Consider the following 72,089-nt stretch of genomic DNA (forward strand, 5'->3'; position numbering starts at 1 on the left):
TTGGTATGTTGTCTCATTATTGCCATTCTCTTAGATGAAGTTATTGGTCCTTTCTATGATTTGTTGTTTGATCCACTCATTCTTTAGGATTAGATTATTTAGTTTCCAATTAATGGTTAGTCTATCTTTCCATGGTCCTTTATTACATATAATTTTTATTGCATCATGATCTAAAAGGATGCATTTAATATTTCTGCTCTATTGCATTGGATTGTAAGGTTTATATGCCCTAATATGTGATCAATTTTGTGTAGGTGCCACATACCACTGAAAAAAAGGTATATTCTTATCTATGCTCCTTCTAATTTTTTTTTCCAGAGGTTTACCATATGTAACTTTTATAAAATTCTATTCACCTCCTTAAATTTTCTTGTTTATTTTTAGTTAGATTTATCCAGTTCTGAGACATGGAGGTTGAAGTCCCCCACTAGTATAGTTTTGCTGTCTATTTCTTCCTGTAACATTCTTAACTTCTTCTCTAAGCATCTGGATGCTATACCACATAGTGCATGTGTGTTTAGTATTGATATTATTTCATTATCTATGATACCTTTTTGGAAGATGTAGTTTCCTTCCTTGATTCTTTTAATTAAATCTATTTTTTTTAATTTTGATTTGTCTGACATCACAATTTTTACCTTGCTTTGTTTTTAACTTCACTGAATCATAATATATTCTGTTCCATCCTTTTACTTTTACTTGGTATGTATCTTTCTGCTTCAAATGTGTTTCCTGTAAACAACATATCATAGGATTATGGGTTTTAATCCACTCTGCTATCCACTTCCAATTCATAGGAAAATTTATTCCATTCACATTCACAGGTTTGATTACTGTGTCTTTCTCTCCATCCTATGCCCCCCATTTATATTTGTCTCTCTTTTTTCAGCCTTTTCCTCCTTAGCACTGTTTTGCTTCTGACAACCACCTCCCCTACCTTCTATCTGCCTCCCTCCTTTTTCTTTCCTTTTTCCCTACTACTTCTTCCCTTCCTTCTTCCCTTTCTTCTATCCACTCCCTTCCTTTTCATTTCCCTTTCTCCTCTTATTTCCCTGAAGAGTAAGATAGATTTATATAACCAACTGAGTGTGTATATTAATTTTTTAGCCAAATTCTGTGTAGTGATGTAAATAATTTACCTAATTGAATTACATGTTTTTTTCTTTCCTATTTACCTTTCTATACTTCTCTTTAATCTTATATTTGAAGATCAAATTTTCTGTTTAGCTCTATTTTTTTTTATCAGGATTGATTGAAAGTCCTGTATTTCACTGAATGTTCATCTCCTTCCCTGAACAATTATTCTCAGTTTTTTTGGGCTGGTGACTCTTGGTTGGTAATACAAGCTCCTTTGCCGTCTAGAATATGATATTACAAGCCCACTGAGTCTTTCCTGTAGAAGCTGCTAAGTTTTCCATAGTCCTGACTATGGTTGCGTGATATTTAAATTGTTTCTTTCTGGCAGCTTGCAGTATTTTCTCCTTGATCTGATAATTCCAGAATTTGGCTACTACATTACTTTCAGTTTTCATTTTGGGATCTCTTTCAGGAGGTGATCTGTGGATTCTTTCAATGACTATTTTGACCTCTGGTTTGAGTATATCAAGGCAGTTTTCCTTGATAATTTCTTGAAAAAATTGTTCATGTCCTTTTTTGATCATGGCTTTCAGGTAGTCTAATAATTCTTAAATTATCTCTCCTGGATCTATTTTCCAGGTCAGTTGTTTTTTCCAATGAGTTATTTTACATTTCTTCTATTTTTTTCATTCTTTGAATTTGTTTGACTTCCACTTGCCTGATTTTAATTGTCAAGGAATTGTTTTCTTCAGTTGGCATTTTTTCTTCCTTTTCCATTTGGCCAATTCTATTTTAAGGTGTTATTTTCTTCAGTCATTTTTTCCCTTAATTTTCCAAATTGCTGACTCATTTGCATACTTCTCAATTATTTTCCCAATTTTTCTTATAACTCTCTTATTTGGCTTTTAAAAGCATTCCTGAGCTCTTACAAGAAGGCCTTTTGGGCTTGAGACCAATTCATATTCCCCTTTGAGGTTTCAGATATAAGTATATTGACAATGTTTTCCTCTTCTGGATTTTTGTTTTGATCTTCCCTGTACCCATAGAAAGAATCTATGCTTATTTTTGCTTCTTGCTCATGTTTTTGCCTATTTCCTGACTTTAAAATTTGAGTTCTCTTGTTAGAACACAGAGGGTATTCTCTCAAGTTTCTTTTGCTGGAGGCCAACAGCCTGGTCACTAACCTTGCATGTTATGGCTTCAGGTACTGGCAGTAGGAGGCAGTAGAGTTCTTACAGCTTACCTGATGCTGATTTGGGATCCTAGTGGTTGTTTCTGGTGTGTGCTGAGATGAGATGTAGTTTTTCTGGATTTTCCTTGGGCTACACTGAAGCATATGGAGTTCTTGCCCCTGGAGGATGCATGTTTACCCTGGGCTGGGCTGAAGCACCTGGAAGTCAGGTAGCCAGAAGATGCCTGACTACCCTGGGTTGCACTGAAACAATTGGAGGTCTGACCACTAGAGGACACCTGGCTGCCTGGGACTGCACTGAAGTCAATGGAAATCTGGTCACTGGAAATCACCTGCCTGCCCACAGTTGCACTGAAACATGTGGTGGTTCTCCATGCTAGAGTCTTTCAGTTCCCCTGGCTGTGCTTAGGTACCAGGTGGGTCCTGTTGTTGGTATTTGTCTGCTACACCACCCTGGGGCTCAGTATCTCCCACTGGCTTGCTGAGGTGGGGCTTCATTCTGTTTTGCTGTGATGCTTTCTGTCCTGGACTGTGTTCCCCTTTCACCTGAGTGATGCAGACTTTTTTTTTTTTTTAACAATATTCCATGTCTGCCAGACTTGAAGACTGCTCTATCCTGTTGTTCCATTGGCTCCACTGTTCCAGGATTTGTTCTGGTGTGCTATTTTATGGTTGTTTGGTTGTTCAGAGCTGAATACAGGAAAGGAAAAGTGATTTACTGCTTACTCTGCCATCTTGGGTCCTGGAAGTCCCAGTGGAGAATTCAGTCAGATTTCTCTGGAAAGTTCAAGCAGAAAGGACTTCCTTCTAGCTAGGAGAATCAGATCAGTCAATCAGTCAACAAGCACTGACTAAATATTTAGTTATATAGTGTTAGAAACTGTGGTAACCACTGAGAATATAAGGAAAAATGAAAGTAGTTCCTCTCTCAAGGAATTTACATTCTAATTTGGGTTTTAAATGTGTTGGTACCTGAACTAATTCTATAAGACCAAAGAAAAATAACAGTAATATATGGGAAACCCTCCCATATTAATGGGGTAAATTTGAAGGAAATTAGGAAAGATAGTCTGGAATCAAATTGTAGAGTCCTTGAATTCTAGGTAGGGGAACTTAGACAATATTCAACAGGCAAAGGAAATTTATTGAACAATTTTAATGAAGGTAGTTACACAGATATAATTGGGTGTTAGATTATATGGGTAGCATTGTGAAAGATCAATTATTGAGTAAAGAGACTCCAATCTAAGGTACCAGTAAGAAGGTCATTAGAATAGCCAAAAATAGTAGTAAAAGTAAAGAAAAAAAGGTGGCCAAAGATATGCTAGAAATAGAATCAATAGAACTTGGAAACTGATTGGATATAGTGTTGGGACACAGAAGAGACAAAAATAATTCTAAAGTTTTGATCATAGATGACTAATAAAATAAGAATTCTGTGAATAGTATTAGAGAAGTTGGAGGAAGGGCAGTATTTATAGGAAAAATCTCATATCAAGTTCAGTTTTGAATATGAGAGTTTGAGGTTTCAGTAGGATATATCAGTTGCAATGTGTAGCTTACAGTTGGTGATTTTGTTTGGGAACATAGGGAAGAAGAACTCAGTGATGCAGATTTGAAAATCATCAGAAAAAATATAGTAATTGAAACTTTTGAAAAGGATGAGATAGATAAGGATTTAGAGTAGAGAAACAAGAAAGGGAACAAAATCTGAAACTTAGAGGGTACTTAGACTTAAGGGGCAGAATGAGGAAGAGGAATGAATAAAGGAGGCTGAGAAAGACCTACCAAAGAGGTGGGAAGGAAAGCGAGGTAAAAATTATCATGGAGGCCAAAGGAGAGAAGGTAATTGTCATCAAGATCAAATATTGCAGAAGAATCAAGGAAAAAGAGGATCAAAAAAAGCAATAATTATTTCATTATCTTTTTAATATATGACTTGAAAAATTAAAAGTACTTTATTAAGTATGCTTCAAGACCTACACTTAAAATTGATGATTTAGAAGCTATTTATGTAATCAGAACCATCCAAATTATTTTCTGCTATTTTAAAACTTTGCAGTGGTATAATTGATTTATCTTCTGTCCAAACCTACACATTGAGCTAGCATTGCTTATAGATAAGTTTAGATCTATACTCACAATCTGTATCCTATTCTCCTTACCTTTTCTTAGTTTTACTATGTTAATTCTCTCTCATTCTTCCTCTCATATAATATTTTTTTAAGTGAGGCAATTGGGGTTAAGTGACTTGCCCAAGGTCACACAGTTAGTACATGTCAAGTGTATGGTCTGAGGCTGGATTTGAACTCAGGTCCTCCTGACTTCAGGGCCAGCCCTCTATCCATTGCACCACCTAGCTGCCCCTCCTCTCAAATAATATTAATAAATTTTCAGTGGTTACATCCTATTTGCCCATGAATACAATCAGGTTTTCTTACTAGTGAAGAGACGACATATTGACTTTATCATTCCATCCAGCTACCATTATGTTTTCTCCTTGATGTTACAACTAAATTGCTTGAGAAAATTCCCTAATGTCTGCACTTTCTCACAACTCACTCTGTGATTCCATGTAATTTAGATTCCATTTCTACTGCACTACTGAAACTGCTTCATGAAAGGTCACAAATGAAATAATCAACAGATTCAATGGCATTCTATTAGTCTTCATCCTCCTTGACCTTTGTATTTGTCACTGTTGGTAACATTATTCTAGGTACCTTCCTTATTCTTATTTCAAAAGTTATCTGTTTTATTAATTTGTTTGAAAATTTTGTTGGACTATAATTCACAAGTGCCACATTTTTAATGGAGAAAATGTTTTAATCCCTTGTTTTCCCTGTCTGTTCCCATTCTTCATGCTTCCTTAAAGAATGTTGAAAGTGATTTAATAAGAATAATAGGCCATATTTATCGAGCTCTTGAAAATTTATGGAGTTGTTTACTCAATAACACATCTGAGAGTTAAGTAATGAAGTATTATTGGAGTCATTTTAAAGATGTTGAGACTGAGGCATTGAAAAGTCATGTGGCTTGTCCAGGCATATATAAATATTCTTATATATAATATATATATATATATATAAAATTATGTGCATTATATATCATATCATATCATATCATATCATATAATATGATGTTATCTTACAGTGGCACACCTCAACTCAGCAAACCAGGGGAGTAACTGAGCAGCGGGGTGGTGGAGCAGGCAAGCACCTAATACCAGGACCTCCAGAGTGCCTCAGCATAGGCAGGGAAATCAGTAGACAACAGCTCAGGAAAACCACCTCATGTCCCAGCATTCTCCAGCAGCAAAATCTCCCAGTGTTTCAGCACAACTCCAGGAAGCACAACTCCAGGAGTCACTGCTCCAAGCTGGCAGAAATTCTGTAGCAGCCAAACATTCCAGTGCTTTAAAGAAGCCCAGGTGAGCCAGGGGCCAAACTCTTCACCCACATGCTAAGAGCTCCAGTGTTGCTGACCCCAGCTCAGCACCAGGTAAGCTGCCAGACCCCTTCAGTCTCTACTTGCCAGCATGAGGCCACAGCATACAAAGCCAGTGACCAGGCCCAGGGCTCCAGCACAAGAAGCTTAGGTCAGTATCCCCTGCACTCCAGCAGGAGAGCTCAATTTTAAAGTTAAGAAATAGGGAAACACTATGAGCAAAAAGCAGAAAGAACAATGACAAAGTCTTATTATGGGGACAGGGAAGGTCAAAACACAAACTCAGAAAAGGATAACATTGTCAATATACCTACAAGCAAAACCTCAAAGGGGAATATGAACTGGTCTGAAGCCCAAAAAGCCTTCTTGGAAGAGCTCAAGAAGGATTTTAAAAGTCAAATAAGAGAGGTTAAAGAAAAATTGAACAATTCCTTTAAAAATGCAATTAACAAAATAGAAAAAAAAAGGACACTGAAAAAAAACAAGTCCTCAAAAGTAGAATTTACCAAATGAAAAAGGAGATGCAAAAACCAACTAAAGAAAATAATTCATTAGAAATCAGAATTGAGCAAGTGGAAACTAAAGACTCTATGAAATATCAAGAACCAGTCCAACAGAAACAAAAGAATGAAAAAAAAAAAAACAGGAGAAAATGTAAAATGCTTCATTGGTAAAACAATTGACTTGGAAAATAGGTCCAGGAGAGGCAACTTAAAATTTATTGGTGTACCTGAAAACCATGGACTCAAAAAGAACTTGGACAGCATCTTCCAGTAAATCAAGGGAAATTACCCTGATGTCTTAGAATCAGAAGGTAAAATAGTCATTGAAAAAAATCCATTGATCACCTCCTAGAAGGGTCTTCAAATTGCAAACACCAAAGAACATTGTAGCCAAATTGCAAAATTGCCAATTAAAGAGAAAATACTGCAAGCAGCCAGAAAGAAACAATTTACCATGGAACCACTGTCAGGATTACACAGGACTTTGCTTCTATATTATAAGATCAAAGGGCTTGGAATGTGATGCTCCACAAGGTAAAGTAGCTTGGACTACAACCAAGGATCAACTAGCCAGCAAAGTTGAGCATAATTTTTCAGGGGAGGAGATGGACATTCTATGAAATAAGGAACTTCCAAAGGTTCCTGATGAAACAACTAGAGCTCAACAGATTTGATCTTCAAATACAAGACTCAAGAGAGGTATAAAAAGGTAAACAGAAATGGAAAAAAAACATGTTATCAATAAGGGCAAACTCTTTACATCCCTACAAGGAAAGATGACACTTAATTCTTGAGAATTGTATCATTATTACTACATTTAAGAGAAATGTAAATAGACAGAGGACATTGGCATAAGTTAACTTTGATGTGAAGATAAAAATCTAATTAAGTGGTGAAAAGGGATTGTTCTGGGAGAAGAGGAAAGGAGGAAGTGTATGAGCCATTACATCACATGAAAAGGCACAAAAATCTGTTACAATAGAGGAAGAGAAGGGAGATGAGCATGGTTTGAACCTTACTCTCATCAGATTTGGCCAAAAGATGGAATAGCATAATCAGTTTAGTACAGAAATCTAATTTATCCTATAGGAAGTAGAAAGGGAAAGGGGAAAGAAAATGGAGGGGGTAGATAGAAGGAAAGACTGAGGGAGGTGGTCATTGAAAGCAAAATTCTAGTGAAGAGGAAAAGGGAGAAAGGTGAGAGAAAAGCATAAACAAGGCGGGAAATAAGATGGAGAGAAAGGTACAGATAGTTATAACTGTGAATGTGAATGACATGAACTCTCCCATAAAACAGAAATGGATAACAGAATGGATTAAAAACCATAATGCTACTATATGTTGTTTACAACAGACACATCTGAAGCAGATGGATGCACACAAAGTAAAGGTAAAAATCTCGAGCAGAATACATTATGCTTCAACTGAAGTAAAAGAAAAAAAACAGGGGTAGTGATCCTGATCTCAGACAATTCAAAAAAAAAACAGATCTAATTAAAAGAAATAAGGGGGGAAACTACATCTTCATAAAAGGCACCAAAAAGAATGAAGTATTATCAATAGTAAACATAAAGGCACCAAGTGATATAGCATCTGTATTCTTAGAGGAGAAGTTCAGGGAATTACAGGAAAAAAATAGATAACAAAATTTTAATAGTGGGGGTCCTCAATCTCTCCCTCTCTGAATTCAATAAATCTAACCACAAAATAAAAAGAAAGAAGTTAAGGAGGTGAATTGAATTTTAGAAAAGTTAGATATGGTTGACCTCTGGAGAAAATTCTCAGCAGTACATGGCACCTACACAAAAATTGATCATGTATTAGGTCATAAAAACCTCACAATCCGATGCAAAAAGGGAAAAATATTAAATGCATCCTTTTTCAGTTCATGATGAAATAAAAATTACTTATAATAAAGGGCCATGGAAAGATGGGCTAAAAATTTTTTGGAAACTAAATAATCTAATCCTAAAGAATGAGTGGGTCAAACAACAAATCATAGAAGCAATCAGTAATTTCATCTGAGAGAAAGACAATAATGAGACAACATATCAAAACTTAGGGGATGCAGCAAAAGTTGTTCTTAGGGGGAGTTTTATATTTCTAAGTGCTTACATGAATAGAATAGAGAAAGAGGGAATCAATGAATTGGGCATGCAACTAAAAAAGCTAGAAAAAGAACAAATTAAAAATCCCCAATTAAATACCAGACGAAAACTTCTGAAAACCAAAAGGAAGATTAAAAATTTTAAATTAAGAAAACTATTGAACTAAAAAATAAAACTAACAAAATTAAGAGCTTTGTGGAAAAAACAATAAAATAGATAAAACTTTGGTTATTTTGATTTAAAAATGAAAGAAAACCAAATTACCAGCATCATAAATAAGAAGAGTGAATTCACCATTAATGAAGAGGAAAACAAAATAATATTTAATAGTTTTTGCCCAACTGAAAGCAAAGAAATTTGACAATCTTAGTTAAATGGACACATATTTACAAAAATATAATTTCCCCAGATTAATGGAAGATGAAATAAAATACAAAAATAACACAATTTCAGAAAAAGCAATTGAACAAGCCATCAATGAACTCCCTACGAAAAAATCTCCAGGGCCAGATTAATTTAAAAGTGAATTCTATCAAGCATTTAAGGAACAATTAATTACAATACTATATTAACTTTTTTTGGGGAAAATAAGCAAAGGAGTCCTACCAATTTTTTTTTTATGATACAAATATCATACTGATACCTAAACTTGGAAGAGCTAAAACAGAGAAAGAAAATTATAGACCAATTTCCCTAATGAATATAGATACAAAATTTTTAAATAAAATATTAACAAAAAGGTTACAGCAACTTATCTGGAGAATAATATACTATGACCACCTAGGATTTATACCAGGAATGCAGGCTTAGTTCAATATTAGGAAAATTATCAGCAAAATTAACCCTAACAACAACAAAACTAACAGAAACCACATGATCATCTCAATAGATGCAGAAAATGCTTTTGACAAAATACAACACCCATTCCTATTAAAAACATTGGAAAGCATCAGAATAAATGAAGTCTTCCTTAAAATAATAAGTAGCATCTACCTAAAACCTTCAGCAAGCATCATATGTAATGAGGATCATTTCCAATAAGATCGGGGGTGAAACAAGGATGCCCATTATCACTATTGTTATTTAATATGTTATTAGAAATGTTAGCTTTAGCAATAACAGAAGAAAAATAAATTGAGGGAATTAGAATAGGCAAAGAAGAAACAAAGCTATCACTCTTAGCAGATGATATGATGGTATACATGGAGAATCCTAGAGAATCCATTAAAATGTATAATATCTCCTTAAAATAACAAAAAAATAGACCCACACATATCATTGGCATTTCTAAATTTACTAACAAAGCCCAACAGGAAGAGATAGAAAGAGAAATTTCATTTAAAGTTAATGTAGACATTATAAAATATTTGGAAACCTACCTGCCGAAACAAAACAGTAACTGTGTGAACACAATTACAAAACATTTTTCACACAAATAAAGTGGGTTCAAAATAATTGTCAAAAACATTAGTTGCTCATGGATAGGTTGAGCTAATATAATAAAATGACTATTCTACCTAAATTAAATTACTTATTCAGTGCCATACCAATCAAAGTACCAAAAATTATTTTATGGAGCTACAAACAGAATAACAAAATTCATCAGGAAGAACAAAAGATCCAGAATATCAAGGGAATTAATGAAAAGAAATTCTAGGGAAGATGGCATAACCAATCCAGATCTTATATCACACAGCAACAATCATCACAACTACTTAATACTGGCTAAGAAACAGAGTGGCAGATCATTGGAATAGGTTAAGTATGCAAGACACAATAGTCAATGACTATAGGACTCTGTTATTTGATAAATCCAAATACTGCAGCTTCTGGGATAAGAATTCACTATTTAACAAAAACTTCTGGAAAACTGGAAAATAGTGTGGAAGAAACCAAGCATAGACCACATCTTATAGCATATATGAAGATAAAGTCAAAATGAGAACACATTTTAAATATAATGGCTGATACTATAAGTAAACTAGGAAAGCAAGGAATAGTTTAACTGTCAGATTTATGAAGAATACAAAAATTTATGACCAAAGAAGAGATATGGAACATGATGAAATGTAAAATGATAGTTTTGATTACATCAAATTGAAAAGATTTTGCAAAAAGTAAACCAATGCAACCAAGATTAGAAGGGAAGCAGAAAGCTAAGGAAAAACTTTTATAGTTAATGTCATGATAAAGGCCTCATTTCTAAAATTAATAGAGAATTGAGTCAAATTTATAGGAATACAAATCATCCCCCATTTGATAAATAATCAAAAGATATAAACAGGCAGTTTTTAGATGAAGAAATTAAAATTATCTATAGTCATAAAAATGCTCTAAGTCACTATTGATTAAAGAAATGTAAAACAAAACAACTCTAGGTACCACATCACACCTATCAGATTGGCTAATTTGACAAAGCAGGAAAATAATAAATGTTGGAGAAGATTTCAGAAAATTAGAACACTAATGCATTGTTGAGGATTTGTGAAGTGCTCCAACCATTTTGTGGAGTAATTTGAAACTATGCCCAAATGGCTATAAAACTGTGCATACCCTTTTATTCAGCAATACCATTTCTAAGTTTGTATACCAAAGAAATCATAAAAATGGAAAAGTACCCATATGTACCAAATTATTTATAGCAACTCTTTTTGTGGTGGCAAAGAATTGGAAATGAAGAGGATGTCCATAAATTGGGGGATGGCTGAACAAGTTGTAGTATGTAAAGGAATTCTACAATGATATAAGAAATGATGAGCAGATGGACTTCAGAAAAACCAGGAAAAACTCATGTAGAGTGAATTGAGTAGAACCAGGAGAACATTGTACACAATAACATCCACATTATGGGATGACTGACTATCAAGACTTATTTCTTCTCAGAAATGCAAGGATTTAAGAAAACTCCAAAAGACTTACCATGGAAAAGGCTATCCACATCCAGAGAAAGAACTTATAAGTCTGAATGCAGATGGAAGCATTCCATTTGCTCTCATTTTCTTTTGTTTTGTTTGTTTCTTCTTTATCATTGTTCTTCAAATTAGTTCTAATTCTTCTTTACATCATGACTAATGTGAAGATATGTTCAATATGAGTGTATAAGTAGAGCCTATATCAGATTGCATAACTTTTTTTGAGCGGGGAAGGGGAGTGCCTGGGAGAAAATTTAAAGTTCAAAATCTTATGGAAATGAATATTGAAAACTAAAAATAAAGAAATTAACTATTAAGAAAAAAGAAATAGGATCCAAAACATTGTGAGATGACCCACTTTTTTGATAGACTTAGCTCTTCTCAGCCATACAATGATCTAAGACAATTACAAAAGACTCATGATGGAAAATGCTATACACATGCAGAGGAAGAACTATGGAATCTGAACACAGATCAAAGCATACTATTTTCTTCAATTGTTGTGGCTTTTTTTTCTTTCTTGTGTTTTTTCTCTTTTGTTATGATCCTTCTTTCACAACATTAGTAATGTGGAAATACGATTGCACATATATAGTCTATATCAGATTGCTTGCCTTCTTTGGGAGGGGGAGGAGAAAGAAAGAGGAAGAAAAAAATTTGAACTCAAAATCTCATAAAAGTGAGTGTTGAAAACTATCTTTACATGTAAATGGAAAAAAATACAATACTATTAAGTGGGGAAAAAAGAACTAGGTGCTGAAAATAAATCCCTTTCTAATTAACTCAATACCATTAAGTTCAATGTTCTCTTCAAAATTAATAAAAGTAATAAAATATACAATTTATTGTGCTCTAAGTTTTGCAAAGCACTCCATAAATACTATACCATTTTATCTTTACAACATTCCTGTGACAGTCAGAGCTGAAATGACTCGCCCAGAGTCACACAGCTAGTGTCTATGACAGTATTTGAACTCAAATCCTTATGACTTCAAGTCAGTCACTTTATCCACTGTACCACCTAGCTTCCTCTAAACTAAATTTCAATTGCAATTTAATTGAATAAGTATGTGCAAGTACATTTGTATTTAACTCATTTTGGCCAAGAAACTTGAACTCATTTAAAAAAGATACATCATTGTATCTTCCTGAATAACACCTACTCACCAGTGACTGTTAGTCAGTTCCTGAGTTAAAATTCAGCCACACACATTTATTAGTTGTGTGACCTCGGACAAGTCTCTAAAAGTCTATTTGCCTCATTTTCCTCAACTGTAAAATAGGGATAATTATAGCACATCCTTCACAGGGTTGTATTGAGGATCAAATAAATAGTATTTGTAAAGCACATTGAACAGTGCCTGGCACATAATAGGTGCCATATAAATGTTTATTACTTTACCTCTTTGTGTCTTTATGTGTATTTGGAGCTATAGTACCCTTTTTATTGTATGTGCATTACACTTTCCAGTTTAAATATCACACTAATTCTAGGGCTACACAATCATCATAGATTGCAAAGCATTATCCATAACCTGTATGTTAGAAGGGGCATGCAACACATCACTGGTAAAAGCAATGGTTAGAAAAGGAAGTAGACCACTTATGTAATGAAAGTATAGGGAAACTGGTAGTCAGACTGAGTACTTCACTATTGCCCATGATGTATTATAAAACTTAAGGAAAAACACATAGTTTTGGTTCTATCCTTTAAGAAGAATTTTACAGGGAGTTAGGGGAGGGGTGAGGCATGAGAGTCACATAGAATGAGAAGGCATGGATTCATTGTCTTCACCACTAGAGGGAGCACCCAGAGACATGAGATCACATTCATTAAAATACTTCAAGTACCTCTTATAGACAAGATATAAGCAAGTATGATAGTTTTCTGTCAGAATTTAAAAGTTCCAGGTCCATCTACTCATCTCCTACTTTATTTGTTAATTCTTCATATGAATATGAATAAAATCCCTTCTTATCCTATTACATTTTAAATTTAGTTTTTTTATTATGAAATTAACCATGAAAAACAGAAACATTCTGAAATATAAATGAAGCAAGAAAGATTTTCAAAAACTTTTGCACTGTACTCATCTCCTGACATTAATTTTTACAAATATATTTATTGCTTTAAAATTATTCATTCTTGATTATGAGAGAATTATACATTTTAACTTCATGGGACATTGTACATCATATAGCTAGTCCAATAGACTCATTTTAGAGATGGAAATATTGAGTTCAAAGAAATTACATGACTTATACAAGATGATAGAGGTAGTAAGTAGCATAGCTAGCATTTGAATCCAGATGTTCTGCCTCCAAATATATACTTTTTCTTCTATGTCACATCTGTTCTTTTAGCTTTAAAAACTAAACTAAACTAAACTATTATATTGATGTTTTATTAATGAGTGGCAACTTGGTTTAGTAAACAGAGAACTACATTCCAAGCCAAGGAGACCCAGGTACAAATTCCTTCTCTGACATTGTATAATCTTGAGCAACTCAATTAACATACCAGTGCACCAAGCAAATCTCTTAAGATAATAATTTGCGGAAGAGTCATTGATAAACACTAGTAGAGGGAGTTTCTTCTCAAGGAATTCCCTACATCAAAGAAATGTGGGCCAAAATTTTTATCTGGTACCTCATTCATATTGGGAGTGGAAGATGTGCTTATGTGCTCCCTCCACACTTAGTGTCCATTAAAATAACAGGTAATGAGAAAAATGGCAATGATGACTAATGTGTCAGATATTATCATTTGGAGAATGGAAGATTGCACTAAAGTATATGTCATTTCTTAGAAAAGGGAAAAAAAAGTGAGCAATCTGAAATAATGTCACACAAATAATGCTGAGTAACAAGAACACCTAGAATGTTTGAGTGTCAAAGAAGTTATGGAAATTTACCCAAAAGCACAAGAAACTCATATGAATACCTCTTAAAATAGTCTTAATAGAAGACTAGGAAGGTCCTGGTAATTAACTGAACTAAAAGATCTTATGATTTGTTGTTGTTGTTGTTATTGATTTTGTTTTCATTTCTTCATTCTTTCCTTATCCCTGACACCCTTGGCAGCTTTTTATAGTTTTGACTATACTGGTATTTTTATTCTGATCACAAGGTAATGATGACACATATATCTGGAAAACCATAGCTCAAACCTTAAATTGAAGTATATTTTGAAAATAAATATAATGATAAGAATTATCAGGTGTTTTCATGAGTACATTACTCCCCCTTTGTCTCTCCCTCATAATATAGTGTAACAGAATATTTTTATATCCTCTTAAGCTTCATGGTTGAATTGAATTTTAAATAAGTATTGTAAAGCCATAGTTGTCATACTGACTTTTCAATCCTAAAATCATATAATTAAACTACTGCAAAATCTATTCAAACTAAACAATTCTCTTTACAGCTGACATCATTCTGTATATTCCAAAGATGGTAAAATAGTGATAAAATTAATCTACTGCCACCTTATCAAGACCAATAAAATGGGCAATAAAATATAATCTGATTGTGCCATTAGCTCAAATGAATTTTTTATTATCTGTTAGATACTAAATCATAAATTATTTTTCAACAGCTTTTTAATGAGATGAAAGATAATCAAGGACTTCAATAAAGTGCTTCGAATCCAAATTAAATAATCAGTCTGTTTTCAGTGAAAAAGGAGAACTCTCTTTGTTTCCCTCCCCCCTACATCTTTCCCTGTCTTATGTTTCCTCTCTTCTTCCTTCCCCACCTCTTTCTTATTTTTTCTCTCTATCTCTCTTCCATTTCTCCCTTCCTCCTTGTCTCCATCTCTGAATAAAGATCACTATTTGGAACTTTATTCTAATTTCTCACAATCATGAAGATGATATTCTTCCTCCCCAATAGTCTTCCCCCAGATCATCAGTTTAACATATACGTAAATAGTCACTGTTGATACAACATTGAGATAGATATATGTATAAATATACCTAAATTTGTGATTGTACATTAATACTTCAATATTTACTAATAGCAACTTAACTCTTAGCTTTAGGTAGCTTGCTGGCACCATATAAATGAGGATACTGCAATGTATCCATACTCAAAACAAGGAAAGAAGATGAAGAGAAGGATCTATTGATTTGTAACAGTATTAAAGATTCTTGAAAAAGAAAGTCTATCAGAATTCATATTTTTTTTTCAGCAGCAAAAACATTTTTCTTTGACAGATAATGTAGAAAATGATAATGTTGTTCTGGGAGCCAAGATGGTTGAATAAACAGTAAATCACTCTCACCCTCCCTTATTGACTTTGAAAAACCCCAGGAAAAATCCTGGAATAGTGGAGCCAGTAGAAAGACAAGGTGTACCAGTTTTTTAGTCTGGAAACTAGGGGTATTAACAGGAAAGGTCCCTCCTGCTGTGGCTGAAGGGGATCAGTACAGAATGAGAGGCATGCCAGCAAGCTAGTGGCAAGCCCCACCTCAGCAAAACAATGGGAGGTCCTGAGCCCCAGGGTTGTGGAACAGGCAAGTGCCAACACCAGGCACACACCAGCTGCCACCACCAGATCCAGATCTCCTGGAAAATTAGGAGTGGAGGGAGGGAGGGAGAAAAATTTGGAACTCAAAATTGTTCAAAATTGAGTGTTGAAAACTAACTTTATATGTAACATAAAAATAAATATTGTTAAAAGCAACCTATTTTAAAAAGACAATGCATAAAGTTAAGGAAAAGAGAATAAATAATTTTGTTCAAGAGAGCAAGGACTAACTTATTTTAATTTTTGTATACTCCTCTCCTAGCATAATTCCTTGAAAATAGTGAGTGCTAAACAAATATTTGTTTAATTGAATTAAAAATTATTTAGTTAATGACATCACATAAATGGACTTAAGTAGTTTATGAGGCTTAGACTGGTGGAATTTCTAATCTGACTAAAATTAATTTTTGTTGCTCTTCAGTCATTTTAATTACATCTGACTCTTTGTGACCCCTTTTGGGATTTTCTTAGCAAAGATACTGTAGTGGTTTACCTTTTCCTCCTCTAGTTCATTTTATAGATGAGGAAACTGAGGCAAACTGGATTAAATGAGTTTTCCAGGGTCACACAGCTAGTAGATATCTGAGGCCAGATTTGAATTCAGGAAGCTGAGTTTTCTTGACTGACATGCAGCACTCCATCCACTGCATCTTCTAGATTCCAAGTCAAGTCCTCTATTCACTATGCTACCTAGTTAGGATGTTAAGATTAATACTTATGTGCAAAAGAGAATTTTAAAAAAATGGGATGGCATAGGCATTTACAAGTTATATCTGTGAAGTTGACTACATGTTACTCACCTTGTACGGGAATCTAGCTCAGAGGGAAGGAAACCTGGTCAAATCAATTTTGTCAACTGAATGTTTCTGAATCTTTTTTTAAAATAAAATTTTGGTGTATTGCCAGAAAACCACTACTCAACTTTTTCTTTCTTTTAAAAAATTTAGGGGCTAGAAAATGTTTGGCTGGTTCAACACTGCAGACAATTTAAAGAATCTTGGGAAGACTTTTTTTTAATGCATGCATAAAGATGACTTGTTAAAACTGTATTATCATTTAATGCTTTCACACAATTGCTTGGTACCTGTGGGAATTGATTATTAAAGTACATAATATTATTATTAAAAATTCCAAGGAACCTCTCATCACTTCTTTATGTAAAAATTTCTGCTGCATTGAGAGTGAAGTTACTATTCATTGTTTGTAATGAGGACAAAATATTCTAAGAACCAAATTAGAATGTAAAACAGTATTTATGGCTTGCTGTTAACATTTACTTGCTTTCTTCTTTAGTGAGAGACAGCCAGCATATTGTAATAGGAAAAAAAAAAGACAAAGCACACCAAAATAACAACACAACCTCTGGAATTGTATCAGAAGACATGAGTTCCTGACTTGCAAATGTGGAAATGTTATTTAAACTCTCTGAGCCTTGGTTTTCTCTCTTGTGCAATGGAAATAATATATTTACTACCTGTGCCACAGGGTGGTCCTGTGAACCAATCAGTGAAAGTATGTGAAAACACATGGTTACTGACTATATGATATAAGGTATACAACAGTGCCTTTAAAATCAGGAAGACATAAGTTGAAATTCTCCCTCAGATATATACTAGTTATCTGACATTGGTGGAGTTATATTACCCTTTTTGGCCTCAGACTGATCATCAATAAAATGGATATAAAATTTACAGTTACCTCACAGAGTTGTAGTGAGAATTCAAAAAGATAATACATTATATTGCCTTGTAAACTTTAATGGATTAGATACACATATTTAATATCACTTTATATACTTAAAACATCATTTTCTTTTTTCCTAATATATTTTATTATTTTATTTTTAGTTGTCAGTATTCACTTCCATAAGATTTTGAGTTCCAGATTTTCTCCCCAACTCTCACCTCCCCCCACACTCAGATGACATGCAATTTGATATAGGCTCTACATATATATTTATATTAAACTCAATTTCACATTAGTCATGTTGTAAAGAAGAATTAGAACCAATGAGAGAAACCAAGAGAAAGAAGAAACAAACAAACAAAACAAAAGAAAAAAAGAGAGCAAATAATATGTTTCAATTAGCATTTAGACTCCATAGTTCTTTTCCTGGATGTGGACAGTATTTTCCATCATGAATCTTTTAGAGTTGTCTCAGATTCTGGCATTGCTAAAAAAAAAGATAGGTATTTCAAGTTAGTCACTGCACAATGTGGCTGTTAATGGGTACAATGTCATGCTGGTTCTGCTGACTTCACTCAGCATCAGACCATACAAGTCTTTCCAGGTTTTTCTGAAGTCCACCTGCTCATTATTTCTTATAGCACAACAGTATTCCATTACATTCATAAACTACAACTTGTTCAACCATTCCCCAACTGATGGGAATCCCCTCAATTTCTAATTCTTTGCCACCACAAAAATACTTGCTACAAATATTTTTGTACATCTGGGTCCTTTTCCCATTTTTATGGTATTACTGGGTCAAAGAGTATGTGCATTTTATAGCCCTTTGGGCATAGTTCCAAATTGTTCTCCAAAATGGTTGGACCAGTTCACAAATTCACCAAAAATGTATTAGTGTTCCAATTTTCCCAAATCTTCTCCAGCATTTATTATTTTCCTGTTTGGTCATGTTAGTCAATCTGATAGGTGTGATGTGGTACCTCAAAGTTGTTTTGATTTGCATTTCTCTAATCAATAGTGATTTAGAGCATTTTTTCATATGACAATAGATAGCTTTAATTTCTTCATCTGAAAACTGCCTGTTCATATCCTTTGATCATTTATCCATTGGATTATGTCTTATATTCTTATACATTTGACTCAATTCTCTACATATTTTAGAAATGAGGCCTTTATCAGAGATGCTGGTTGCAAAAATTCTTTCCCAATTTTCTGCTTCCCTCCTAATCTTGGTTGCACTAGCTTTGTTTGTGCAAAAACTTCAATTTGATGTGATGAAAATCAACCATTTTGAATATCATACTTTTCTGTATCTCTTGTTTGGTCATAAATTCTTCTGTGCTCCATAAACTTGACAGGTAAACTATTCCTTGCTCTCACATTTTGCTTATAGTATCAGGCTTTAAATCTATATTGTATACCCATTGTGACTTTATTTTGGTATATGGTATAAGATGTTGGTCTATGCCTAGTTTCTGCCATACTATTTTCCAGTTTTCCCACAAGTTTTTGTTAAATAGGGAGTTCTTATTCTAGAAGGGGGAGTCTCTGAGTTTATCAAACAGTAGATTACAATAGTAATTGACTACTGTGTCTTGTGTATCTAACCTATTCCATTGATCCATCACTCCATTTCTTAGCCAGTAACAAGAAGTTTTGATGATTGCTGCTTTATAACACAATTTATGACCTGATATAGCTAGGTCACCTTCTCTGCCATTTCTTTTCATTAATTCCCTTGATATTCTGGACCTTATGCTCTTCCAGATCAATTTTGTTATAATTTTTTTTCTAACTCTATAAAATAATTGTGGTAGTTTGATTGGTATGGCACTGAGTAAGTTAATTTAGGTAGAATTGTCATTTTTATTATTTTAGCTCAGCTGTAATCTTTTTGCTAATATTTTAATTAACAAATTTGCATCTATATTCATTAGAGAAATTAGTTTATAATTTTCTTTCTTTGTTTTGAGTCTTCCCAGTTTAGGTATCAGTACCATATTTGTATCATAAAAGGTATTTGGTAGGATTCCTTTGCCTATTTTCCCAAATAGTCCATATAGTATTGGAATTAATTATTTTCTAAATGTAAGAATTCACTTACAAATCCATTAGGCCATGGAAGTTTTTTCTTAGGGAATTTATTTATGGATTGTTCAACTTCTTTTTCTGAATTGGGGTTATTTAAATATTTTATTTCCTCTTCTGTTAATCCGGGCAATAAATATTTTGTTTGTAAACAGTCATTCATTTCACTAAGATTGTCAAATTTACTGGCATACAGTTGGACAAAATAGTTGCTAATTATTGTTTTAATTTCCTCTTCATTGGTGGTGACTTCACCTTTTTCATTTTTGATATTGGTAATTTGCTTTTCTTCCTTCTTTTTTAAAATCAAATCAATCAAAGTTTATTTTATTGCATTTTTTCTTAAAACCATCTCAGATGTATTTATTAATTAAATAATTTTCTTAATTTCAATTTTATTAATATCTCCTTTTGTTTTCAGCATTTCTAATTTGCTATTTAATGGGGGATTTCAATTTGTTCTTTTTCTAGCTTTTTTAGTTGCATTAATCTCCTCTTTCTCTATTTTATTTATGTAAGCACTTATAGATATAAAACTTCCCCTAAGAACTGCTTTTGCTGCATCCCATAAGTTTTGGTATGTTGTCTCATTATTGTCATTCTCTTGCATGAAGTTATTGATTGTTTCTATTATTTGTTGTTTGACCCACTCATTCTTCAGTTTCCAATTAATTTTTAGTCCATCTTTCTATGGCCATTTTTTACACATAATTTTTATTGCATCATGATTTGAAAAGGATGCATTTGATATTTCTTCCTCTCTGCATTGGATTGTGAGGTTTTTATGACCTAATACATGATCAGTTTTTGTGTAGGTGGCATGTACTACTTAAAAAAAATCATATTTCTTTCTATCCCCATTTAATTTTCTCCAGAATTCTACCATGTGTAACTTTTCTAAAATCTTATTAACCTCTTTAACTTCCTTCTTGTTTATTTTGTAGTTAGATTTATCTAGTTCAGAGAAGGGGAGGTTGAGGTCCCCCACTAGTATAGTTTTGCTATTTCTACCTGCAACTCCTTTAATTTCTCCTCCAAGAATTTAGATGCCATACAGTTGATGCATATGTTTAATAATGACATTACTACATTGTTTATGTGCCTTTTAGAAGGATATAGTTTCCTTCCTTATCTTTTTTAATTAGATCTATTTTTGTTTTTGCTGTGTCTGAGATCAGGATTGCTACCCTGCTTTTTATACTTCAGCTAAAGCATAATATGTTATACTCTAGCCTTTTACCTTTACTCTGTGTATATCCCTCTGTTTCAAATGTGTTTCTTGTAAACAATATATTGTAGGATTGTGTTTTTAATCCATTATTCTATCTGCTTACATTTTATGGGAGAGTTCATCCCATTCACATTCATTAATTCATTATATATTCTTTATGTATAATTCATTATAATAATTATAAACATATTTCCCTAATTAACATTGATGCAAATATTGTTCATACAATTATAGACAAAGAGATTACAGCAATTAGTCACTAGGATAATACACCATGACCAAGTGGGCTTTATAGAAGAAATACAGGCTTATTTCAATATTAGGAAAACTATAAGCATAATGGACCATATCAATAACAAAACTAACATAAATCTTATGATTATCTCAATAGATGCAGAAAAAGCATGCAACTAAATACATCCCCATTCTTATTAAAATACTAAAGAGTACAAGAATAAGTGGAGCTTTCCTTAAAATACCTCTATAAAACCAGCATTACGCACCATATGTAATGAGGAAAACCTAGAAGCATTCCCAATAATATCACAGGTGAAACTAAGATGCCCATTATCACCACAATTATTCAATGTTATTTTAGATACATTAGCTTCGAAAAGAGAAAGGAATTAGAAGGAATTAGAATAGGCAATAAGAAATCAAAACTATCACTGTTTGAAGATGATACAATGGTATACTTAGAAAATTCTAGAGAATCAATTTAAAAAACTATCTGAAGCAATTAACTTTAGCAAAGTTGCATGATACAAAAGAAACCCACATAAATCATCAGAATTTCTACATATTACAAACAAAGTTCAGCAGCAAGAGATAGAAAGAGAAATCCCATTTAAAATAACTGTAACAATATAAAATATTTGACAGTCTACTTGCCAGGACAAACCTAAGATCTATATGTACACAATAACAAAACACTTTTCACACAAATAAAGTCTGATCTAAATAATAGGAAAGAAAAAACATCAGTTGCTTATGGGGATGCTGAGCTAATATAATAAAATGACAATTCTAACTGAATTAATTTACTTATTCAGTACCATACCAATCAAAATACCAAGAAAATTTATTTATAGAACAAAATGATATTAAAATTTATCTGGAAAAAAAGGTCAAGAATATCAAGGGAATTAATGAAAAAATTCAAAGGAAAAGGACCTAACCATACCACATCTAAAACTATATTTTAAAGCAGCATTCATCAAAACTGTTTGGTAATGGTTACTCAATAGATTGATGGATGAGTGGAATAGGTCAAGTACACAAAATGCATCAGTAAATGGATATAGTAATCTACTCTTTGATAAACCCAAACACTTTATCTTCTGGAAAAAGTACACAATCTCTGACAAAAAAAAAAAAACTTCTTGAAACCCTGTAAAATAAAATGGCAGAAACTAAGCATAAACCAACACCTCACACCCTATATAACGATAAGGTTAAGATAATCTAGGTCTTTATCTCAATCTATCATAAAAAAGGAGAAAGGACCCACATGTACAGAACATATTTATAGCAGCTCTTTTTGTGGTGGAAAAGTTTTGGAAATTGTGGGGATGCTCATCAAATGAAGAATGGTTGTACAAGTTGTTGTATATGAATGTAATGGAATACTATGTTTCTATAAGCAATGATGAGCAGACAGATTTCAGAAAAACCTGGAAAGGCTTACATGAACTGATGCTGAGTGAAGTGAACAGAATCAGGATCACATTGTACAAAGCAGCAGCATTGTGCTGTAACTAATATAGACTTAGTTCTTCCTCAGCAATACAATGATCCAAGATAATTCCAAAAGACTCTTGGTGGAAAATGCTATCCTCAATCAGAGAAAGAATTATGCAGTCTGAATGCAAATTGAAGCATACTATTTTCACTTTTTTCTCATATTTTTCCCTTTTGTTCTTTTTCTTCTTTCATAACTTGAGTAATGTGGAAATGTCTTTAAAATGATTGTACATGTACAACCTATATAAGATTGTTTGCTGTCTTGGGGAGGGGGAAGAGGAGGGATGGAGGGAGAAAAGTTTGGAACTCAAAATTTAACAATAATGAATGTTGAGAGTTATCTTTACATGTAATTGGGAAAAAAGTCATTCTGGAGAGCAATTTGGAACTTTGCCCAAAGGGCTATAAAACTGTGCATACCCTTTGACTCAGAAATACCACTTATAGGTCTGTGTCCCAAGAGAAGATAAAAATGAGAAAAGGAACAATATGTACAAAAATATTTATAAGAGCTCTTTTTGTGGTGGTTAATTGTTGGAAGTTTAGGGGATGCTCATCGATTCTGGAACGGCTGTACAAATTGGAGTATATGAATGTAAGAGAATACTATTGTTCCACAAGAAATGATGAGCAGATAGACTTCAGAAAAACCTGGAAAGACTTACATGAACTGATGCTGAGTGAAGTGAGCAGAACCAGAATAACATTGTAAACAGTATCAGTAAAGTTCTATGATGACTAACTTTGATAGACTTAACTCTTCCGAGTAATACAAGAATCTCAGACAGTTCCAAAAGATTCATGATGGAAAATGCTATCCACACCCAGAGAAAGAATTATAGAGTCTGAATGAAGATTGAAGCATTCTATTTTCTTTTTTTGTTCTTGTTTTTTCTTTCTCTTGGTTTTTCCCTTTGTTTCTAATTTTTCTGTACAACTTGAGTAATGTGAAAATATGTTTAATAAGATTGTACATGTATAGCCTATATGAGATTGCATGTTATCTTAAGGAGGCAGGAACAGAGGTTTTCAGTGTTTCATCAGGAGTAAGTTAAATGGTTAGGCTATCTCTCCAATGTTCATAGTACACTGTGAAACAAACAAACCAATCAACAATTAATGAGAATAGAAGGACAAAAAATTAAGCGTAAAAGGACTGTTAGATATTCAGGGAGAAATGGAAAAAATATTCTAAAAAATAAAATCAATTTCCAGAAATGATTCCACTTCATTAAAGTGATCCCTCTAAGAAACACACACACCCTAACACACACCCCAACATGTTAATATGCACATATATACATAAGTGCACGGATACATACATATTATATACATATATATGCACACAAACATACCTATAAGTCTACATATACATACATGTATGTATATATGTGTGCATACATACATACCTACACACATACATACATATATATATATATATATTCAATGTTTGCTTTTTTGGAAAGTCCCAATTTTAATTTTGTGACTTCAAAGGCTTTGAAAAGAATCGTTAAAATAATAATATATATTCTATTTATCTATTTATTTTCCTATGCTATTTTTAGCTCTTAATACAAAATGCAAAAGTGGAGCAGGATAGCAGAGAGAAGTCAAGAAGGTGCCTGAACTCTCCCCACTGTCCTTTGGAAACTATAATAAATCAAGCCTCTAAACAGATTCTGGAGTGACAGAACCAAACAAACACACAAACAAAAACAAACGACAGAGTAATACAATTTTCCAGCTTAAGCTATTTTAGAAGGACTTCAGGAAAGGTCTTTCTTACTTGGGTAAAAGGGGAGCACAGCTCAACACAGGCTGAGCACTAGGCAAACCAGTGGGAAGCTCTTATCCACAGCAACTCAGGCCCCTCAGTGCTGAGTCATAGGCTAATGGCACAGCAGGCCAGCTGTGAGACCTCCATCCTCAGCTCAGAAGGCAAATTGCAAGCTCCAGAACCCCAGTACAATAGGCACAGTGGGCAAGCTGCAAGCACCTGAGGACCCAATGCAAAAAGACAGTGACCAGGCTCCTGGCCCCAGAGCAAGAAGCTTGAAACAGTGCCTCCTGCACCTCTGGAGCAGAACTGAAGTTTAAAAAAAATAGCCAAAAAAATAGCCCTGACTATAGAAAACTACTATGAAAATGGGAAATATCCAAACACAGACTCAAGAAGACTACAATGTCAAATTGTCTATATGTTAAGCCTCAAAGGTGAATATGATTTGATATCAAACCCAGCAAGCCCTCTTGGAAAACTTCAAAAAGCATTTGAAAACTCAAGTAAGAAGAGTAGAAGAAAAAAATGGAAAAAGAAATGAGAATTAACTAGGAGAATTATGAAAAAAAGTAGTCAACATCTTGGAAAAGGAAGCACAAAAATTGACTGAAGAAAGTAACACCTTAAAAATAGAATTGGCAAAATGGGGGAAGATTCCACTGAAGAAAACAACTCCTTTAAAATTAGAATTGGTCAAATGAAAAAGGAAGTACAAAAGCTATCTGAAGAAAATAATTCCTTAAAAATATAATTGAGCAAGTGGAAGGTAATGATTCTATGAAACACCAAGAACCAGTAAAAGAATGAAAAAAAAATAGAAGAAAATGTAAAATATCTGTATGAAAACAACTGACCTGGAAAAGAGATCTAGGTGAAATAATTTAATGTATTTGTTTGTTTTTAGTTTTCACTTCTGTAAGATTTTGAGGTTTAAATTTTCTCCCTCTCCCTCTGTTCCCACCTTGTAACTCATAGGACACTCATAATTAGTTGTTGGGTACATTTTAAAATTTTAACTTAACTTCTGAATTTTCTCCCTGCTTCCAGCCCCTTCCCTACTCATTGAGAAGGCAGGAAATATGATCCCCATTATTCATATGAAATCATGCAAAACATGTTTCCAATTTGACACTTTGTAAGGGCAAATAGGTGAAAAATTATGAAAGTGGAAGAAAAGATGTATCCATTTGTATTTAGAATTCTTTAATTCTTTCTCTGAAGGTGGATATCCCTTAGATATCCTTCAGGATATCCTGAAAGTGAGTCCTTTGGAATTGTGTTGTACTGATCAAAGTAGCTAAGTCTTTCACAGTTGATTGTCATTACAATATATCACTGTTTCTAAGTACAATGTTCTCTTAGTTTTATTCACTTCATTTTGAATCAGCTTATTTATGTATTCTCAAGTTTTTTTTTTCCTGAAATCATCACCTTCATAATTTCTTATAGCACAATAGTATTTTATCACAATCACATACCACAATTTGTGCAGCCACTCCCTAATGAATGGGCATCCCCTAATATTCCAATCTTTTGTGACTACAAAAAAAAACTGCTATAAATATTTTTGTGCATGTGGATTTTTTTCCTTTTTTTTATCTGTTAGGGTTACAGACAGTATTTCTGGGTCAAAGGTATGCACAATTTTAGGGCCTTTTGGGTACAGTTCCAAATTGTTCTCTAAAATGATTGATTGGAACAGCTCACAACTCCAACAATGCCTCAGTGTACCTATTCTTATTTGTTTCTTCCAGCATTTGTAATTTTCCTTTTCTGGAATATTGGCCAACTGGATAGGGTTGAGATAGTACTTCAAAATTATTTTATTTTACATTTCTATCATTATTAGTGATTTAGAACAATTTTCATATAGTTATTGATAACTTTGATTTCTTCTCATGAAAATTGCCTGTTTATCAATTGGGAAAATTTTATAAATCTGGCTCAGTTCCCTGTATATTTGAAAAATGAAACCATTATCAGAGAAACTTACTGCAAACTTTTCCCCAAAATTGCTTGCTTTCCTTCTAATTTCAGCTGCATTGCCTTTGTCTATGGGAAATTGTATAATTTAATGTAATCAAAATATCAATTTTATGAAAGAGTCCAGGCATTTAAAGATCTTATATTCAAATTGAAATATAACATGTGTACAGAGAAATAAACAAAAGATCTTTTGAGGTAAGAAAGAGTTCTAACAATTAGGGAGATCAGGAAAACTACTTATAAGACAATTGACTTCATCCATGAAGAAAGCTAAGGATTCAAGAAGACAAACATGAGGTTGGATGGAGAGCCTTTGGAGCATAGAGGACATCCTGTGCCCACTGTGGAAAAGAAGAATTTCACTGAGGTACACACAAGTTATTTTTTTTTTCTTTAGGGAGTAAAAGCATTTATATCTGACAAATAAATAACAGGAAGATCCAATCCTGACCCAGGGAGTTGAGTTATTAAAACTTATAGTTAAGAGATTACCACCCCTCCCACACACACAATTTCCAAGCTTTATATTATTCTTGTTTTATTTTGTTGTTATTCATTTATTATTTTTAATTTAACATCCACCATCCTCTGATATGACAATTTTTCACTGAATATCATAAAAGTTAGTAGCTTTTCAATAAACCTAGTTGTTACTTCTTTAAAAAAATAAAATAAAATATCCATTTTACAACCCATGATTTTCTATATAATTTGTTTGATCATGAACTATTCTTCATGCATAGATCTGAAAGGTATTTTATGCTCCCTTAATTTGCTTATGAAATCATGCTTTATGTCAAAATCATATACCTATCTGCATGGAGTTTATCTTGTTATATGTTGTGAGATACTGTTCTATGTCTAGTTTCTACTAGACTGCTTTCCATATTTCCTAGCAGTTTTCATTGAAAAATAAGTTTTTGCCCTAATAACTTGGATCTTTGAGTTTCTCAAACAAAGGTTATGATGGTCAAAATGAATATTTTGATTGCATTAAATTACTTTGGTATATTATGTGCCTAATCCATTCTGTTTATAAATTATATGTTTCGATGATTACTGCTCTGAGTGTAGTCTGAGCTCTGGTATTGTTAACCTGTGTTGCTTCACCTTTTTTCCCATTGATTCCAATGATACTTTTGGCCTTTTCTTCCCCAAGATGAATTTAGTTGTTTTTTTTTTCTAGCTCTACAAAATAATTCATTTTTTGTGGTTTTATTGATATTGCATTGATAAGTAAATTAATTTAAGTAGTATTGTAATTTTTATTATCTTGGCTCTGCATACCTATGAACAATGAATATTTCTCCAATTATTTACATTGGTCTTTATTTCTATGAATATACATACAAATATATATCTATATGTATATATGCATGTGTATATACACATACATATATATATACATTTAATCCTGTGTATATGTACACATATGTATATATGAGTGTGATTTCCTTCTTTGAACTAGTTCATATGAGTGAGGTTCTAGCATTGTCTACTTCTCCCTTTTTTCCAAACATTGTAAAAACTCTTTGTTTCCTGACTCTTATGTTAGACATTTTTTCCCGTTCTTCTTCTCCCTTTCCCCTTTTTCCAGTGCACCCTTTTTACTCACCATTCCATTTTTTAAAATCATCTCAACATAATAGACACATACCATGCCCTCTTTCTATGAAAATACCTTCTAACTGCCCTAATAATGATAAGGTGCTCAGGCAATGGAGATAGATAAAGAGAGAGAGAGAGATTGAGAGATATAGACATATATGTGAGTAATACACAAACACACACATATATGTATATATATATGCACATACATATGTACACTTGACCTAGAAATACTGTAATTTTATAGGTACCCCAAAAGATCAAAAAAGGAAAAAGATCCATAAGTGCAAAAATATAATTTGATTTATTTATATGTGTACATGTACATATACATATATGCACACATGCATACATAGCTATTTGTGTGTATATGTCTGTGTATGAAACCTTCCCACATAAGAAGCTGCACAGTTTAACATTACATCCCTTCTGATTTATCTTTCATGTTTGTCTTTTTATGCTTCTCTTGAGTCTTGTGTGCAAATGCCAAATTTCCTATCAGCTGTTGTTTTTTTTTTCCCATTGTTGCTTGAAAGTCTGCTTTTTTATTAACTATTCATTATTCTCCTGTAGAATGATGCTAGTTTTGTTGGGTAGCTTTTGTTTGATTGTAGTCTCAACTCTTTTACCTTCCAGAATATAATTTCTCAAGGTCTCTACATCTCTGTAGTGGTAGCTACTAGATCTTTTGTAATCCTGATTGTGGTCCCATAGTATTAGAATTATTTCTTTCTGCCTACTTACAGTAATTTCTTCTTGAAATGGATGTCTAAAATTTGATGATTATGTTCTTACAAGTTTTCCTTACAGGAGCTGATGAATGAATTCTTTCAATTTCTACTTTGTCCTCTCCTTCTATGATATTCAGTGAGTTTCCTTTATAATTTCTTGAAATATGATATTATCTCTTTTTTAAATGGGCTTCAGGTAGTTCCATAATTCTTAAAACATCTCTCCTTTTCTCTAACAGGACAGAAAGAGAAAATGATAAATGCTGGGGGCAATGTGGAAAAAGTGAGACATTAATGCACTCTTGGTGGAGTTGAGTACTGGTCCAACTACTCTGGAAGGCAATTTGGAAGTATACCCAAAGAGTTGCATAATTTCCATATCTTTTGGCTCAGGAAAACCACTAAGTCTGTATACCAAAGGGATCAAAGAAAAGGGCAAAACTATCTATATATAAATACACACACATACATACACACTTACATATATACATATATATGTATATTACAGTATTACTTTTTGTGGTGACAAAAATGGAAATCAAGAGGATGTCCATCAAGTATGGTGTATGATTCTGATGGAATGCTATTGTGCTATAAGAAATGGCAATCAGGATGGTGTCAGAAAAATCTGGGAAGACTTACATGAACTGATGGAAAGTGAAATGAGCAGAACCAGGTCAACATTGAACATGGTAATGACAATATTGTAAGAATGATCAGCTGTGAAAGACTTAGCTATATTGATCAAGACAATTATCCAAGATAATTCCAAGGGACCCATGATGAAAAATTCTATCCACCACCAGAAAGAAAATTGATGAATTCTGAATGAAGATTGAAACCTATTTTTTCTTACTTTATTTTTCTTGTTTTATTTTTTGTCTGTGATTCAATTTCCAATATGCCTAATAGGGAAATGTTTTACATGATTTCACATGTATAATTTGTATCAAATTGATTGCCTTCTCAAGGAGTAAGGTTTGGTTGGAAGGAGGTACAGAATTTGGAGCTGAAAATATTTTAAAAATGATTGCTATTTATATGTAATTGGGAAACATTTAAAGAAATGAATAAAATCTATTTTTAAAATATCTCACGTAGATATATTTTCCAGGTTGTTGTTTTTCTGATTAGATATATGAAATTTTCTTCTTTTTTTTTCCAATTTCTGACTTTTTTTTTTTTACCATGTCTTGCTGCCTTATAGAGTCATTGGCTTCCATTTGACCAATTCTAACTTTTAAAGAATTAATTTCTTCCAGAGGCAAAGCCCAAATGGCAAAACAAAGGCAGGGATTAGCCTGAGCCCCGCCCCCCCAATCCCTCCAAATGCCTTAAAAATGACTCTGAACAAATTCTAGAGCAGCAGAACCCACAAAAAGACAGAATAAAACAAATTTCCCATCCAAGACCACTTGGAAGGTCATCAGGGTAAGAGAGCACAGTCCAGCACAGGCTGCACCAACACAGACTGGGGCTCAGAAAACCAGGAGCAGGACTTGGGAGTAATTGAATCAACAACAGCAGAGGCTGCTTCCAGAGTTTTCAGTCCACAGAAGGTAAGGGGGTCAAGCAGCTGCTCAGACTGAAACTACAGGGATGTTTTTGCTGGCACAGAGGTGGTACTCTGTTGCTTTGCCCATGCTGAGATTCATGTCACAGTCATGGGTGACGGTCATAGGTGAGTAGGAGCATAGTGTGAACTATGGAGTCTGAATGAAGATGGAAGCCTACTATTTGCTCTCCTTTTTTTTTTTTGTTTGTTTAGTTTTGTTTTGTTTCTTTCTCGTGGTTCCTCCTATTGGTTCTAGTTCTTCTTTACAACATGACTAATGTGAAAATATGTTTAATAGGAATGTATATGTAGACCTTATATCAAATTGCATGCCATCTTGGGGAAGGGGGAGGGTAAGGAGGGGGAGAAAATTTAGAACTCAAAATCTTATGGAAGTGAATGTTGAAAACTAAAATAAATTAATTAATTAAAAAAAGATAGGCAGAAACGTATTGGTTGCAACGTGTACCAATGTAGATTCCTGCATAGATGAGATCATACTGGATTTGGTTATTTGGGTATTTAGTGTAGTCTCCTTCACTTTCTTTGTTTCCTTATGGGCAAATTCATACTGATTTTCGTGAGACATTGTGACCAATAGAAACTCAACGTTAAAAACAACCATAGAGTCGCCCAAGTGCCAGAACAGCAGGTGGTAACCCGCAGAACTTTTCTCTCTAGACAGAGCGGCAGACGAAGTGACCGTGACCGTTCCGCAGTGTCTGCCCTTTTCGACCAGCTTTGTCTTCCCTCTCCTCTGGTTGTGTGTTGGCCCGAATCCAGCAGTGCAGCCACCCAGCGGTTTTAATCAATATGTCCCAGAAGGATCCCTGCAGAAACAAGCCTGTAAAATACAGAAATACTTTGCAAACCAACAACTACATGGAGTCTAAGTGTGAAGCTGTCATCCAAGAGTTGCATAGGTGCTGTGTGTGGTACCCCAAAGGGAGATCTCTTGTCTCTTCAGGATTTGAGAAGGAAGATGAAGAAAGGAAGAAGCTTAAATCTGCATCCAAATGAATTTCTGTTCTGTGTTTTTCATCCAGGAGATATTTGTTCTCCTTAATAGGTTTTCTCAGGTAGTAAACTAAAGCAAAATGGAAATTTACTTATAGGTTTAGTCAATAGATATGCCACTTAGGCAAAAGAATAAAAAGATAGCAAAAAAAATCTGGTCTGAACAATTTATTAAAAGCAAACATGTTTTTGTTTCAATGCAAACTTTTAAAAAATTACCTGTTTAAAATAAAATGTTTTAAATGCAAAAAAATAGAAGTTTCTGTTATCATGATGATGATGAGGATAAGGATGATGAGGATGATATTGATGTTGATGATGATGAGCAGCACCATCATCATACTTAAAAGTTTATACAATGCCTTCTTCTTGGCAACTTGTGAACTCATATGAATTATAATTGTCACTGTTAGAAGTTGATCCCATTTATCTCCTGACTCTAAAATCACTCTTTCCACAGCCTCACATTTACTATGCTTAAATACCTCCTTCAGTCTTTGGGAAAAAATTCTCCATAGATTCACACAATGGTAGAGAAAAAGCAATCTATACCCAGTCTCAGCAAAGCTTTTCTCTTTGTTCTTATATTATTCATATGTGTCATATGGATCTTTACTACTAGATGAAATAATACACTTTTTTATTATCAAGCTAGTGTGGTAACATAATAAGGGATATCCATGCAAAGTGTGTAAGAGTGGGATTGAGGGAGAGCTTTCTGTTCTCTGCAGGACTTCAGCTGATTTCTCTCCTCCAGTTGAACCACATAATATTATTTTAATAAGAAATTAACACATAGAGGAGGTTAACAAGGTTAGAAAAAGAAGAATATGGATTTTGATATATTATACATGTAATGCTTATTAAACTTTTGGGATGCAAGCAAAAAAAAGTAATCTTTAATAGTATATATTCCATGAATATGAGATATTTCAATGAAGTATCACTGCCCTATTCTGCATATTTACTGAAATGGTAATGAGACTCCTGCATGATCTTTTATAAAAGCTTGATTCTAAAATAAGCTCTCCTTTTCCTGAGCAACATATATTAACTTCCAGCTTAATCTTAAGAATTTACTTTTGGATAAATGTGGGAGTTGAAATAATGATTGTTCTTAACCCCCGCCCCGAGATAATAACTGACCTGCTAGTTTTTTTTAATGAAAGACACGTGAAGCTACCTGAATTAATTTTGTATACTTAGAGGACATTAGCAATCACTGAATTGGTTGAGCAACATTGATAAAATGTGGTGACAACAGTTTTAATATCTTTGAAACACTAGCACAGCAGGCTTAACTTTTGTACCATGAGTAATCAGAAGATTCCTATAGAAAGATGTGAAGAAAAGAAGGAACTGAAAAGCTAATTTATGCTATCAAGACTCAGATGTTTTCAGTGCACATATAGGTGACTATCCAAAATGGTAACCACAAACAACAGAGTGTCAATCAAAGTAGAGAGATATTTCTGACAGAGCTGAAGAGCTCAGTAAGTAAAGAATACATATTTAGTTGATTTTTTGGAGATACTTAAAAGCATAGGCCCACAACACCTTCATAGTGTAAGTATTTATAATATTTTGTTGCTGCTTTGGATTCTGATTTTTACATTGCTTTTATTTTTAATAACCAACACAGTCAACTGCCAAAAAAAATCCTTATTTGTTAAAAAAAAACAAAAACAAAAAAGTAAGGAAAAAAACCACTTCAAATTGTCTGATCATGTGTTAAATATTATGAACCCCAAATTACTCACTCTGTCTCTTTGTGGAAGAAAGGGAATACATTTCATCAACAATCCCCTAGAATCAACACTTGTAATTATACTACTATTAATTTTGACATCGTGTAATTATTAAGCATTGCTATCATGTCTTCTTTGATCTTCACATTTTCCCTAATGTAACTAGAAACAAGCAAAACCTTTCTTATCTTCCTTATCTATCCTCACTAGTTACAGCTTCAATTCATTCTGAGTTTTAGCAGTCCTAACTTTATTTTTGGACTCCACACTCTACCCTTTTGTATTCTTCCTCAGTTACCTTCCTATTACTTCTCCTTTCTTCCACCTTTTCTACAGGTGTTTGTTAAGCACCTACTATGTTTTGGGCAATGTGCTAAGCATTTATAGATATTATCTCATTTGATCTATTCTAATATTGCAGATTATTGCTCGTGTAAATAGTCTGAAATTAAAAACAAAAACTAAAAAAAAAAAAAAAACGAAACTCAGTGCTGCTCTCTATGCCTAAACTGATTTCAAGTCAGGACATGTCTACAGACAATGTGAACAAGTTAATTATTAAAAGAGAACAAAGTATACAATATGACATTAAGGGATAACAAGATAGGAGAGAGGTAGGATATTTTCAGCCTAACCAAAAAAGATGGAGAAAGAAAAAAAAAAGGTTCCCCCCAGTACAGCTGATATAATCATACCTGTCTATTGTAGATCATGATGCTGATCACACTAGGTTTTTGTTATTTGTTTGTTTGTTTGTTTGTTTTTTCCCCATGAATATTAAACAATCTCTGCCCTATATCCTAGTGTTCTTTTACCTGGCCAAACTATTTACCAATTGTATTCCTCCTGTGCTCACTCATCCATCTCTCAGATTCAGTACTATCTTCCTGAACAAGGCTAAGCTATAATCTCAAATTATCTCCTTCCAAGGAGCTATCTCATCAGTCACTGGAAGCTTACAAGAGGGGCTACAAAAAGGCAGGTTTTTGTTGTCATTGTTGTTCTTTTTATCTTGAAATGTTTCAGTCTTCACCATTAAAAGAGTATTTGAGACATTTATTTTCCCAGGAACTTGGTAAAATAGAATTGTAATTGCATCCTCAGTTGCCCTAGAAATATTCAGGAAAAGGGACAGATAGATGAATAGACAGGACATGAACTGAATACCTACTACAGGAAACACCAGGCACAGTGCTGAGAATACAAACAAAGAAAACAAGGTGGTCCTTACTGTCAAGAAATGTAGATTTTAATAAAGGAAGATATCAAATAGAAATAAATTTACAATATAAGCCTCAAGATCAGTTAATTCTTCACTAGAGAACATTTTTTGGGTAAAAATGAGTTTATATGTATTTATGTATATATTATGTATGTATATATATGTGTATGTGTATGTGTATGCTTGCATGTGTCTATGTATATGTGTATATATGTGCATATTGTGGGTATGTGGGTGTATGTATGTATATGTGTACATATGTATATGTATACATGTACATATATATGTCTCTGTGAGTGTGCACACACACATATATGTATATATCTCTCTCTCTGTATATATATTTTATTTTTGAGGATATTTTTACTCTAAGTCCCAGGGTTTTATGTTTCAAAACACTAAATTTTATTCCAATATCAAAAGCTATAAGAGAGGAAAGACCAACAAAGGTATTTATGATAATTTTATTTGTTTGTTTTTACAAATGATATGACCAAAGTTTTTATTAAGCCAATTAGTTAAAAACTCAAGGACTCATCCTTCTTCTTTTGTTTATTATGTTAGAATTACAACAATTAACTAATTTTCATGGCATCATAGATTTAGAGTGAAAAAGTTCACTAACAGTCATGTAATCTAATTCTGTAGTTTTTCTAATCAGAAAAATGACATGTCCAGAGAGTTTAAATGATTTGCCCAAAATTATTCATGTTATAAGATCCTAATCCAGGATGTAAACAGAATTCCTTCATGTCTAAATCCATAATATTTTCCATTTTTTAAGGCACTCATAGTTTAACAGACATTTATTAAACACTTATTATGGTCAAAGCAATGGACAAAGATTATTTTCAAATCTTAAAAATGAATCTTTTCCCTCAAACAGGGTAAAATGCAATTCTTATAATATAGCTCATACAATTGTGCCAAATGAATACAATAAAAGTTTTCCTATTATAATGGTCAAGGAAAAAAGTAAACATAATTCCTAAAGAATGTTTATTTTTTTGCATTTAAATTAATTTATTTATTTTTAGTTTTGAACAATCACTTCCACATGATTTTGAGTTCCAAATTTCTCCCCACCTCAACACGGGTTTATTACTGAATACCCCTTCCCCTAAACTGCCCTTCCTTCTATCAACCCCCTTCTCTTATTCCCTTCCCATTCTATTTTCCTATAAGGCAGAATAGATTTCTATACCCCATTGCTTGTGTATCTTATTTCCCAGTTGCATGTAAAAGCAAATTTTACCATTTGTTTTTTAAAACTTTGGGTTCTAAATTCTCTCCCTTCCTCCCTCCCCAGCCACCCTTATTGAGAAGACAAGCAACTCAATACAGGTTATACATGTGTAGTCATGCAAAACACTTCCATAATAGTCATGTTGTAAAAAACTAACTATATTTCCTTTCATCCTATACTACCCTCCTTTGATTCTATGCTCTCCTTTGACCCTGTCCCTTCTCAAAAGTGTTTGTTTCTGATTAGCCCCTCCTCCAATCTGCCCTCCATTGTATCATCTCCCCATCTCTTATCCTCTTCCGCCCTATTTTCCTGAAGGGTAAAATAGATTTCCATACCCCGTTGTGTATGTTATTCCCTCCTTAAGTCAAATCCTACAAGAATAAGATTCACTTATTCCTTCTCACCTTCCCCCATTTCTCCTCCACTGTAAAAGCTTTTTCTTGTCTGTTTTATGTGAGATAATTTACCCCATTCTACCTCTCCCTTTCTCCTTCTCCCATTATAATCCTCTCTCACCCCTTAATTTTATTCTCCAGATATCACCCATTCATCTTCAACTCAACCTGTGCCATCTATCTATCTATCTATCTATCTGTCTGTCTGTCTGTCTGTCTGTCTGTCTGTCTCTCTCTCTCTCTCTCTCTCTCTATATATATATATATATACATATACATATACATGTAATTATTTCCCTCCACCTGCCCTAATACTGACAAAAGTCTCATGCATTACAAATATCATCTTTCCACGTAGGAATGTAAACAGTTCAACCTTAATAAGTGTCTTGTGATTTGTCTTTCCTGTTTACCTCTTCATGCTTCTCCTCAGTCTTGTATTTGAAAGTAGAATTTTCTCTTCACCTCTGGTCTTTCCATCAAGAACGCTTGAAAGTCTGGGGCAGCTGGGTGGCACAGTGGATAAAGCTCCAGCCTTGGAGTCAGGAGGACCTGAGTTCAAATCCGGTCTCAGACACTTACTAGCTGTGTGACCCTGCGCAAGTCACTTAATCCTGATTGCCTCACCAAAAAAAAAAAAAAATGCTTGAAAGTCTTCTATTTCACTGAACGTCCATTTTTCCCCTGGAGGATTATACTCAATTTTGCTGGGTAGGTGATTCTTGGTTGTAATCCTATCTCCTTTGACCTCCAGAATATCATACTCCAGGACTTCAGGTCTCTTAATGTTGAAGCTGCTAAATCTTGTGTTATCCTGATTGTATTTCCACAATACTTGAATAGTTTCTTTCTGGCTGCTTGCAATATTTTTCCTTTACCTGGGAATGCTGGAATTTGGCTATAACATTCCTAGGATTTTTCCTTTGGGGATCTCTTTCAGGAAGTTATCGGTAGATTCTTTCAATTTCTATTTTACCCTCTGGTTCTAGAATATCAGGGCAGTTTTCCTTGATAATTTCTTGAAAAATTATGTCTAGGCTCTTTTTTTTGATCATGGCTTTCAGGTAGTCCAAAAATTTATAAATTATCTCTTCTGAATCTATTTTCAAGGTCAGTTACTTTTCCACTGAGATATTTCACATTGTCTTCTATTTTTCATTCTTTTGTTATTGTTTTATATTTTCTTGATTTCTCATAAAATCATTAGCTTCCATTTGCTCTATTCTAATTTTTAAGGAAGTATTTTCTTCAGTGAGCTTTTGAATCTCATTTTCCATTTGTCCAGTTTTGTTTTTTAAGGCATTCTTCTCCTCATTGACTTTTTTGGACCTCTTTTGCCATTTGGGTTAAGCTATTTTTTAAGGCATTATTTTCTTCAGTTTTTTGGGAGGTCTTGTTTAGCAAGCTATTGACTTGCTTTTCATGATTTTCTTGCAACACTCTCATTTCTCTTCCCTGTTTTTCCTCTCCTTCTCTTATTTCACTGAATGACCATTTTTTCCCTTGAAGGATTACACTTAGTTTTGCTAAGTAGGTTATTCTTGGTTGTTGGGGATGGGATCTACCTGGAAAATCTCTAACCATTGGAGGTTAGTAGGGGTAAAGGCAAAGGCCTTCTCTGGATCATCTGTCCTTGACTGTACGTACCCTGGACTTGCTTTGCTGCTGAGTAAACATTTGCTGAGTCCCGTGGGAAAGCACATAGTCACAAGTAAACAAAGAAGTCTTAAAATAGACAAATAATCTTCACCCTGAAGTGATGCTCCTCCAGAGCATCTTATCTAGTGAGAACTTTGTATCTTTAGCTCGTGCTCTTGGGAAAGTATAAATCATCATTCACTTTTATATATAAAATCTCAAGCTTCACTAGAAATAAACAGTCCTGTGGCTGATCACCCTTGATTCTCCTAGCCCGGCTTTTTTTCCTCTCTATTTTTCTGTACTGCTCATTCGCCAGCTGCTGGCACTTGGTTATAATCTTATCTCCTTTGGCCTCTGGAATATTATATTATATGCCCTGTAGTCCCTTAATGTAGAAGCTGCTAAACCTTGTGTTATCCTGATTATGTTTCTACAATCCTTGAATTGTTTCTTTCTGGTTACTTGCAATATTTTCTCCTTGACCTGGGAACTCTGGAATTTGGCTATGATATTCCTAGGAGTTTTCCTTTTGGGATCTCTCTCAGGAGATGAATAATGGATTCTTTCAATTTCTATTTTGATCTCTGGTTCTAAAATATCAGGGCAATTTTCCTTGATAATTTCTTGAAAGATGATATCTAGGCTCTTTTTTTGATCATGACTTTCAGATAGTCCAATAATTTTTAAATTCTCTCTCCTGGATCTATTTTCCAGGTCAGTTGTTTTTCCAATGAGATATTTCACATTCTCTTCTATTTTTTCATTCTTTTGGATTTGTTTTGCAATGTCTTTTTCTCATAAAGTCACAAGCTTCCAATTGTTCCATTCTAATTTTTAAGGAAGTATTTTCTTCAGTAAGCTTTTGGACTTCCTTTTCCATTTGGCCAATTTTGCTTTGTAGGGAATTCTTCTCCTCATTGGCTTTTTGGACCTCTTTTGCCATTTGAGTTAGGCTATTTTTTAAGGTGTTATTTTCTTCAGCATTTTTTTGGGTCTCCTTTAGCAAGATGTTGACTTGTTTTTCATGGTATTCTTACATCAGTCTCAGTTTTTCCTCTACTTCTCTTACTTGCTTCTCAAAATCTTTTTTTGAGCTTTCCATGGCCCGGGACCAATTCATATTTTTCTTGGAGGCTTTGGATATAGGAGCTTTGACTTTGTTGTCTTCTTTTGGATGTATGTGTTGATCTTCTTTGTTGCCAAAGAAAGATTCTGTGGTCTGACTCTTTTTGCTCTGCTTGATCATGATCTCAGCCAATTACTTGAGTTATAAACTTTTTGTTAAGGTAGGGTTCTGCTTCTAGTGTGGAGAATGTACTGTCCCAAGCTTCAGGGGTTTTGTGCAGCTCTTTTCAGAGATACTTCTAGGGACCTATACATTTTCAGTTCTTCTAAGGTGCTATGATCAAGGGCGAGGTGTTTACTCCTTTCCTGTCCTGTGCTGTGGTCTATGAATGACCACAAGCACTCTTTTCTGCCTTGGAACTGTGAGGAGGATTTCTTCTCCACCCCCACTACAAACTCCACCAGGCTTGTGCTCCTCCTTGCCCCAGAACCACCATCCAAAACTGTGACCCAGATCCAAGCACAGGCAAAGCAAGAGAATCCTTTACCATCAGAGAGATCTCTGCAATCTTGCTCTGATCAGCCACATGATTCCTCCTCAGTCTGTGGGCCAGAAGCTCTGGAAGAAGTTGCCACCCATGGTCGCCCTTGGGGACTGGGGCTGGGACTGAGAGCTACTCTCACTGCAGACAGAGACTTTTCCCACTGACCTTCTAAGTTGTCTTTGGCATTCATGGGTTGAGAAGTCTGGATCCACCACAGCTGCCCACAACTCAGTCCTCTAAGGCCTGCTCCAGGTTCACTGAGGCCTGCCTTCCCTGCATGCCCATGCTGAACCATGCTCCTCTCCCAGTCCAGTATGATATACCTTTCTGATCAACCATCCAGGCTGTCTTTGACTGTAAATTTGTTTCACTCTGTCTTTTTGTGGGTTCTGCTGCTTTAGAATTTATTTAGAACCATTTTTATAGGTATTTAGAGGGGTTTTTGGGAAAGCTCAAGGAAGTCACTGCTTTTACTCTGCCATCTTGGCTCTGCCCACCAATGCAGCTCTTTTCAGAAATACTTCCAGGGACCTGTAACTTTTTGGTTCTTCCAAGGTGGTATGATCAAAGGTGAGGTGTTTATTACTTTTCTGGCCTGTGCTCTGGACTCTGATTAACCACAAGCACTCTTTTCTGCCTTAGAACTGTTTGGAGTATTTCCTCTCCACCATCGCCACAATCTCCACCACACTAGCACTCTTCCGTGCCCCAGGACTGCCACCCAGGACTGTGATCCAGATCTAAGCATAGGCAAAGGAAGAGAATCCTGCCTCAGCACCAGCAAAAACATCCCTGCAATTCTCCTCTGATCAGCCACTTGATCCCCCCACTGTCTGTGGGCCAAGACCTCCTGAAGTAAGCACAACCCCGGGGCTGTGCCTGGACTGAGGCCAGGCTGTGCTCCTCTCACACCCAGGTCTGACAGACCTTTCCTACTGACCTTCCAAGTTGTCTTTGACATTTGAGGGTTGAGAAGTATGGAAACCACCATAGCTCCGCATGATACAGTCCCCTGAGGCCTGCTCCAGGTTCACTGAGGCCTCTGCCTGTGTGGCTCATGCTGAACTGTGCTCTGCTCCCAGCTCAGTGCAACAAAACTTTCCCATCAACCATCCAGGTTGTCTTAGGCTTGAAATTTGTTTCACTCTTTCTTTTTGTGTGTTCTGCTGTTATAGAATTTGTTTAGAGCCATTCTTTGCAAGTGTTTGGATGGGATTGGGGAAAAGTTCAAGCAAGTCACTACTTGTACTCTGCCATTTTGGCTTTGCTACCTAAAGAATATTTAAAGAGGAGAAATTTGCTCAGCTGGAAGTGATTGGGAAGGCATCAAGAAGTATATGATATTTGATGTGAACCTTAAAGGACATATATAATTTAGCAAGCTGAGAAAAAGAAGGTACATTTTCAAATTTAGGGATTCCTTGTTTGTAAGTACAGGAGTAAAATAAAGCAAAATGCAACTGGGGAATTTCTACTTTTTTTCAAATGGAATGAGGAGAACACAAAGTGGGACATAATGCAAAATAATATTAGAAAGTGAATTTGGAAGCAGATTGTGAGGTGTGTTAAAAGCTAGGTAAAATACTTTTTATTACATCCAAGAAAAAATAGAGTTACTGAAGATTTGAGCAGGATAGATTTCACATGGGTAGGCCTATATATTAGAAAGGGTATTTATGCATCTATGCGGAAAACTTATTTGGGATGTTTGAGGTTAGGATCAAAGATAACAATTGGGAGGCTATTACAATAATTTAAATGAGAGGTGATTACAGCCTTGATTAAACATGTGCCTGAGATGAGGTAATCAATAGAAATACATTTTATAGGATTTAATGATTTTCTTGGATGATAATTCTAGGTATGGTGAAGGTTATTGGCAAAATAGTCACTTTAAAATGAACTAGTAAACTAAACTTCTTACCCTCACCCTGGCAGAAATCATGATTCTCAATATAAAGTTTTACATTTTAGTGGATGGGAAATAAGGATGTCCCAGTGAAGGTATTTAGCTCTGTTGTGACCATCTGATGACCTTTAATGTATCATTTTAGTAAAATATACTGGAGTGATGACAATAGCCCACAGTAGTGTTAAATCATCCTTACTTGATGTAAGTTTCTCTCTATCTCCATCTTTACTTCCTTGTATTAAAGTTTAAATTCACTAGCTTTTATTCTGTTACTAGTGGAAATGAAAAAGTCATCCATTTTATTCCTTGAAATATTCTCTTAATGACTGTTATCTAAATCTAGTCTTCTAACTGTACTAAATATCTTATTCCTTATATTTTTCCTTACAGAAATTAGTTCTTAGTTCTTTATATATTCATGTGATTCCCATTCAAGTATTCTGATTGTTTCCAGATATGTTAAATAGTAGGACCTAATTAAGGGAGTAGTTTCCAAAATGAAAATCTCAAATAGCTTCCATTATATATCTAGAAAGTAACCTCAAGAAAAATTGTTTCTAGCTTTAAGAGTTCAGGTATAGAAGGAGAAGGAAGAGTAAAACACAATGATAAATAAAATGAGGAGAATCCATCTTTAGTAATGGCTCAGTACTCACATTCCTTTAAGCCACCTGAAGACCTATTGGCAAATGTAGAGTTTGAAAACCCTGCTGGCATAACAGAGTGAAAGAGCCTTAATCGTCGAAACATCAAGGCTGATGGCATTATAGAAATTCATACTCACACACAAACAAGGTGCTTGACACAGATGAATAATTGATGGGTTTGCACATTTCACTGTTACTCACTGGACTGAACAAAAACCTCAATCTTAAGATAAGTTTTATTATTTTTTTGATCTGTTTTCTTTTGTAAACAGTCCTTTGGTATTTTCAAAAGAGAGGGAAGATTCTTTCTCTTGAGATTTTATGTAGAATGCCTGTGAAAAATATTACTGATAGTACAGCATTTAATGTGACTTAAGAAGGCATATTCAGAATGTTCTATGATAAACACTACTTCTAGCAACATGAAAACTAGCTACATGTGATTTTTAAAGAATATTCAAATATGCAAACTTTAAATAACTGTTTTCTAAGATTTCCCCCATTTTGTTATAATGATTAATCTTTTCTTTTTCATATAGTTTATACAAAATATTTTTTTAAACTCTTGTAATATTTAAGACTGTTTTTGGACCTTTTTTTTAAATAAGGCTTTTTAGAATTTTCTTAGAATCAAAATCTCTAAGGTAATTTTCAGTTGTAAAATTATATGAACAATCAATTCATCAGTCTTTATTTAGTATTTACTATGTACCAGCAACTGGACTAAGTGCTGAGGATTTAAATAACTTATAAAAATAATCCATGTCTCTGAAAAAATATATTTTTCTGGTTATTAATATTTCTTAAATCAGAAAGAAATTCTGTTTGGTCTCCATTTTGTCATTGATTCAAGAAGATGCTTAGGAAAAGATCTTAGGAAAAACCAAAGAATCCAGATATATTTTGTGTAGTACTATTAATGATAAATGCCATGTATAAAATGCTTTAATGACTTCAAAGAACCTGACATGTTATTTCATTTCAGTTTCAAAACAACCTATGAGGCAAATATAGTACATACAGTAATATAGTAATATGGCATATAGTAAGATTCCATAAGATTATGGATTTGAAACTGGAAATAATTTTAAATGCCATACAGTCCAACTCCTCTTTTTTTCACACAAGCAAAATGAAACACATTGTAACTAAATTCTTTGCCCAGGGTCACACAGCTACTAAATACTTGACTAATACTAAATAAGAGCTGAGTCTTCTTAATTCCATTTTCCATGTTCTAGCCTCTCTGTGAGGCTGCCTCAATAATAATGCATTTTCATTAAAAGCTAAGTGGTATTTTATAGTACACTGGATTTTGAGTCAAAAAAGACCAATTTCATATCGCCTCTCAAATACTTATTAGCTGTGTGACTTAGTGCATGTAATCTAACCTCTCTGACTCAATTTCTTTATCTGTAAAGTGAGAGGGTTGGATTCAGTCACTAAGATCACTTCCAGCTCTAAATTTATAATTCTGTAGAATTTTAATGTTGTTTACAAACTATTTTTCAATCAACAACCCTGTGAGCAACGGAATAGTAGCATTTCCTCATTTTGAAACATCTAGAAGACAAGCAGTATGGTCCATTACATAGGTGATAATAATTAGAACTCAGACTTGAATCCAGTTCCTCCCTCCCCAAGTCCAATACTCAAAATCATGAAATGTAAATTAATTTTGTACTAAATATGTTTTCTCTAAATTTGTTTTCTTTTATTGAAAAAAATTGTGAGCAAATAAATTGATTCATTGAAATAAAAAAGAGGGAAGGGAAATAAAACCAAATAATGGAAATTCTGAACCTATCAGAGAGACTATATTAAATATGAAATGATCTTCCCAGGGATATGATGAAAGGCCAGATACTTAAACTTTGGCCTTACAAATGCCAAGGTATTTGGTAAAGAATAAAATCTTACACTTGCTCTATTAAATAATCTAATATCCACTCTACCCCAGTCTCTGTTTCTAGTAATTAAGTGAAGGAAAGAGAGAATCTATAGTGAGGACCATAGACATTTCCTCTCAAGCAGCAGAAGAGAAATGCCAATTGTGTTGACTAAACTGAAAACTTAGATGAATTTTCACTAAAAATATCCCTTTGAATTCCAGATGGCTAAATTGGCAAGCATCCCTGCATCATAACTTATGACAAAATTAGCTGTTCCATGCATAAAACACTCATGCAATGACTCAGGTGACAAACTAAATGCTCGTCACAAAATTCACTAAGGTTTGGATGTCTACAGCTAAATGGGCTTTCCCCACTTAAATTTTGACAGTCTATATTCTGAAGCCATTAGGCTCCTCTATGCATGATCACATACTATTTGTAAGACACCATATTATACTACAGTAACACGACCCTCCTGAACACATTCTAAGAGTAAATGCATTGAACTAGAATGGTTTAACCATTGCAAAGCATTAAATGAAAAGTATTCCATATATGCCTGCCACACTAAAAAAAAAATAATGAAAATATTTTCCAAAATATTTCATATTTAGCTATGTAAAAGTCTATTAGAACATACAATTTGACAGAGAATAAAGACATTTTAATATATTCCAAATTTACCACCTTAATATTTGCATTGTGAGATTGTCTTGAAACTGATCCTTTATTTTATTGCTCATCTCCATAAAGAAATTAATGTATATGTACATATAGACACACATGGGATATAAGGATAAAGATATGAAACTTGCTAGCTAAAAAGAAATTACCTTTTAATTATCCACAAATTATACTCTGTCCATAAATTTGTCATTAGTCATACTGAAACAATAAAATATAATAATAAAAATAAAAATAATAAAAATTAATTAATTAATATTATTATTATTAAAATAAAATATTACTGGAATAATATGAAACTTTTTCCTATGATCTAATATTATAATATATTTCTGTCATAGATTGTCATAGATTTCATTTTAATTTCAAATACCTTCATTTTACAAAAAACTAGAAACTTATTGCAGCATAAGTCAATGTAATCTTCCACCAATTTTTTTTTCATCTAGGCTTCCATGGGCTCACATTCTTCTCATCATTACCACAAACCTCCTCAAACTTTATTACATTTCTGAAATAGATGAGGCCATTTCCCATTTTGGTCAGCCCTATTTCTTGCTCTGCCACCTTTCTTCCTGTTGTTGGCTTATACCACAAGAGGTCTTGCTACTTCCGGTGGCCTACATAAATGTGATATGGGACTAGCATCTCCCTCAGAGACAGCATTTGAGGAAGATGTGCATTTGATTCAGTCTTACTGAAATTGTTCAAATTAGTTTAGGAACACATCTCTTTGAATTTACTTCAAAGTTTGTAGTACATGCTTTATACTCTCAGTGTTTCTTAATGAGTTTTTGTATCCTGGAACTCTTGACAACCTAGTGAAAGCTATAGACTGCTCAGAATGATGTTTCTAAATGCACAAATTAAACTTAGATTAAAAAGGAAACCAAGTATATTGAAATTAAGATGAAATTAAAAATTTACCATCCAAATACACAGATACCCTGGAATCTATCCATGGATCCCTTAGCAGTCTTTGGGTCCCAAATTTAGAACTCCTTCTTTAGATTATCCTTGAAGGTGACAAATCTTCATATATTTAGGATGGATTCCATTTTTTTTGTAAATAGTCCAAAAAAACCCACCCTTTTCAGAGGCCAAACTACTAAATACAGTTGATGCTTAGACTGGTTAATATGATTTGTGACTCTTAAAAAAACTATCAATAAAAGAATGAAAACTCTTTTCTAATGTGTTTCATAATTAGACTCATTGCAAGGTTCTAAATGAGGTACTCCAAAACTTTTCTGAGCTTCTGAGTATTATTTTATGGAAGGTTTAGAGTATCCCAGAGTAATGATTTTGAAGGGCAACCCTCTTTTGCATATACAAGGTTGTATATGCTGATCTTTAATGATTTCTGTTAATTTGATAGTCACACAATACTTACAGTAAGGAAATGTTGTTTTAGTGCCCAGGTAATATATCCGTTTTATGTCTCTCTCTTCCACCTTCTTGTCCCCACACATGGAACACTCAACTGAACCTAATCTCTCCAAGGTTATCAATGATCTCTTATTTGCCAAAACTCAGAGCTTTTCTTCATTCCCTATTCTTGACTTCTTTGCAATATTGGACAAAACTGAACACTTCCTTCCTTGTCCCTTCCCCCCCAGATGCTCTTGGCACTGTTCTTTCTATATTCTATTCCAACCTGTTTACCTGATTCTCAGTTTCCTTTGCTGGATTATCATCTATGTTTTAATCCCTAGCTGTGGCTCTTTCCTGGGCCATATTCACTTCTCTAAACACATTCTTTCTTAGTGGCCTCATCAGATCACATTAACTTAATAATAATTTATATGCAGATGACTCCCAGAACTAAATATCCAGACCTAATCCCTTTTCTAAATTCTGTTTCTACCTCCTGACTATTGTGAACTGTATATCCATCTGCTATCTCAAAATTAAATGTAAAAAAATAGAACTAGATTCTTTGTAAAATCCTCCAGTTTCAAAACTTTTAAAAAGTTTTTGTTGAAAGCAATACCATCTCTCTAGTTTTACAGATTCACAAACTAAGAACGATGATCAACTTTTCTTTCTGCTCAGAATGTAACATGGTACTATGTAAAAAGCATGGGATTTGTAGTCAATAGAACTGAGTTCAGATCTTGGCTCTACCAATTAATACTTTTGTGATCTTGAGCAAGTCACTTAACCTCTGGTTTTAGTTCCTCATCTGTAAAATGAAGAGATTGTACTATATCAGGAAGACAAGTTCAAATCTTGCCTCAGACACTTACAAGCTGTGGACCCTGGGCAAATTACTTAACCTCTTTTTGCCTCAGTTTCCTCATTTGTGAAAATGGGGATAATAATAGCACCTACATCCCAACGTTATTGTGAGAACCAAATGAGATAATTATTATAAAGTGCTTAGCACAATGCATGGCACAAAACTACTATATAAATGTTAGTTATTATTATTCATTGCTAGTTTATTATTATTATTATTACAGATTGCTTCTAATGTCATTATTAGCTCTAGATCTATGATCCTATTATCTTTGCCTCACATTTCCAATAAATTGTCAAATCTTTTTTTTTAATTTTATTTTTAATTTATGGAATAAAACTAGCATTTCCATAACATAGTACAATAAGGAAAGATGATTGTTCATGAAACTACAAATCTACCATGCACAACATGCCATTCATTTAAAAAAATCTTCTTCTTTCTACCTCTATCATACCTCTTACATCCATTCCTTTTTCTCTACTCACACATGCACCAAGCTAATTGTCATCATCTCTTGCCTAGACTACTACAATAGCTTCCTAATTGTTGGCCCTACCCCAAGTCTCTAATCCCATGAATTAATCTTTCATATAGCTACCAAAATGATATTCCTAAAATACAGGTCTTATCCCTGCTCAGCAACTCCTACTGGCTCCCTCTTGCCTCTAAGTTGATTTATAGAACTCCTCTGCTTTTGAAAGCTTTTCACAATCTATTGTCACAGGCTTATTTCCCATTACTCATTACCAGTGGAAAGCTGGTGGTTCAATGTATCTTGGTTCCATTTAATAATCTGATAGTCAGATAGTTTTTGCAAAGGCATATTTACTTCAAAGATATAGTCAGAACAGACAGAAACATTTTCCCCTATCCAACAGCTGAGGACATGATATCTCCTTTCACCACCATTTTAGATTTCCATTCTAGATCAGTTCATAAATTAGTATAGTTCCAACAAGCTCCAAGTCCAAATCAACCACTTTCCTCCAGCTTCCCTGCTGGATTGGTATCAATATCTGACCTAGAATCTTGTCTCCAAGTTTGCCATAGCTCAAGCTCCTTGACTCTACTCCCTGTATCTAGAACCTATTCTCAGGACCACAGGGGTTGGGTGGGGAGGTAGAATGGGAAGGGGTGGTGTGTAAGTAGTCACTTTGTTCATGAAAGTCAGGCTTCCAGTGAACAGGACATTCACCTACCTGGACCCCACTGGAAAGAGAAAAAAAGTCTCTCCCAGTTAGATATTTTACAAAACACAGTCAGTTCTAGCTGTGTAGACAGTAGAAAGAGCCTGTTCCCATCCACATGTTAAGGAAGCACAACATGTCTTTTTACAGAAGAAAATCTCTGGTGTCATCCACATAAGTGTTTCAATTTTAAATTATTTAGGCATGTACAAAGCTCTGTTATTACAATCTAATACAAGACTAATGTAAATCAAAGGAAATTGGAAAACCAAAGATCTACTTACAAATTTCTAAGTACTTTTTTTATTATATTTGTATCCTGAAATTGCCCTTTCTAATACACACTCAGATTTGATATAGTATCTATATATATGTATATATATATATACATATATGTGTGTGCATGCATACATACATATATATATGTGTGTGCATATACATACATGCATACGTGCATGCATATATTCACACATATACATATATACATAGTACATACATATACTATAAATAGAAATAGGATCTGAGGATGAAATTTTTGCTACTTTTGTGATGGACTAAGTTTTATGCTTCTGGCTGCATTATCCTAAATCATCCTGGGGAGATGAAAAGTGAGAAAATTTCTGCTTCTCTGAGTCTAGCCTCCTTTATGACAGACCTTTTCTATTAAACATATGCTCCCTCTTCCTATTTGCTGCCCCTTCTTTTTTTGTAATTTTTTTCTATGCCTGAAAATCTTCACTTTAGGAACCTTGACATCCTACTTACTTCTTGCCCATCTCTCAGCCCTCTACTCTCTCCCTCCTGTGACAGCAGAGGAAAGAAACCAAGCAGACATGCCTACAGAGCAACCCATTTCTTTTCTGAGCAGACGGACTTTACATTGTGTGAAATGGCCAGTCAATCAATAAGCAATTATTAAGCACCTGTTATGTGTCAGGCATTGTGCAAAGGACTGAAGGGAAATGATATCCCCTACCCTCAAAAAGTTCACTCTCTAACAAAATAAGAACCCAAACATTCCCATATACTGTGCTTTTGTGATAAGTAGGAATGAAATTTTGTATTCTTGTATTGAGTGCAAAAAATAGCTAGTCATGCGATTTCTTCTTTCTAGATTTAAATCTCATATTTACCTGTTCAGTCACTTAAGGAGCACTTATTAAGCATTTACTACATTCCAGTCACTATACTAATCACTGAGGATAAAAAAGAAAGCAGCTCATGCAGCTCACAATGTATCTTAGACTCCATTGAAACCTCCAAAACTTTTTTTTAATTAATATGAACTGTTGTCTATCCATGTCACCTCTATACTAATGAAATTGTTTGAATCACAGTTTAGAACTTTGTGCAGATGACTACTAATTTTCATCTCATTATATTTGGCCTATTATCCTAGACTATTGAGGTCTTTTGGGATATTGATTTTATCATCCGGTTAATTAGCTAATCTTCATAGATCATGTGACCTGCAAATTTGCCAAGTCACATACACAAGGCAAAAGCTGATGAGGGCCTGAACTAGAGTAGTTGTGTTGGTAGAGATAGTATGGATGCAAATAGGTAGAAGATATTTAACAACAGATTAGATAAAGTAGCCAAGGGAAAGAAGAGTGTGATGTATAAAAATAACATACATGTATATTTTTATATATGTGTATTATTATCTTATAGAGAGGCAAGAAACGAGGCATATAAGTAAGTATACTGTCTAATGCCTTCTTGCTCAATTTGTTTTAAATGATAATGTCTTAGATCCTCTTTTCATTCTTTAAGAAACTTCTCCTTTTAAAAGACCTTGAAAATTGACCTTAAAGTTGCAACTACAACAGATATTTATTCTCTATCAGCAGCAAATTGTTAATACCTCATTATCCAGTTGTATTTCCCTTGCTCTCAGGTCTACTCTTTGTCCTTTTGATAAAACTTCTTAGCAATAAATGTCTGCAATTTGCAATGTCCTTATAAGGTCTCTGCTTTTTGAGACTTAAAAAGAGCATATTTCTGTATAGAGCTATAATAATATATTTTCAGTTTCTCATAGAAATATTAAGTAAAAACTGCATTTTTCTCATAATCTGATGGAGGAATCCTTTCATGTTCATGAACATTGAGTATTTAATTATGTTTCCTGATCATAATTCATGCCAATAATCTACTGATTATATGATAGTACTATAATAAGAGATCAAGGTAAACTAATTCATGAATAGTCCATGGTTTATTATTGTTATTAACCTACATTTTCATTCAATATTGCCTCAAAGTCCCAAGTGATTACATACAAAAGCAGTCTTTCTCGTCTTAATGTGTTAGTAGATTTTACTGATTTTTTTTTTGCTTACTATTTTTGTTCTTTTAAAAAATAGTTATTATGTTCTCTGGAAATGAAAGCATACAAGAGGAAATCTAAGTGATACAAATACATATATGTATACATATAAAAAGTCACATTAACAAAACACACAACTATAAAATTAAAAGAGAGAAGAAAAGAAAAAAGAATGGAAAATGAAGGAAAAAAGAAAATTACGTTTTTACTCTGTCTCCCATTCATATGTCATAAGAACTAAACTATCACATAGTGTGATATCTAAAACTTATATCTTTCCTGAGTTTCTTTGATCCCAGTGGGAGAGCTCCTTTACTTTGTATTATTTGGTATATATTCTCATGAATATACCTTCTCTGACTTTTATTTTGCTACATATTTGGATAAATCAGTTTCTTGACTAAACATCTTGTTTCTTCATTGTTGGAGAGAAAGTTGTTAAACCTTGGATATAAACTTTGCGTTCTCCTTCCTCCTGAAATAAAATACTTCCAAATTGGAAATAATATCCCCTATACTGGCAAAATTTTATGATAATAGATAGATATAATTCTAGCCTGGTCCGCTTCTCTTTGAGGAGAGAAGAGTGATGGCTTCCAGCCCCTACTTCCTTCCTTCCCCTCCTGGTAGGAATTGAGTCTCCCTTGGGGAAGGGTGGAGATGGAAAAGGCTACAGATGTCTTTTCTGCCTTCCTTTGAGCCATGCAACAACATATCCATGCTACATGTAGAGAACAGTCTTTGCAGCATATGAGTCTTCATGACACATATAGTAAAACCATGCTAGAATCCCAAAATCTCATAGTAGGAAGGGAACTCAGAGGTCACATAATGCACCTTTTCTGTACTAGCGTCCACTCTATCCCATACCAGACAAGTGGTCATCCTGCCTTTGTTAGAATATCTCAAGTAAGAAGGAATACCTTACCTTTCAAAACAGCTCATTCTAGGTTTTGAGAGCTCTTACTATTATGAATTGTGCTGTATTAAACGAAAAATGGTCTTTTTGCAACTTCTATTCATTGGTCCTGGATGTGCCCTTGGTGGGTCAAAATTAAATAGGTATATTACTTGTTTTCATCACTAGAGGTCTTCAGGTCCTTAAATGCAGCTATTATATCTTGAAGTCTTTTCTTCAGGCTAAAAATCCCCATTTTCTTTGTCTGCTTTTCATATGACATGAAATTAGGGCCACTCATTACTTTGCCGGTCCTCTTCTGCACAATATCCAAACTATCTATGTTCTTTATTCAATAAAAATTTGTTAAATACCTACTATGTTCTGGGAACTGTGCTAAGTCCTGGGAATACAAATATGACAGACACAGAGACATAGAGAGACACATAGACACAGAGATGCAGAGGGAGATAGACAGACAGAAACAGAAGACAGAAAGAGACAGAGAGACTGCCCTCAGAGAGCTCACAATCTAATGTTTCTAAAATATGGTTTCTGGAATGGAACACAGTACTACAGGTGTTATCTGACCATGGCAGAGTATGATGGAAGTGTTGTCAGGTCTTAGATATTGTACCTCTCAATGTCATCAGCTTCCATGATTGTCCTATCACATTAGAATAATATTGAGTTGGAAGTCCATTAAAATCCCCACATCTTTTTCAAGTGAATTGATATCCAGTCACACTCTCAAGATTCCTTGACATACAAAATCAGAGATGACTTTATTCAGTGTGATAAACAGTAACAAGAAAGGTATAAAATAGTGAGATTCATGTTAGCTAAAGGTATTTGCCACTGTCATGAAGAATGGACATGGAAAAGTTAAAATTGAAAAGTGATTTACTATAGATGATTATATTCTCTGTTATTTCTGTTTGCAGACGACATTGTGCTAATGGTAACAAATCTCAGGGCATGAGAAAGTCTCCTTAACAAAATAAAACTAAAAAAGACTTAGACTTAAAAATCAAGAGAGAAAAGTCAATCAGTCAATCAATAAGCATTTATTAAATGACTATCATGTACCAGAAATTGATATGATTTCATCATTGGAAATGACATTAAAGATAACACATAAGTGTTTGCTTTGCCACTGAACCCTAAGGACCATGGGATCTTTCCACCTCACTTGTTGCTGAAACCTTGCCTATGTGTTGTGTCCTACATAAAAATGTTAGTTCTTTGAGAGCAGATTGTCTTTTCTCTTTGTATCCCTAGAAATTAGCACAGCACATTAGCTTTGCACATAATAAGCACTTTCTAAATGCTTTTTCATTCATTTATTTTCATTTCATTTCATTCATTCACCGTGCTGGGCACTGGGGATTAAATGACAAAAATGAATCAGTTTCTACTTTCAAACAGTGTATACTCTATTGAATAACATAATGCACATGTAAATAAGCATAACTATAATATATTCAAAATTTCAAAATATAAGGTAAACTCCTTGAGAGGAGGGCACTAATAACTGGGAAATCAGAAAAAGGTTTAGCCTATAGAAGCTTCTATAGAGCTTCCTAAAAAGTAGAGTATAAAAATGGACTAATTGGAAAAGTAGGATGGCAAAAAGACTTTAAAAGTTAATCAGAAGGAATTATATTTTATTGAAGAGGCAATTAGGGAGCCACTGGAATACACTAAATAGAGTGGCATGATCAGACCCAGCTTTTGTTTTTTATTCATTTATTCATTTATTTGTAGAAAATCACTTTGACAATTTAGAAATATTAGCTGTTGTAATAGTTTGGTGAAAAGTGGTAAAGGCCTGAACATAGGTTATGGATGTATGAATAGAAAGAATGAGACACATGATAAAAATATTATACAGAAAAAGAATGAAATGGTTTAGCAACTAATCTGACATGTGAGGAAAGTGAAATTAAAGAGCCAAAGATAATTGAGAATTTGAGATGTAGTCTATTAGAAACATTTTGTTTTGTTTTGTTTTGTTTTTAGGCAATTGGGGCTAAGTGACTTGCCCAGAGTCACACAGCTTGTAAGTGTCAAGTGTTTGGTCTGAGGCCAGATTTGAACTCAGATCTCCTGTTTTCAGGGCCGGTGCTCTATCCACTGGGCCACCTAGCTGCTCCACATTTTGGCATTTTCAACAGAAATAAGGAAGTTAGAAAAGAGGGTGGATTTGGGGGGAAGCTAATGAGTTAAGTTGGATGTATTGAACCTAGAACTCTAGACAGCCAGTTTGAAATATAAAGTAGGCAGTTGTAAATGTAGGATTTGACCTGAGGAGAGATATGAGTTGAATAATAGATCCAGGAGTCATCTGCATAAAGATGACAATTAAGCCCATGGAAGTTGATAATTCCATCTAGGGAGAAAGTATAGAAAGAAAAAACTGAAGAGTCCACAACAGAATGTTGAGGTAGACTCACACTTGCAAAACATGATGTGGATGGCAAAACATTAATGGAGACTGAGAAGTTGTTATGTGAGTAGGAAGAGAATCAAGATGAAATGATATCACAAAAAAATCATACTGGAGAGAATATTCATGAGGTAATGGTAGTCACCACTATTATATGATGCAATGAGAAAAAAAAGTCAAGATGGAGAAAAGGCCATAACATTTGACAATTAGTAGATCATTGGCGTGATAGAAGCAACATTCTCCATGTAACTTTGGTTATTTGTTTTGTTTTCTCCTAAAAAAGCAGAGAAGATACAAAAGGTTGAGAAGTGAGTGACAGGAGGAAATGGACACTCAGGAAGTGGAGAGATTTACTAGCTGTTTAATTTTAAAAAGGAGAAGAGATAGGAGAGTAGCTTGACTAGATGATAGGAACTAATGAGTTTTTGCTGTTCTTGCTGTTTTATATTTACTTGAGTATGTTTTAGGTTGAAGGAAGATAGATAAACAGGGAGAGAAAATATGAGATGAAGAGGAAGTGGAAGGAACAATCTATAGAAAGAGGATAAGATGAGATGAAAGGATCATATGGAGGAGTTTGTCTTGCTGAGGAAAAGGGTCACTTCTTCAATAGAGACCAAAGAAAGATAAAGTAAGAAACAATATCAAATGGTTTTGGGATGAAGAGAAGTGGATCAGATAGAGTTTAGGGCGAATGGTCTCTATTTCCTCAGTATAGTATAGGCTGAGGTATTTATGGGGAAAGAAGAGTGAAAAAAAGGTTTAGAACAAGATTAAGCAGGAGGGAAAAAGAATCAATATATAATAATAAAACAATTGTTTTGCTGATGTACAAGCTTAATTGGAAGTTAGAAATTATAAATGTGTTGAGGCCTTACTACCTTGACTATATGAATTCCCCAAGCTCTATTTATCAGAGTAGGAATGAAAGAAGCAGACACTGAGAATAATTTAACATTTAATTAGGATCAAATTACTTGGGATAATATTCCATAAGGAAAAAAAAAGGAAGAAGGGATTTGAGTCAAGAGCAGAGTGTAAAATTCAGCTAATAGGTTCAAGAATGTGAAGAGAGGAAAATAAAGTTTCTATAGGAATGATGAATTGGAGAAGCCCTTAGAGATGGACATATTGTAGGTCTTGGTGAGAATGAAGCACAGGTTTAACAGAAGGAAGACATAGGAAGAGATGAAATTATAAAGGTATTTCAGAGGGTTTTTAAATTTTCTGTTTTATTTGTGTTTTATTTTGTGTATTATTTGTGTTTTATTGTTCTTGTTTAAATCATTAAAATAGAATAATTTTATGTGAGGGCAGGGTCAAAGTTGTAACAATTGTTGTATGTTGTTGAGGTAGATTAGAAAAGTAAGTCATCAGAACAGAGGATGTTGAAGATAGGGTCTTTCAAACACAACATGTATGTTGAAGTCCCCTACTATTAAGGACAAGACTTGAGGATAGAGCAACACTGTATACCAAGTATTGAAATTCTTGGAAGAGGAGGAAGGAAAAAAAAATAGTAGTAATGAAGACTGTCTACAGATGTTCTCTTGCTATGTAGTTGGACAAATAAGTCAATGAGCTTGCCTAAGATTACATTAGACACTGAAAACAAATGATAACCCAAGGTAAAAAGGAGAAAAGAATAGGATGGACATTTGTGAAATTGCATTATGCTTACAATGATCCCAAGCTGATCCCTAAAACAAAACTCATCTTTTTTAACATGAATAATTTTCCAGTGGTGTTCTTTCAGTTAGTAAGAGACTACTATAATCTCTAAAGAATCAAAATTAAAGGTGATATAAGATACAATGGAGATATATCAAAGAACAGTAAGTGAAATATTACAATATTTTCACATATTCCAGGAGCAGTAGGATTCAGAATACCTACTAATAGCATACTCTTATGATTTTGTTCCTACTGTTTTAAATTACAGGGGAAAAAAATCTTATTTTCTGAACCTATAGCTTCCACCAACTAAACAAGTCTTCACAGGCTGAAGATCTGATAATATACTAGCTGCATTTTGTTTCCTTGGATTTCTGCCACCAAATCAGTGTAACCACAAATTTAATTTTGCTAAAATCAACATTTCTTAAATGCCTACTACATGCAAGGCAATTTTTAAAGCCAAAGTTATGAGAAATGTCATCAGCATGGCATTGTTAAATAATCTCTTCCAAAACAGAGGGTTAATCCATCTAGCCTGGAACCGTTAGTTTAAAGAGATTTTATCTTATTGTAATTAAAAATCTCTATAAGGCACTGAATCAATTCTGGAAGGCTAAATTATAGAGAATGTATTCTTCATTATAATCTCAGAAAGCTAATCTTCAAATAAAATATCGTTCAGAACAGAAGCTTATACTGAAATGCCATCATGGTATCTATTCCTGTGCCCTGTACCTGATGGGCATGGATAATCGTTGATGATGGCAATAATCACAAAGTAAAATCCCAATGTCTTCAAGGTATTTTCTACTCTAACTGCACATTCTGTCTCTATCAGTGCATTAAAACTTGATAAAGAATATGTCCCAATAAGCCTGTGGCAATGAGTTTCTTGAAATGATAATATACATCACAGTTAAAGTGGGTTTCCTTTGACCCATTTTCAATTCATTGCTTTATAATTCCTTTATGAGACAGGATAAGCAGGAGTATCCAACAAGCTGTTCTCTCCGACATTCTGATTTTTACATATTGAGCCTTATTCTCCCAGTGCCTGAGATAGTGAGGCAGCCCTGCTTATCTGCTCTCAAAGGAATTAGGAAGTAACACATTTTAAATGGGTTAAATGAAATTCATTTTTATGGCACCCAATCTATATCAGATTCATTAATTCCCTAAAGTTGTAATTCCCGAGTAGCAACAATCACCAGGAAAAGAAAATACAAAGCATAATTTTCAAAGCTGTGTTGCTTATTGCTTATGAGGCAGCAGCATCTTTGATATGAGGTGACATATTATGGTAGGAGAAGAAGTCTCTAAGTAAGGGGAATTTTCATTTTTCCTAGATTTCATTTTCCCATGATACATGCAATATTGAATGTTTCTGATACTGTAGTTAAGTGGTCATACTCACAATTTTAGCAATATAACATGGATAGCTGTACTTATGTTCTATTTCCTCCAATTCTTTTGTTTTCTAAACTAAAAAAAATAATTTTAACACCATTTGGTCTATCATCTTTACTTCCAGGCAAGGATATGCTAGAGCCAAGTTGAACTGGTACTTGAGAGACAGTGGTAAAATTTTCAGCATGAGCATTTACATATCAGAAATCACCACACCCTACAAATTAGTTTGATGTATTCTTTTTATTTTCTAGATTTAAGAAAGTTTTAAAAATGCAAATTATTCTCAAAAGTGTGTACATTTTTTTCTGAAGAGACAGCTGTTAAACTTATTTTTTTTCCATAACGTCTCCGCTTCCACACCCTCTTCTCTTTGTATCTTCAATGACTAACAATAAGTTTAATGGGCTAATAATAATGATAAGAATAATAATAGCAGCTATATTGCACTAATCATGTGCCAAGTACCTCACAAATATCGTCTCATTTGAATGTCACAACAACTCTGTGAGGTAGTGGCTATTATTATCCCCTTTTTACATATGAGTAAACTGAGGCAGACAGAGGTTAAGTAACCTTCTAAATGTCGCACAGCTAATAAATGTCTGAAGCCAAATTTGAACTAAGGTCTTCCTGGATTCAGGTCCAGTGCTGTATCCACTACATGACCTAGCTCTTGGCACATAGTAGGTGCTTACTGAATTCTTATGAATGGATTGATTGAGATGTATTATCTTCTGATACAATAATCAGTGCTTCACATTTTCACTCCGTGCATCTGAGTAGTAGAAGATATCCAAGCAAATTATCTGGCATATGTTTACATGTTTAGCCTCAATGAATAATAACTTCCATAACATTAGGAGGCAGCTTACTAAGCACTGGCTCTGGAATCCAAGGTCTTGGATTCAAGTTTCACCTCTGATACTTCATTACTCTGATACATATCCTTACTAAGTCACTTAATCTTCCTCAGCCTCAGTATCCTCACCTGTAAAATGAGGATGTTGAATTAGGTAGTCTCAAAGGTTTCTTCTAGTTTTATACCTAGGATCCTATAAACATAGGATATTAATGTTTTGGTGAGTCTCTCTTTTGGGTAGGAGTAAGGAATGCTTATGTAAGTGTATGTTTTAATGTTAAGAAATTCCCAGCTTTCCACTGTATATTTACCACACAGCTTTAATTAAACATTAATTTGGAATTTCATCTTCACGTTAGATGACACTGAGATCTCAAATTGAAAGTCAAAATGAGGGTTAGGAAATGAAATTTTAAATGTCACCATCATTTGATTTCAGAAAGAACATGGATTTTTATAATTTAAAAAGCCTAAAGTCAAATTTTGAACATGCAACCTTGTTTTCTGTGTTCTCAGTCTTTCATTGGGCTATATAATTTAATGAAACCAGAAAGTTTCACAGTTTGGTTCGGTTTAGTTTGCTCTAAAGTTATTTGCTACAGATCTTTTAGATGATCAAAACGTCTGCTTGTTTAAAACATCTCTCTGTTCTCCTGAACTCTGGCTCCTAATGATTTCTAGGATTGTTATCACTGCCTCTTGACAAGTTCAACAATCTATAACATGTCCAAAATAAAGAACTTTCCCCCCCTTTTAGGTCATGGGGTATCAGAGTTATCTCATCATTTGAAGGAATTGATTTTTCTTCCCTTTTCATATTTCTGATGTTTTTCTTTAATTATTTTTGCTCACCCAATCAGTTTGAAAAAAAAAAACATTTCATCTGAAGTGTTCAAATATGAAGCCATGTTTGTACATACCAATTACAAGAATGATTTTTTTAATGGCACAAGAAAGAAACCAGAGCTTTATGGCTCATTGCACTTTCCTTCACAGTGGAAAGACAAATCAAAGGTGATGTTTCTGACTTTTATTTAGGATCTCATCATGTTCTGATCAGCTACATACTTGACACTTTCTGTATAAAAAGTTTCAAATATTTAATTTAAAATTTTTAAAAGTTTCACAATATTATTGCAAGATTTTTAACTTACAGTATTACCACCATTACATCTTTAGTACTACAAGCTCAGAAATAATTTCATTTTCCTTAAAAATCTGTGCTTTTGATTAATAGCAAGATTTTATGAGTCAGACTAAGTTATTGATTTTAGGATATGTTTACTTTATAAATACTCTCCCTTCCTAAATTTTCATTCTAGATGATTTTAAAAAATGGAAAGTGTTTCATTATGCCACTCATAAGCATGTGTGAAATATGGGATAGGTTTCTAAGTACATTCTGTGGGGACATTACTATTAACCCTTCTTTTTCACCTCTCAGAAGAAGGGCCGGTGGGAATGCTCTGCTAGCTCTATGCATGCCCATGATGCAAATAATAAATAAATAATGACCCACTTGGATATTGTATTTAATTCAACACATAAATTGTACCCCAAAATCTCATTTGTTTGTTTAGAAGTAAGAACTTTTTGCATAAAAATAAGTTACAAATATTGTATAGACTAGTCCATAAAATCCCATTTAGCCAAATTCTTGAAGAAAATAAATACACATAAGTATATAATTTTATTGATTATGATACTTATAGTTCTAACCTGATTTCTCTATCTTGTCAGAATCCATATGAGATGAGGAGGAAAAAATTATATTTTTCCTGGTGAAGAACAAGTGTCCAAAAATTATGGAAATGGTTTGAAATAAGTCTTTGTAAGCCTCCTACCTCTTATTTTTTTTTCCTATTCTAGCTTACTCTACCTACTAAAATGTTCCAGATTCCAAGATTACTTATATGTCCCATATTCAATCAAATTCTCAAATGTCAGCTAATCTATTTAATTTATACCGAAGTAGGAATGACTGATATCTACTTAACAAGATTTTTCATTAATTATAATTTTAAAAAAGGAAGTTAATTCAGCCACACAAATCTTTATATTTTAAAATTATAGTATAAATATATTCCAGTATAAATAAATGAAAAATTTCAGAATTTGTGGGGGAAAATATTTTTGCAGACAGTAGCATATGATTAGAGCAAGTTTATAAGGGACTTTTATTCAGTTGTTCACCATCTCTAAACTATTCTTCTTATTCTTTTTTTTTATTAATTTTAAATTCCTTTACTCTGCATAAGATCCTACAGATTTTATCAAGTATCTTAAGTTTTAGATGCTATTTTAACAATGTTTCTCCTGGTCATAAGAATTAGAGTTATGATAGTGACATATTAGCATGGCTACTTGCAAGTAAAATAATTGCAATTTGGAAACTTGTTTGACCTTACTGACTGTTATGGAAATAATTATTTGTACTATCTCTTTTTTGTTATCTTCTCTTTATTTTCTTCATTACTTTTGATAATCTTCCGAAGAGAATGACAGTACTATTAAAGCAGAAACCTGGAATAAATTTTTGGCCAATCTAATTCCCAGGTGTACCCTTTTCTACTCTAAATAAGATGGATGGTCAGGTCTCAAAAGTTCCTCCCACATTCTACAACCTTCTTTGATTGTTTCTTTGAAAAACTTTTAATAGTTGTCATTATTATCTCTCATATTGAATGTAAATGTAATTCAGAGATATAAGCTTATGTTTCTCAGTTGCTTGATAATTACTATGATACAGAAGGATTGAAAAAATCTGTATTAATAGTTCCAAGTAGTAAAGGTCAATCTTATTTCTTTCTTACAGACTAGTACAAAATCTTTTAAAATTCATTTTAAACCTTATTGTTTTACCTTTGTTCAATTAAAAGCTACTTTATCAGTTCTCTCAGAGTTTTCTATGACCACAGTGAAATGTGAAATATCAGAATAAACACAAAACTATAATAAAAATTCCAAAATAGGTCTCATTGGTCTGAGAGTCAACTTTTGAAGTCAAGATTATACTTCCCAATCTGTACTGATTATGAATCCTTAATTCTTTTTATTTTAATGCGAAGTGAAGACATTCCATATTCTTGAATTGGCTAAATTAGTTCATCAGAAAATTCTTAAACTGTCTCTGCACAAAAAAATTCAAAGTATGGGATAGGAAAACAGGAGAGAAAGATATGAAGAAAATTAAAAAAAAAAATTCTAGTCCTTTACCATCAAGAAATTCATAGAGTAGGGTGGTAAAAAACATGATACTCTGGTTCATAACACTCCTAGCCACAAAGAAACATATGATCAATGATTGATCATGGAAAAGAAACTCCAGAAGCCAACAAACATATATTAATATCTTTTCTCTATCTAGCACTGTGTCAGCTAGTAAAGATATAGAAAATGAAAAGCCAAACAGATAACCAAAAAGCGACATTCCCCAAATGGTTTGTTAGTATAACTTTCATTGTAATATAGATAGAAAATAGTCATCAAATTTTTCTTTAAACCATTTTCCAAATCACAATTTTTTCTAATTTACCAGGACCACTCCCAAAATATTCCTTAGTGAAAGATTAACTGTACTTAAAAATTATAGAAAATTTTTAATTCTGTAAAATAATGCCTGAATTTTTTTTAATTCAAAGTAAATTATCCTAGTACTAAATCTCCATGCAATAATTAAGAGAACCATTTTGGTAGAATGTATAGCACTCTAGAAATATATAAACCACAGGGACATGGATAGATGGATAGATAGATAGACAGATAGATAGATAGATAGATAGATAGATAGATAGATGGATAGAAAGATAGATAGAGGGAAAGAAATAATTTATCCAAGGCATAATAAATTTTTAAACTCCTCCTCATTTTAGGCATGAGTAAATGAATAAATAAATAAATGAATGCAGACATATTTATGAAGTGCTTATTATGTACAAAACAATGTGCTAAGTTCTGGGGATACAAATAAAAAAACCAAGACAATCCATATTATTAAGGATTTCACATTACAATAGGAAGAAATAATACATATAAGAAATTTCAACTATAAGTCACACAGAAGGGTTTCATGGTTCTTGGAGTACAGCAGTGAAATTTATTGTAAGACATCTTAATGTGATTTGTATCTATTTCTGATGTCAAGACCTTTGGCTGTAAAAAAAAATATTTTCTAGGTTTTCAATTGTGGGTAAAGATAAAGTAGAGTTGTAGCACCTGCTAAGTGACTTGTTAGGTTACACTTCCACAAAGGTTGCCTCTCTGGAATAATGGTTGCATGTTCAAGATTTGGAATAGTTCTAGTGGTCTAGATGAAGGTGATGGATAGGAACTTTTGTCTTTATTCTAATATTTGTGTTGCCTTGTTGTATCCCAGAATAGTTTGCTCAATTTTATTTTTCAGGGAATATACTACTTGGGTTATATTTTTACTTCACACTACTTGCTACTTATTCATCTTTCTTTTTATTTCCCTTCTAGAACTCTCTTTTTTAAATTTTTTCATTTCATTTCATTTCTTCTAACCACTATTGGAGTCTACAGGGCACAGCCATTCTTTATTTGTATGGTTTACCTTTTGGGCTTCCCTTAGTCCTTTTTATATATTTTCTTTTTTTTTTTAATTTTCCTTCTGTTCCTCAATTTTAGTTCCTGGATATGGATTTTTTGCCAGAGTCAGCTTGGCATTCTTAAATAGAATGAACAGGTATTTCTCCCTCTTTAGTATGGATGCTATTAGTGTTGTAGTTCTGGATGAATTTTTTATACTATCCTTAGGTTACGCCTATCTCTGAAAGTAAGCTAACATTAATGCTACCCTCAGCTCTATCTATGCCTTTGGTTCATCCTCTGTGATAGGCTTCAACCAAACATAGAGCATAGCTAAGGTCTCAGGCTTCCTGGAGGGGCACTTGGAATGGGTTGCCCAAATGGTGACACCCCCAATCAACTATTTCTGACTCTTTGAATACTTCTGACATGAGTGTTGGCTTAGGGTATCTTAGAGTTTCCTAGGCATGTACTAATTTTCTCACCCTGTCTTCTACTTCAGTGACCTACTTGGCTTCAGATCTCATTCAAGAGAAAACAGTCTGGTTTCATACCTAATGTATCATCATTCAGAGTGCCCAAAGACTTTTGGCTATATTTTGTATACTATTTGAATGAATAATGGCGCTCACTAGTGTTTTTCTTTAGTCTCATTGATTATTATTTCATTGTGTTCCTTTTTAAATGTTTAAACTGATATTTGTTGGAGTGGAGATCAAGGGTACACTTGGACTTTTGCATAAAAAAAAAATTTAACCAAACGTTTTGCATATATTGTTTACACGCTGTAGTTAGATACATTCTAACTTTCCATTTAAGTTTATGATTTAAGATTTTCATTTTTCACTAAAAATAAAAAAAATACCATGTGGTGGCTATGATATCAAAATTGGAATTGGCAAGACCTGAGCTAAAAAAAAAAAAAGAAACCCAAAGGATCAAAAGGGGAAATTGGTGAAACAAACAGACTCCATATTATAAAACTTACTCCATTTTGAGACTTAGGTTTCAATTTCTGTTCTCTCCCTCCCAACCGTGGGAATTGAGCAACATCCTGCTTTACATCTTGAAAAGACCTAAAACTTGTTCTCCCTCTCCCAACTCTGAAAGTCCCTAATCTTTCCTCCATCAAGAAATCAGATTACCTAATGTTACTTGCTGGTTTATGTCCTGTTTATTATTTTATTATAATGTATAAAATGTGTGCAAAATCTGGATTCAGGGTTGAGTTCATACTGAGGAGACTGGTACTGATTTTTTTTTTTGTATGTAGCTGCATGCCTATTCAATAAATCAATATGCTTAGAATCTCAAACTTTTGTTTCTTCAGTTATTGCAGATTTTACTTTTGACAATTTTGGGCAAAGCCAGTCAAGTCTAGAGGGAATCCCAGTTACTTGGAATGACATCTTAGAACAACTCTTTAGACTGTTTTCAAGTCAATTTTTCATGTAGGCACTTGTTTGTGGAAGACTGTCCCAGGAGTCAAACTCCCCTTTGATTTCAAATTCTTCCAAGCTAACGTAAACCTCTATACTGCTAGGGAAAGAAAGCTCCTATATTGCTCTGAAAAGTAAGCCTTCACACTTTTGGGGAAGTATATCACTTTAGGAAGTGCTTTAAGGGAATTATTTAAGGCAAACCTCCTCACCATAGGAGAAATTTATTTAAGGAAATAAGTTAGGTTCAACCTCCACATTGTTGAGGAAATTCACTTTGGAAAATTACGAAATCTATTAGCAAACATACCAATGGGAACTCTCTGGAATTTTGTTTTTTTGGTGGGTCTTGGGACCAGGAGAAGAGAATGTTATATTAAATTGTGTGAAATCTAGTTGAAAAATACAAGAAATTCTCAATTTGGCATTCTTCATCATTCTACATTAAATAAATGAAGATTGGTCTAAAATATATAAAAATTCAAAATGAGTACCAAATTGACCTGACAAAAGAACTTTCATTCCTGTAAATTAAGGGGTTTCAAAGGGTTTTTAGTAAACTGTGTGCAATGACTTCCTAGGTTTCATATTATATTTTCTAAAATCTTTATTTTGTTTCATGTGTAGTGTAGGTTGTAGATTCTACTAACTTAGAAGATTTATGAGGGGAAAGTGCAGTCTGACATAAAGATTGCTGTAAAAAGCTTCAGCAAAAGAGTTTAGAATGCTGGGGAGGGAGCGAGCCAAGATGGCAGAGTAAAAGCAGTGACTTGCTTGAGCTCTCCCACAAACCCCTCCAAATACCTGTAAATAGTGTGTCTAAACAAATTCTAGAGCAGCAGACCCCACAAAAAAAAAGAGTGAAACAAATTTTCAGTGGAAGACAACCTGAATGGTTGATGTGAAAGGTCTGTTGCACTGGGCTGGGAGAGCTGCACAGTTCAACATGGGCAACACAGGAAAAGACTTGGCCTCAGTGAACCTGGAGCATGCCTCAGGGGACTGAATCACTAGCAGTTGTAGCAGTTTCCAGGCTTCTCAACCCAGAAATTCCAGAGACAACTTACAAGGCCAGTAGGAAAGGTCTGTTGGACCTGGGTGAGAGAGGAGCAATGGTCTGGCTCCAGTGCTGGTGCAGCCCTGGCCGGGGTGGGGTGCGTGGGGCAGCTGCTTCCAGAGCTCTAGTCCCAGAGATCATGTGAGGATCAAGCAGCTGATCAGAGGGGGATTGCAGGGATCTTTTTGCTGGTGCTGAGGTAGGATTCTCTTGATTTGCCCTGCTTAGATCTAGGTCACAGTCCTAGGTGGCGGTCCTGGGACAAGGAGGAGTGCTAGCGTGACATAGCTTGTGGTGTCAGTGGAAAGGGAATCCTCCTCACAGTTCCAAGGCATAAAAGAGTGCTTGTGGTTGCTGATAGACCAGAGCACAGGCCAGGAAAGGAGTAAGCCCTTTGATAATACCACTTTGGAAGAACTGAAAATTTACAGGTTTGTAGAAGTATTTCTGAAAACAGCTGCACAAAACCCCTGAAGTTTGGGACAATACATTCTACACACTGGGAGCAGAACCCTGCCTTAACAAAGAATTTAAAAGCTAAGTAATTGACTGGGAACATAAGCAAACAGAAAAAAAGCTCAGAATACAGAATCTTACTTTGGTGGCAAAGAAGACCAACACATACAACCAGAAGAAGACAACAAAATCAAAACTCCTACATCCACAGCATACAAGAAAGATATGAATTGGTCCCAGGCCATGGAAGAGCTCAAGAAGGATTTGGAGAAACAAGTAAGAGAAGTAGAGGAAGAATTGAGAAGGAAAATGAGAGTGATGCAGTAAAACCATGAAAACAAGTGAACAGTTTGCTGAAGGAGACACAAAGAAATACTGAAGAAAATAACAGCTTAAAAAATAGACTAACCTAAATGGCAAAAGAAGCTCAAACAGCCAATGAGAAGAATGCCTTGAAAAGTAAAATTGGCCATATGGAAAAAGAAGTCCAAAAGCTCACTGAAGAAAGTAATTCTTTAAAAATGAGAATAGAGAAAATGGAAGCTAATGACTCAATGAGAAATCAAAAAAATTATAAAACAAAACCAAAAGAATGAAAAAAAAAAGAAGACTGTGAAATAACTCATTGGAGAAATAACTGACCTGGAAAATAGATCCGGGAGAATTAATTTTAAAAATTATTGGACTGCCTAAAAGCCATGATCAAAAAAACAGCCTAGATATAATCTTTCAAGAAATTATCAAAGAAAACTACCCTGATATTTTAGAACCAGAGGATAAAATAGAAATTGAAAGAAGCCACTGATCACCTCCTGAAAGAGATCCCCAAAGGAAAATTCCTAGGTATATTGTAGCCAAATTCCAGAGTTTCCAAGTCAAGGAGAAAATATTACAAGAAGCTAGAAAGTAACAATTCAAATATGATGGAAACACAATCAAGATAACACAAGATTCAGCAGTTTCTACCCTACAGGATCGAAGGACCTGGAATATTATATTCTGGAGGTCAAATGAGTGAGTTTTGGTTTTAATACTTGAAGGAGTATAATCCTTCAAGAGAAAAAATGGGCATTCAATAAAATAGAGGACTGTCAAGCATTCTTGATGAAAAGACCAGAGCTGAATAGAAAATTTGACTTTCAAATAGAAGACTCAAGAGAAGCTTGAAAAGCTAAACAGGACAGAGAAATCATAAGGGACTTATTAAAGTTGAACTATTTATATTTCTGCATGGAAACATGGTATGTGTAACTCATGAGACCTTTCTCAGTATTAGGGTAGTTGGAGAGAATATATATACATACATACATACACACATACATACACGCATACATACATATGTACATATGTATATATGTGTGTATGTATACATAATATATACATATATAATGCATATATATATATAATATATATATATATACACACACACACAGAGGGCACAGGATGAGTTGAAGATGAAGGGATGATATCTGAAAAATAAATTAAGGGATGAGGGAGGATTTCCTGGGAGAAGGAGAAAGGGAGAGGTAGAATAGGGTAGATTATCTCACATAAAATAGACAAGGAAAAGTTTTTACACTGGAGGGGAAGTGGGGGAGGTGAAAGGGAATGAGTGAATCTTACTCTCATCAGATTTGCCTTAAGGAGGGAATAACATACATATTCAATTGGGTATGGAAATTTATGATACCCTACAGGAAAATAGGGTGGAGGGGGATAAGAGAGGGAGAAGAATGAAAGAAGGGAAGGCAGATTAAGGGAGGGGGCAATCAGAAACAAACACTTTTGGAGGGAAAAGAGTCAAAGGAGATACTAGAAGAAATGGGGGGCAGGATAGGATGAAGGGAAATATAGGTAGAGTTTTGTTTTGTTTTGTTTTGTTTTTCACAACATGACTATTATAGAAGTGTTTTGCATGACTTCACATGTACAACCTATATCCAATTGTTTGCCTTCTCAATGAGATTGTTGGGGAGGGAGGAAGGGAGAGATTTGGAACCCCAAGTTTTAAAAACAAATGTTAAAAATTGTTTTTACATGCAACTGGGAAATAAGATAAACAGGAAATGTGGTATAGAAATCTATCCTACCCCACAGGAAAATAGAAGGGGAAGGGATAAGAGAAGGGGGGTTGATAGAAGGGAGGGCAGATTGGGGGAAGGGATATTCAGAATGCATGCCATCTTGGAGTGGGGGGAGGGGAGAGGTGGGGAGAAAATTTGGAACTCAATATCTTGGAGAAGTGAATGTTGAAAAGTAAAAATAAATTAATTTTAAAAATAAGAATGCTGGGGAAGGTTAATGAAGTTTCATATTTGAAACTGTTTTCCTAGCTTTCTGTAATCTGATGACAAATTCTCCATTTCAGTAAAAAGAGACTGACTCCCACTTTAGACTTTCAATGGTAGATAAGATTTTAGAGAAAAAAAAAAAGAACCTGCAAGATACTTTCTCCTTGTCATTTCAGCCCTGGCTAAGTTAGGATTACAGAGATAAAGTCAGATAAGTAAAGAAAAGAAAACTTACTGTTTCTATTCTGTTGAAATTTACAGCATTATAAACTAACTAGATACAAATTTATAATTAAGATGTAATATCTTTATGGTAAACTTGCAAATTATGGTAACTGCTAAAAATCTTATTAAATTTTGGAGATTTGCAGATCAAAGTTAAGCAAGTGCTGAATAAGGAACTCACTGTTTCCTTTTTCCTGTCTGATAACTTACTAAGAAGAAACTTAACAAATGCTGAAATACCTTAGTGAGTTTTGGGGTACCACTCTGTAGAATTTGTTTTAAGGAAATATAAAAATATGATTCTGTGGGAGTTACAGAGAAAACAGCATGTAGACCTCTTATTACTCTTTCTCTGCAGATCAAAAGAACTATTGTTTTTGTACAAGAAAGGAAGGTGATTGCATTGATTAGGGGAAGGTAATTGAAGTTATTTTGAAAGTACCTCCAAAATCTAAAAAAATGAAGAATAATAGGAGGAGGAGAAAGTAGAAGAGGAGGAAGAGGAGGAGGAAGAAAAAGAACAAGAACAAGAAAAACAAGAACAAGAACAAGAAGAAGAGAGGCCCATGAAGAAGGCCTGTCAAACCTTACCCCCACTGTCACCTGTGTCTAGACCATGTTGTAGATAATATGAATAGATATTCATAATGACAGGAGAAGGGGAAGGTGAGCATGAACTCGGAATGTCTTTTATGAATATTAAAGTAGGATTTTCAAAGTCTTAAACAAAAAAGATTAATTGCTTAGGTGAACTAGAAACAAGATCACCTAAGAAAAAAATAGAAAAGACTATGCATTTGTCAGCTATTAAGAACTCAAAAAGGGAATGATTTTGAAATTATAAAGGGGAAATTCAATGGAGTGAAGGTTACTTCTTTAAATAGTCTGGGATATGGTTAGGAAATACAATACTCTGCCCCTGAAAGATCACTCAAAGGCTGTATCTCAATCCTTTGAAACCTCTAAGCTCCAAAGCAGCCATTGTTCTACTTCTTGTCATAGGAGGTGGAGGGTAATTCACAAATTGACTATAATAATGAGTGGTTTTTCATCTAGAAATATTTAGCTAAAAGTATGAAAATATATAGAGTGGCTTAAAATGCAACTTCAATGCATTAATAAATATAGTGCGTTAGGTTGCATCTTTGAGCCAGATTAATAACAATAGATTTCAGATTCAAAGATTTCAATCTTGCCTTACTGGCAATACAAATTGGAGGTTTACAGTAGCCAGAAATCTTGTGGGTGTTTGGAGTCAACTATCATGTATTCATAGTATTTGCAGAACCCCAGAATCTTCTTAATTTCCAAATAAAAGAGAAATGAAATGTGCTTATATTTCTCTTCCTTGTTAACTATCATTTAAAACTCTGAGTTAAAGATAATAACTTAGCTCTAAGCTGTGATTAGTGAAATTCTGCTATTTGAAGTAAAATATCTTGGGACTGTAATTTAATATTGATCTGAGTTTGATTTCAGATATTGTTGTCTGAATTATTCGTTAAACCTATAGTCCACCATTTAAGAAGAAAATGACATGTGCTGCAATCTGAGAATTGTTATGGGTGGATGCCTGTCCCTGGAAAAAGTTGAGGGGATGACTTTGTCATGGTTGAAGGAAGGATTTTTTAACTCAGTCACCCTATAGTAGTATTTCCTTTTTTGAACAGGAAAATTTCCCACCTGCTTAATCTAAGCCTGCCTTTTGATACCATATGAATAATGCTGATTTTTTCTACATGACTGTTAATTATGACTTGTGCCAGGAATAAAAGAACTAAGGGAGTTTTTTTTTTCTTCATGTTACCACTTATGTCAGGTCAGTGAGAAAAGAAGTCTTAATATTTTCACAACTATGTCCTTCATTTTCCTTTCATAGAAGATTTCTATATTCAGGCAAGTGAGCTGTAGAAATGTGTTTAATTTATAGATTTAATTTTGTAACATGTAGGTTTTGTTGTTGCCAAGCTGAATCTATGAATTAAGTAAATTATTACTACAATATTTTATTTCAGATCATAATATAGTGATGATATCTTCCTAGGGGAGAATTAGACAAAATAATGACAAAGATATAATGCAAAAGTTTTCTAATTAAATGGACTAGTATATTTTGAGAAAGCAACAGGATTCAAACTATTTTTATATAGAACTAGGATAAATACATATATACATGATTGACTTCCAGATATTTTTAAAGGGAAAATCTGACTTTGAGTAAGATTTAGCAATAAATTCTAAAATTGGATTAGGAATTTTACATTTAAAATTGCATTGAGAATTGTAAAGAAAATGAAATCATTTTCCTATTTTGAAATAGCTGTTTTAAGGGTCAGAAGGGCTAATTTTCCAAGTCATATCCATCATGTTTTTAGGTTTTTGGGTTGTTTTTTGTTTGTTTGTTTTTGTTTTTGTTCTTGTTTTTAGATTCTTTCTTCAGCCTGTGGATAGTATTATCTATATCTGGAATAAGGTTCAGATAAATATAGAAACAGAAAATAGTATATAAAAACTGAAATCCTCTGAAGTTTCAGGTGAAATAAGAGTTTCTATTTTGATGTTCTTCTTATAGGTCTTCTGTTAAATAAGATCAGAAACCTAAGGTTTGAGCTGGTTTTTACCAAATTTAGTGGGTTGTACTAAATTGTATTGCTCTTGGTTTTTAGGTTTTTGTTTTTGTTGTTGTTTTTCTGACAGATTTTATCAGAATTACCTAGGAATCTCTTCAAGTGACTTGGAAGCAGAGAAGCAAAGCCATTTCAGAACTCTCTTGAGAATAAGGCCTATTCCAGAATGTTCAAAAGAAGATATTTCCAAGGGACAGACAACTACATGAGATATCTGGGACTCAAGATTAAATGTGCTGATTAGGTGGAGATTGGGAGTAGATTACTAAATTACCAGGTTACTGTAGCAGTCTGGCAAAATCAACATATTCCTCAATAAAACTTTTACAAATGTATAAAATATAATACAGAAAATTTCAAAGAAAGGCAATTATATTGAAATAAAGCTTTCAAAGCATTAAAAGTTCCAAATCCACAGATCCCCTGAAATCTATCCATAGAACAGTCATCTATAGACCCCAAATTAAGGATCCATAGTCTAGAAGCACTTGTGAGTCATTGAAGTTTCTTCAACAAGGTAATGGTGTAGTCAGATGTGCTCTAGGAAATTATTTGGCAACCTTGTGTGGGATGGATTGCAGTGAGGGAAGACTAGAAATATAGATCATTTGGGTTTCTATTTCAGTAGTTTAGGTGAGTTAATGAATGCTTACATGAACAATGGAGTGTCTGTGTAATTGGAGGGAAAGGGACAGATGTGAGATAAGTTGTGGGTATAGAATCAGCATTTTTTTTCTATTAAATGGATAGTGAGGATGGAGAGAGAGGAAATAGAATATAAAGAGTCAATGAGGATAACAAAGAGGCAAATCTGAGTTACTAAAGGTATGATGGTGGTCTCAACTGATAATGGGAAGTCTGGGAATAGGTGGGTTTATGTTAAAAGATAATGAGTTCTATTTGTACATCTTTAGTTTGGAGTGCTTCTAGGACTTTCAGTTGGAGATAAACTATAGATAGTTGATATGAAAGAGTAATTAGCATTATATTTAGCTATCTAGAGTTCACAGAGATGGTAATTTAATGTTTGAGAGATGATGACATTAATGAGTGTTAAGAAAGAAGGGATGCAAAGGGGGAGGAGCCACAATGGCAGAGTAAAAGCAAGGACTCACTTGAGCTCTCCCCCAATCCCATTCAAATACCTATAAAAATTACTCTAAACACATTCTTGAGAAGCAGAATCCACAAAAAGGCAGAGTGAAACAAATTTCCAGCCCAGATCTTTTGGTCAACAGGAAAGGTCTTTTGTGCCAGGCTGGGAGAGGAGCAGTCTAGTGCAGAATGCAATGGCACAGACAGGACCCCAGTGGGCCCAGAGCGGACTGAATCATTGGCAGTTGTGGTGGTTTCCAGACTTCTCAACCCACAAATTTCAAAGACAACTGAGAAGGTCAGTAGGAAAGGTCTATTGGACCTCGGTGGGAGAGGAGCGAAGGCCACCCCTGTCCCCAGTGCAGTCCCAAGGCAGCAGCAGCAGCTTCAAGAGATCTCAGCCTACAGACAGTAAGGGGATCAAACAACGAATGACAAGGAGATTGCAATGATCTCTTTGCTGCCACTGAGATAAGATTCTGTTGCATTGCCCACAGTTGGATTTGTGTTGCAGTCCTGTGTGGCAGTCCTGGGGCAAGGAGGAGTGCTGGCATAGCAAAGCTTGTGGAAGCAGTGAAAAGGAACCCTCCTCATAGTTCCAGGGCAGAAAAGAGTGCTTGTGGTCATTTACAGACCAGAGCACAGGCCAGGAAAGGAGTAAACACCTCTTTTTAGATCATACCACTGTGGAAGAACTGAAAACTTACAAGCCCCTAGAAGTATGTCTGAAAACAGCTGCACAAAACCCCTGAAGCTTGGGACAGCACACCATCCACACTGGAAGCTGAGACCTACCTTAATAAAGAGTTAAAAAGTCAAGTAATTGGCTGGGAACACGAGCAAACAGAGGAAAAAACTCGGACTATAGAAACTTAGTTTGGTGACAAGGAAGATCAAAACATACTGTTAGAAGAAGACAACAAAGTCAAAGTTCCTACATTCAAAGTCTCTAAGAAAGATACAAATTCGTATCGAGGCCATGGAAGAGCTCAAAAAGGATTTTGAAAATCAAGTAAGAGAAATAGAGGAAAAATTGAGAAGAAAAATGATAGTGATGCAAGAAAATCTTGAAAAATAAGTCAACAGCTTG

The 72,089-nt window shown here is 34.1% G+C and overlaps 1 pseudogene; it reads left to right on the forward strand.

Annotated features, from left to right (window-relative positions):
* The first annotated feature begins 30,994 nt into the window (after window positions 1-30,994).
* LOC114035940 lies at window positions 30,995-31,201 on the forward strand (annotated as a pseudogene).
* Window positions 31,202-72,089: the final 40,888 nt, after the last annotated feature.

This window comes from Vombatus ursinus, unplaced genomic scaffold (genome assembly GCF_900497805.2).
Source record: "Vombatus ursinus unplaced genomic scaffold, bare-nosed wombat genome assembly UNPS02009573.1, whole genome shotgun sequence".
Classification (NCBI taxonomy): Eukaryota; Metazoa; Chordata; class Mammalia; order Diprotodontia; family Vombatidae; genus Vombatus; species Vombatus ursinus.